The sequence below is a fragment of the Littorina saxatilis genome, linkage group LG4, assembly GCF_037325665.1.
Source record: "Littorina saxatilis isolate snail1 linkage group LG4, US_GU_Lsax_2.0, whole genome shotgun sequence".
In the NCBI taxonomy this organism is placed as follows: Eukaryota; Metazoa; Mollusca; class Gastropoda; order Littorinimorpha; family Littorinidae; genus Littorina; species Littorina saxatilis.
The window spans coordinates 50,035,503-50,107,591 of NC_090248.1; the positions used below are offsets into that span (position 1 = coordinate 50,035,503).

At 40.6% G+C, this 72,089-nt stretch overlaps 4 protein-coding genes across 4 annotated transcripts in view; 1 reads left to right on the top strand and 3 right to left on the bottom strand.

Annotated features, from left to right (window-relative positions):
- Positions 1-2,223: 2,223 nt before the first annotated feature.
- Positions 2,224-24,889, bottom strand: LOC138964998 (inhibitor of nuclear factor kappa-B kinase subunit epsilon-like). Its single transcript, XM_070337119.1, has 18 exons — positions 24,778-24,889; positions 23,543-23,668; positions 22,890-23,019; positions 21,105-21,195; positions 20,770-20,860; positions 18,007-18,164; positions 17,060-17,170; positions 14,946-15,131; positions 14,073-14,296; positions 12,867-13,005; positions 11,413-11,542; positions 10,415-10,518; positions 9,444-9,572; positions 8,788-8,889; positions 8,196-8,280; positions 6,768-6,823; positions 5,926-5,985; positions 2,224-4,052 (listed from the first exon to the last, which is right to left on the bottom strand). The coding sequence occupies exons 1-18, from the start codon at positions 24,871-24,873 to the stop codon at positions 3,992-3,994; spliced, it is 2,079 nt and encodes a 692-aa protein (XP_070193220.1). The 5' UTR covers positions 24,874-24,889; the 3' UTR covers positions 2,224-3,991.
- A 1,190-nt stretch (positions 24,890-26,079) lies between these two features.
- On the bottom strand, positions 26,080-32,977 carry LOC138965008 (uncharacterized). The gene is made up of 4 exons (XM_070337131.1): positions 32,870-32,977; positions 31,908-32,147; positions 31,122-31,226; positions 26,080-29,628 (listed from the first exon to the last, which is right to left on the bottom strand). Exons 2-4 carry the CDS (start codon positions 32,131-32,133, stop codon positions 29,291-29,293), a joined length of 669 nt encoding a protein of 222 aa, XP_070193232.1. The 5' UTR covers positions 32,134-32,147; positions 32,870-32,977; the 3' UTR covers positions 26,080-29,290.
- A 155-nt stretch (positions 32,978-33,132) lies between these two features.
- LOC138964999 (complex I assembly factor ACAD9, mitochondrial-like) lies at positions 33,133-55,630 on the top strand. The gene is made up of 18 exons (XM_070337121.1): positions 33,133-33,451; positions 34,590-34,683; positions 35,522-35,623; positions 36,196-36,302; positions 37,851-37,951; positions 39,196-39,343; positions 40,351-40,453; positions 42,763-42,836; positions 44,795-44,870; positions 45,240-45,310; positions 46,071-46,190; positions 47,050-47,178; positions 48,293-48,372; positions 50,177-50,303; positions 51,048-51,125; positions 51,692-51,820; positions 52,224-52,296; positions 53,731-55,630. Exons 1-18 carry the CDS (start codon positions 33,215-33,217, stop codon positions 53,829-53,831), a joined length of 1,950 nt encoding a protein of 649 aa, XP_070193222.1. The 5' UTR covers positions 33,133-33,214; the 3' UTR covers positions 53,832-55,630.
- Positions 55,631-65,765: 10,135 nt separating this feature from the next.
- The window catches only part of LOC138965000 (C-type lectin domain family 6 member A-like), an 8,809-nt gene continuing 2,485 nt past the window's right edge, over positions 65,766-72,089 (bottom strand). The window contains exon 2 of the mRNA XM_070337122.1: positions 65,766-66,905. Coding sequence (XP_070193223.1) covers positions 66,661-66,905 — 245 coding nt within the window. The 3' untranslated portion in view covers positions 65,766-66,660. The remainder of the gene's footprint in view (positions 66,906-72,089) is intronic.

Genomic DNA, 72,089 nt, shown 5'->3' on the forward strand with positions numbered 1-72,089 from the left:
GGACAGCATGCTCAGACTAGAGTGATTCCACAGAACACATTTTTTTTACAAATCTACAAGTAAAGGATATGACATAATCCATGGAAGCCAGACTGATGTGTGTAAAGCATGTACAACCACAACTTACGCATCACAATCTTGATTTAAACACAGAAAAGATGCGCTTACAATCAACATGTACAACCAGCTGTATGTGACATTGGTAAATGCATTGTATCACAGTATGAACATCAATTTTCACATACATATACAAGGAACCATCTATGTTGTTATACCTTTGGGGGGTAGGTGGGTGGAAGAGGGTGGTGAGTTGGAGGGGGTGGGTTGGGGGGTATAGTATATTTAACAAATAGCTCAACGCCTGTACTTCAAATTCACTGCAAATATAAATCTGAAACAAGATCAGGTGCATTAAATGAGCCCAAAATCAAGAGCAAGAGAGGCTGCGGGACAGTAAGCGGGTGGAAGGGAGTTTTATGAGTGCATAAGTATGTCAACGTGAGAAAGAAAATCTGAAATAAAATACAAGGAAACAATTTCAGTTACTCATTAGCTTTACTTTTCAGTGAGCCAGGGCTACATCATTAGTGCTCCAAATGTACTTGAAGTTCACGGTCAGCAGGTCAAAAGAGGATATATAGATTACAAATATGACTGTTTACACTACCAGTTGTACAAGTAGGTTCTACACAGTACAACAGACCAGCCTGCTTTTGGTGAAGAATTCCCCCCCAAAATAAAACTTTGATTGCAAAAAAATACAGAAGAAGAGTTAAACAGAAATGGAATGAGATACCTGGTGTTGTAAAGAAACGGATCACACTCAGAGACACCATGTATTAAATCTCGGTTAATTTACTAATCGTGTGCAAAACCATAACGTTAAGTAGCATGCACTCTATATGCATAGATAAATATTTACAACCACATTCTGACAAATACCTTTGTGCAAATAAACAAATATTTTAACACTGACTGCATCACAGGTCATTAACAGTTCACAAACCCAAATTAAAGTCAGAAAAAAAGAAACTTCAACAAAAAAAGACACAAATAAAACACAAACCTCAAAATTAACAAAATGACTGAACTAAAAACATGAAGCCCTGAATGCTTCTTGCATTGTGACTCTACAAATCGATGCAAAAACTGGCACTTGCTACAAGTACATTCTCCTGACTCAGCAAAACCAACATTATCAATCAATCAATCAATCAATGAGTCTTATATCGCGCATATTCCGTGGGTACAGTTCTAGGCGCTCTGCAGTGATGCCGTGTGAGATGAAATTTTATACGGCCAGTAGATTGCAGCCATTTCGGCGCATATTTACCTTTCACGGCCTATTATTCCAAGTCACACGGGTATAGGTAGACAATTATTAACTGTGCCTAAGCAATTTTGCCAGGAAAGACCCTTTTGTCAATCGTGGGATCTTTAACGTGCACACCCAATGTAGTGTACACGGGGGGAGGTTCGGACACCGAAGAGAGTCTGCACACAAAGTTGACTCTGTGAAATAAATTTCCGCCGAACCTGGGATCGAACTCACGCTGACAGCGGCCAACTGAATACAAATCCAGCGCGCTACCAACTGAGCTATATCCCCGCCCACATCATATGGCGCCATGAGACATGGTCAGCACAGGAGTGTATCCTACATACGTGAGAGAGACACCCGTGAGATAATAATCGTTCAAATCACACGTGTGTATATCATGTAAATGAGGTCATGTCAAGCAAGTCTGGCAGGGACCTGTTTTTCCACTGCTTATGATTCCAAAGTCACCGAGAAAAACGTCATTATAGAAACAAAAATTGCACTCGCTAATTACCCTCGATGAATCTTTAGAACTAACATGTTACGCCACACTTTCAGAGTGACGTTTCTTTGCTTTGACATAATAGATTGCACGAGGCTTTAGAAGAGATCGAGGTTCCAAAACAAGCGTCTTCAATTTAGCTGCCTCGTCTGCAAGACATTTTCAGTAAAATACACGTAAGTACAGTATGTAGGATAAACAGAATACTACATGGCTTGCTGTGTCGTACCAGATTTACACTCGTTGCTTTTTCAAATAGTGAACAGCTCGCTTTCGCTCGCAGTTCAATATTTTTTTAAAAAACTCGTGTAAATCTGGTACGACACAGCAAGCCATGTAGTATTCTCTATGTATACACTGTTCACATTTTCTCTAAAAACAAACGCCTGACATATCCAGATCGATGAGGTATTCATTTATTTTAAACATAATTATTCATAAACATACTGTACTTTCGGGACGATGAGGCGCAACTTCAACCCCTGCACCCTATTGACCGGTATCGTCTTATGTACAGCAAAAGAAAGCGCCTATTGTGTGGATTTTTCTCAATTTTACTTTTAAAGTTGGGGTTGCGACCTTCATAACGAAGCTTCTTATAGTCCCCAAAATACAGTAATCAAACCATGCATTGCTGAACTTGTCTCTCTTTACTGCATATGAAGTTTGTGAGCAAAACAATTTTTAACTGTAAACGCACACCTCTACTTCATGTCCTCATCTTCAGAACCTACTTGGGCAATTGGGCACTTTCTACAATAGAAAATTGAATCAAGGCATTGTATCACAACATTTCAAATTCAAGACCCCTTTGTACAAGAATGACGTCTGTCAGCTTAACATTTGATGTGGGAGTTATATAGTGCTCCTTTTTCTGTTCCTTCACTTTGGCACAACTTTGTATCACTCCCCCCCTCAGGGCGGGGATGTAGCTCAGTCGGTAGCGCGCTGGATTTGTATCCAGTTGGCCGCTGTCAGCGTGAGTTCGTCCCCACGTTCGGCGAGAGATTTATTTCTCAGAGTCAACTTTGTGTGCAGACTCTCCTCGGTGTCCGAACACCCCCGTGTGTACACGCAAGCACAAGACCAAGTGCGCACGAAAAAGATCGTGTAATCCATGTCCGAGTTCGGTGGGTTATAGAAACACGAAAATACCCAGCATGCTTCCTCCAAAAGCGGCGTATGGCTGCCTAAATGGCAGGGTAAAAACGGTCATACACGTAAAAGCCGTGAGAGTTTCAGCCCATGAACGAACAAACAAACAAACAAACAAACTCCCCCCTCAACTCTTCCCCTCCCTCAGTCTTCACCCATTGATTGAAGATTGTTGTTAAAGGCACACTCCTTCTTGTGTAAACAATGTGTGAGACAAGATCCTTCATCCACTTGGTCACATACCAAAAATCAACACCCTGTGTGCTTGCTGTGGTCACTTGAAAAAATGTTTATGCTTTAAAAAAATTCCTACGGTGCACACTGAGCATCCGGGCTGTTTCATTTTAGTGTGTGACCAAGTGAGGCTGATGGGGTCTATGTCGACCAAAAGAGTGGGATTCCCTGTAGGTGGAGTTTCTGTAGGGGTATTCCCTGTAGAGTTTTTCAATAAAACTTGCAAACCATACTCGAATTTCTAAGAAATATCAAAAAAGATCGAAAAAAACATCAAATTCTACCGATGTCGCCAGGCATCACGTGACTTTCAGTGAGATCAGCGAAACGCTACAGGAACTCCACCCTGTGGTATTTCCTGTATATGGGGAATCCACCTACAGGAAATCCCACTCTTTTGGTCGACATAGACGCCATCAGCCCAAGTGAGGGAATGGTCTTTTACGATGACTGTAATGTCCTGGTCAGATCTGAGACGGCGATCTAAACTGTTTTCACAAGAAGGAGTGTGCCTTTATGAAGTAGCAACTGATTTGATCAAACACAGCCAGCTCACTCACAACCACAAACTGTGACCCTCAAGTTTAGTTTTTCTCTCTCTCTCTCTCTCTCTCTCTCTCTCTCTCTCTCTCTCTCTCTCTCTCTCTCTCTCTCTCTCTCTCTCTCTCTCTCTCTCTCTCTCTCTCTCTCTCTCTCTCTCTCTCTCTCTCTCTCTCTCTCTGTGATACAAATTTGTTTTCCAGGAATGCACACCCAACTTGTCAAACTGCATCAACATCTCACTTGGGGGGTATGTTAAACACTTCAAGAGCTTCCAGGTTGTTGGTAAGATCTTGCATCCTGCACACACACAAAAACACAGCATAGACATTACTGTGGGAACCATTGACTCAGTTAAAGATTTTTTGCAGAAATCTGCATTAGCAAATTACTAAGCAGATTACATTTTTATGAATGACTAGAATGAATACCCGCTTCGCCGGGTAGCCGGCTTCGCCGGGAAGAAGTACTTAGAGCCGTACGCCGGCTTTGCCGGGTCCGAACAATGGACCCGCCAAGCTTAGGTCCCTCCCAGATTCGTGGAATGGGAACAGCACGAAAATGTTATCGAGTAACATCCTTGTCGACGAATGTAACAGTGTTAATCACCTGTGGAGGCGAACTCCACTCAAACAGGACTGAGCAAGTTATGGCTTCTCAAAGGAAGGCCAGTACATAAAATTACACAAAAGCCGCCAGACCACATCACAAACAGAACTGAACAATGCACAGGTGTTGCTCACATAGAGACACACACACAAACACACACACACACACAAAAACACAGAGAAGCCGTATCTATAGAGAGATAGATGACAGTGTATTTTTCGCGTGGCTATAAATGGATTCGACCTTTGCACTTTTACAGTGAGGATAATTTACGGGTCCAATTTACGTTCTGTACACTGCGTTGACCTTCTAAAAATAGTAACAGTAACAGAACGCCGGGAATATCCGAAGACGCTCAGCGCAGTGGACAGCGCAGTGACATTCTAAAAATAGTAGTAACTTACAACTGAACGGGAAAGCCACACGAAGGAAGGGAGATAAACGCCAAACACTGGAGAAGATAAGGAAGAGTTACTTATAATGGTGAAATGAACACAAAAACCCAAATCAGAGCACGTGTTGAAATATCTCATCGATGATATTGTGTCCGGGGTGTAGCTGAATACGGTGTCCAAATTTGAAAAAGATCCACCGAGAACTTTGGCGTTGTGATGTGGTGTAGCGGCTATGGTGTGTCGGTATGGGGGCCCGGGTAGCTGAGGTGGAACCAAAATAGCTGAGGTGGAACCAAAATCGGTTCAGCGCTGCGCGCTGAGAGCACGTGTTGAAATATCTCATCGATGAGGTTGTGTCCGGGGTCTCTCTGAATAAGCCCACCAAATTTGAAGCAGATCCATCGAGAACTTTGGCCGTGCATCGCGCACAGACAGACACACACACAGACACACAGACACTAGTCGTATATATATATAGATGTCCGCCTCGTCCGTCTGATGGTTTCAACATTATATCTTGTGTGTCTTACTCTCTTCCTCTTCACTACGATGTACAGCATTTGAGAATCTTTGTAAGAGACTGTTTGGCGATGTTGGGCTGTGGCTTATTAAGATTGTGCTGATCAATTCCTCTGTGTAAGTGTGTGTGTGTGTGTGTGTGTGACTGTGTGTGTGTGTGATTGTGCGCTTGTGTGTGTGAGTGCTTGTGTGCATTTGTGTGTGTGTGTGTGTGTGTATGTCTGTGTCTGTGTGTATGTGTCTCTATGTGTATGTGTGTCTGCATGTCTTTGTCAGTCTGTGTGTCAATATCTGCCTGTGTGCTACAAAGAGAAAGAGAGACAGAGAGAGACAGAGAGAGAGAGAGACTAAGAGAGACAGAGACAGAGGGAGAGAAAGAGAGACAAAGAGAGACAGAGAGAGACAGAGAGAGAGAGAGAGAGAGAGACTAAGAGAGAGAGACAGAGGGAGAGAGAGAGACAGAGAGAGAACTAAATAGGAGACAGTGCAGAGAGAGAGAGTGACACAGAGAGAGAAAGAGACAAAAGAGGAGTAACATGAGAAGTAAGGACAAAAGGTGGGATACACTCTGTAATGTAAGTACGTTTCTCTACAAAAAATAAATATACAGACATCAATGATGTCAAAAAATATCAAACGTTACAACTCACATGCTCTTGAGATCCATCAGCTGAGATCTGTCCACCTTTGTGTTGTTTGCAGAAAACAAGCTAGAGAGAAAGGAAACCCCAAATATTATTAAATAAGATTGCTAACTATTCATCTTGATTTTTCCTGTATAACATGAATTTGTGAAAATGACACATATAGTGAATGTGTTTTATTTAAGTGTTCTACTTTTATTAACACTTTAAAATAGGAAGTAAGAATCAGGTATGCATATGCAAAAATAGAGGTCAATCAGGACTGTCAGAGCTTAATTTACTTCTTCTTCTGCGTTTATGTGTACACTCATAGGGACAACCAAGCTTTGACGTGTATGGCCGGTTTCTCCCTGCCATTTGTGACCCTCCACCATGAAATGAGTCGCATGTCACCTTTGCAAGATTTTCATATTTTTACATTTTCCTAGAGTCTTTTATGCTCTATCCAGTGGTGAAAACCGTTTTAGAAAAGAGCGAAAACTGTTTGAGTTATAAGCCTGTGACTAAGGTGACCCTCACACTGTTACCAGACACTCCCCGGACTTATATTAAGCCTAGCGCAGAACCACGCGAGGTGACAGGCGACTCATTTCGTGGTGGAGGGTCACATTTAGGCAGTAACACTCTGATTCTGGGTGACTGTCTTATTCAAAAGATTAGTTGCCCTATTTGCTTTTACTCCATCAGAAAGGTGGGGGGGGGGGGGGGGGGTGGTACCCTCTCCACAAACAGTCAACAACGCAAACAAGAATTGTAAAATGCACGTTACATATGGAATGATTCTTATTAACAAGGTAAGAAGTGCGCTTTCAAAGGCTGAATTCTAGTGGAAAGTAGGCTGCACTTACCTCTTGCTGACCTTCACCATTTCGGCTTTGTGACCTTGAGATCGGTTAACACAACTCTGAAACGAAAAGGACAAAAAGGCTTTATTTATTTGATAAATAGCATATGATTTTTATTAAAAATCCAAACAGTGCATGTGAAAATGTGCAGTTCGAAATAAGCCAATATAGCTATTCTGATGAACACGTGGGGGAATTCGGGGGCTGTGATTGGATGGTCTCTTCCTATCATCAAAGCATATTGCTGCCGAAGTCGGCCATTTTACTCAATATCCAAAAGCATATTGAGTAAAATGGCATCCAAAAGCATATTGAGTAAAATGGCCGACGCATGGTTCCGGTTTACACATCTGTACCACGCGGCGATGTTTCTATCGACAACAGCATATATACTGACAACTTGAAATTCTTCTCGGGAATGTTTTTCAGCTTTACAAACTTGAAATTCTTCTCGGGAATGTTTTTCAGCTTTACAAATGTCGATAGCAAATTTCCAGAAGCTGCAATCTGAAGCGACCTATCTCTGATTCTAGCAGACGATCTCTCCAATGTTTAACACAAAATCAGTTAACTCTCCTGTCACATAGAACGTCCATTGTATAGTGCAATGTTGAAATGAAGTTACTGGTCTGAAACATTTAGTCGTTTCTTCTGAGACAATCCTTGTTCTCTTATCATCTGCAGATTTACCGCAGTCTTCACCACGCGAATTCCCAACAGAAGTCAGACTTTCGAACATACAATATACGTAGGCAAGCGTGATACGTCATGACGTCATATGATTCCTAGCATATTGACGTAATGCTAAACATCCGGTTATCTCGAGTTTTCTCCGTGATACATGTCCGTGGGTTTTTCAATGTTCGGTTATTTCCGTGGCTTCATGCGGAAAGGGAACCGTCGTCTGCACTCAACGACATGGACCATTCTGGTACTTGTTGCTGACAAAAACATGATTTTAACACAGAATTTAATGTCAGAATAGCTATATAATCGCTATTGTGTTTTCATCGTAGCAATAGGGTCCCATATTTAGACTCGAACAAGTATAATGCGACTCGTCTTCGACTCGTCGGCATTATACTTGTCTCGTCTAAATATCGGGCCCTATTGCTACGCTGAAAACACAATAGCTGGTACTAATGCTGATGAGGTCTATGTCGACCAAAAGAGTGGGATTCCCTGTAGGTGGAGTTCCTGTAGGTGGATTTCCTGTATACAGGGAATACCGCAGGGTGTAGTGCCTGTAGCGTTTTGCTGAGATCGCTGAAAGTTACGTGATGCTTTGCGACATCGGTAGAATTTGATGTTTTTCTATCTTTTTTGATATTTCTTACAGGAACTCCACCTACAGGGAATCCCACTCTTTTGGTCGACATAGACCCCATCAGCGGTACTAATAGTCTGGGACCTCTGCGTTGAATGTTTTACCTTGAACAGCTGGGAGACAAGGGAGACAACTAGGTGCAGATTCTCTTGACACACCTGCAGTCCTGCAGTCGCCTCAAGATAAGACCTGCACAAAGAAAAAGAGATGACATATATGCTTATCAGAAGAAAAAAACCAGGAAACACATAAAAAATTAAACTACCTAAGTAAACAAACAAACCAAAATAAAAGAGAAAATAACAGACATGCTTTCTCCATCCCTTTGAATGGAAATGTGATCGACAAGAAGAAGAAGAAGAAGTATGGAAATGTTACATGATAAGTGCAATACCGTTTGTCTATAACGACCACCCAAGGGATCAAACAGAAGTGGTTGTTATAAACAGGTAGTCTGAATTATGAAATTAGGAAAGGTGAATTTTGAATGAAAAAAAACCCTAATCTGGGATCCTTTTGGATGGTCGTAATGACGGTCCTTAAATGATCCAAAAGTTGTCTTTGCAAATACTTTTTACCAAAAATTCATCACTAAATTCGCGATTAATTTGAGGTTTAATGAACAGGTGGTTGTTATTAAGAGGTGGTCACTAGGGAAGGTTCCACCATATATGGATTTTTTTTTTAACTTCTTACCTGTACCAGTCAAGGAAACTGTCACGCAGAAAAGTTGTCTTCTGGAAGCACTGCTCCGACCACAGACGGACAGTACGTTTGTAGGCATCTTCCAGATTTCGCCTGGGGAAAAATTCCATCACAACCATTCACTTATTGGAAACAAAAACTGGCATAAGGGTAAGCGGCATCAGAGGAGAAATACAATATGCATCAAAATGAAACCAAAGTTCGCCACATTGGCTAATGTGCATCTTTGAACCTAATTAAAATTAGTGTTACAAGAAACAAAGAAAAAAAGAAGACTAAACAACAACAAAATTCTGCTGATCTGCTTGTTACCAAATAGATTGCTAGAGTCCATAGACTGATAATGAAATACATACATAATTTAATCATGAGGACATTCCAGGATTCTAACAACTGGCACATTCTCTCTCTCTCTCTTTTCTCTTTCTCTCACACACACACACACACACACACACACACACACACACACACACACACACACACACACACACACACACACACACACACACACTCTCTCTATCTCTCTCTCATCCTAGATACCTTTAAAGTAATCATTAGTGGTTCAAATGTCCACTCCCCCCTCTCCACCCTACCCCACCCCTCCACACACACACACACACACCTCACCACCATGTTACTAAACTGACCTGCATGCAAGCAGACAATTTTCATTGTGTTGAGAAGTAAAGCGATTCTTGTCGGTGCTTGTTTTTCTCGCCTTCATCTGTCTTAGCCATGACTGCACCTCCTCTTTCGCCCTCTTAGTCTCCTGGGTGCTGCACAGACAAAAACCTATAGATGTCATCGTGGAATTTTGCCGTAACTCGATTCTTGGCGAATTTGATGTGTTCGTGTTTTAGACAAAGTAAATCATTTTCCATGAGAAATATATTCTCACAGCCTTGAGCCCCAGAACGTACGTGTTCACAGGAAATGTTAATTACATTTTGGCGGGAGATGTGAACTGGCCAACCACATACAGTTTTGTTTGGCTGGCAACACTAAAGGTATGTGAAGGCGGTGCATCTGTGAGAAAGTTGTGTAAAGCTTTTGACTGTTTAGATATCGTAATCTGCGACAAAAGACAAATCGTTGCTTCAGCAATGCTGTGACCCATGCACTGTCCCTTTAAGATTAGTGATTGGCTCTAGGATACAAACATAGTTAGCAAGGGGAGATAAACAGCAGTGGGTGGTGTGAATCCCCACTAGCTTATGGGTAAGAAAGCAGCTGGGCCAGGGGAGTTAATTAGCTTGGCTACCCCAGTGGCTCAAGGGTACCATGCACCTCTTGGCCAGGGACAAAATCTCAGAGTATATATGCCTTCTCTGACCTGGCATAACAGGCCTGAAAGTGGCGAGTATTTCACTTGCCATGGCGAGTAAAAACATGTAACTGGCGAATAGAAATGTTTTTCTACTCGCCAAATGCGAGTAAAGTTGCTGAAACAAATTTTTGGTTTGGCTAGTGAAGTTTGCTCTCTGGCTAGTACATTTTCAGAATCACTAGCCAAAGGCGAGTACACCATTTGTTGGCCTTTCAGCGCTGCATAAGTCTAGTATATAGTAAATGTTGTACTAACATGTTGTAAATGTTGTAGCTAATTTGAAGTCCTTACCATTTCTTGCCATCAAAGTTCCACTGGTTATCTTCAAAGGGAAGTTTAACTGTGGCCGCTGCACCCTGGAGACTTTCGTCTACTAAAGTCATTTTCTGCCTCACCTGACCCCCCAAAAATAAGAGAAAAATAAATACATGAGATTATAGTTAAATAAGCAAGCAAGTAAATAACAACCCTTTTTCTTCTTCTTCTGCGCTCATGGACTGAAACCCCCCCGTACACCCGTGTTTTTTGAACGAGTGGGTTTTTATGTGTATAGGACGGTTTTAACACCATCATTTAGACAGCCATATGCGGCTTTCGGGGGAAAATAACAACCCAATTACTGGACAATCAAAGATTGATTCTTACAGATCAATAAATACATTTGTGTTTACTTCAGGTATCTCAAAATTAGAACATTTTCAACATTTCATAGCAATCGTTTTGGAAGACGATACATTAAAGGATGTTACTTTTAACTCTGAAATGACTGAAACAGAGAAGGACAGTTTTTTTTAACTAAGCTTCCTGCACATATAGCTCTAAATTTGTAGCTGTCCGAGTTCCATCATGATAATTAACTTTTCTCAGGTATAAAAGCTGTCTATATACAAATCCATGGTAATTAATGAATCAGAACCAAAAGCACTACACCTTTACAAAGGATTGGAAAAAAGAACTACATGTACTAAGAGATAAATTGGAACCCTCCTTTTGAGACTCTCCGGTTGAAGATTTCCTCTATTCTAAGACCGTGTTTTCTCAGATTTTCTGTCAACAAGGTCTGTAAATGTACCTCCATTTTAAGACCTTGTTTTCTCAGATTTTCTGTCAACAAGGTCTGTAAATGTACCTCCGTTTTCAGACCTTGTTTTCTCAGATTTTCTGTCAACAAGGTCTGTAAATGTACCTCCATTTTAAGACTCCCTCCCTTTTAAGACCTTGTTTTCTTATATTTTGGGAGGTCTTAAAAAAGGGTTCCACTGTAACATTTAAAATGCAGTGTGACTAACCTGTTCAAAGTTGTCTTTCTCCTGCTGTGTCCAATTGGTCATATCTGCTGTTCCTCGTATCACATCAAACAGTTCTGTCATTGGGTGAAATGACTTCTCCGTTTCCCGCATTTCATGTCGAAGTTGGAATCTGTACAAATAATGAGTATTAGACAGAAATTACCTGTTCTTAAACACTCCGTTGAAAGTGATTCAAATGGCAAGGTAAGGTTTCTAGAAATATCTTGATAAAGTAAACCTCAAATATAACTGGTCATTTAAAAAAAAGACCTGACCAAAGGCACACAAAGCAAGGGGGATAGTAAAAGAACAAAAAAATACAAAAATCAAAAACAAAAGATATCTGTACTCACCGATACAAGACCAGCACAAAACAGTACAAATTTTCGCTTATGTAAGATTCATCAGGAACAAACAAACAAAAGGCAACAAAAAGCAGACGCAACACCGAACGAACAAGGTTTGAAAAGAATATGGAGGGGAAACTCAAAAAAGGGAAGGAACTCTAGGAACGGAAATAAATCACAGGGGAGAGAAGTGGTTGGATAATGTCAGGGGCACACGCACACACACTAACAATATTACACATTCATAAAAGGAAAATAAAAAAATAAAAAAAATTAAACGAAAACATTAAATAAAAACAAACTGACATGGAACAGACACAAAAACAGCTGAAATGTTCAAACCTGAAACTAGATGGTTACTAAAATGCACTAATACCTTGAAAACAACAAACACAACCAACCAAAAATAGTACATAACTGCCGATTGCTTAAAGGCTGACATTGTCCTATTTAATTACTTCCAGGGCTTTTCCCATCGTTGCGGGGATGTATAAATTAAGCTTCCTGCAAAGTTTTAGCTTTGAAGTCCTTACTAATTAAGAGAAATAATTCATTCTTTATGAAGGAAATTGCTCACCTTCCACGTGCAAAACGTAGTGATATTGACACGCCAGATTAGCGCGGTAGCGTATTGTGCTAAGCAGGAAAGCGCGCTTTTCTGTATTCTTGTTAACTTCGCAATTTCCGGGAAACATCCACTTTCACTTTGAGACTGTTTTGTTTACATTCGACACTATCAAAACCACTTTGCAATACTGAAATAATTTTTTCAGTGTTCGAAAGCTACAGCTAATCGTTATTATATCCCCTTAGGTACAGTTTTATAACATTATTGGCACATGTAAACAATAGGAATTAATTAATGAACGCTACGAAAAGGGCAGCCTTTAACAGAACTGATTACAGTGGAACCCCCCTTTTAAGACCCCCCAATTTAAGACTTCGACTCCCTTTTAAGACCCTGTTTTCTCATTCGTTTTGTTCATAAACTCTGTAAATTTACCCCCATTTTAAGACTCCCTCTTTTTTAAGATCCGATTTTCGCAGATTTCTAAAGGTCTTAAAAGGGGGGTTCCACTGTTCTTAGTAAGATTCAAGACGACAAACCTTAGTCTGTGCCGAAGTTTCAGCAAGTGTTGTTGGAACAAAGCAAGGGCTGCTGTACGTCTGTGAATCAACGCCACGATGCCACACATCTCTCGGCCTTTGCTTATGTCTGCCATACCACCTGAAAATTGCAGCTCCTCTGCACAGAGTAATTTCAATGAATAGGACAATCACAATGCACTGAGATGGATCAGTGCTTCAAGAGCAATTCTTGGCAGAAAAACAAAATCACTGTCACAATTATTGAACAAGAGAAAATAATTATGAAGAAATTGTTGCCAGTGCCATGCAATGGTACCTTATCTTGACTAGGTACTTCTCCTTACTAAGGAAAAACAGAGACACATGCAGACACACACACAGACACACAGACACACACACAGTCACAGACACACAGACACACAGACACACAGACAGTCACAGACACACAGACACACAGACACACACACAGTCACAGACAGTCACAGACACACAGACACACAGACACACACACAGTCACAGACACACACACAGACACACAGACAGACACACAGACAGTCACAGACACAGAGACACAGAGACACAGACATAGTCACAGACACACATACAGTCACAGACACATACACACACACAGTCACAGACACACACAGACACACAGTCACACACACAGTCACAGACACACACACAGACACACAGAAACACACACACACACACAGACAGTCACAGACACACAGACACACAGACACACACACAGTCACAGACACACACACAGACACACACACAGTCACGGACACACACACAGTCACAGACACACACACAGTCACAGACACACACACAGTCACAGACACACACACAGACACACACACAGTCACAGACACACACACAGTCACAGACACACACACAGACACACACACAGTCACAGACACACACACAGACACACACACAGTCACAGACACACACACAGTCACAGACACACACACAGTCACAGACACACACACAGACACACATACAGTCACAGACACATACACACACACAGTCACAGACACACACAGACACACAGTCACACACACAGTCACAGACACACACAGAGACACAGACATAGTCACAGACACACATACAGTCACAGACACATACACACACACAGTCACAGACACACACACAGTCACAGACACACAGACACACAGACACACACACAGTCACAGACACACACATTCCTTCCATTCTCACCAGAAACAATCTTGGACATGGAGGGTTCAGGTGCCCCAATGATGGAAGGAGCGGAGGCAGGCAGAGGGATGATGGGAGTGGCCGAGTCTGTTGGCGGCATGTCGAACAGCTGTTCGTCATCATGCAGCCAGTCGCTCAAGTGTGACTCTCCATACAAAGTGTCATGAAGCTTGGTCCCAGGCTGGTTCCACAGCTTGCACAATGCTTCCTTCAGCTGGGCAACACTGCAATGTTATGTCACTGAGTTAAAGTTGATGGGAAATATATAACTCTGATTAACACCCATTATCTGACCATGCAATCACAGAATCTGTTACATTCTAATTTTAAACCAAGCTTGATTGAACTACAATTGTAGTTAATAGACGATGTCAAGAGATAACTCTGTCGGCTTTGTATGGGTTGTGAAAGAGTGAATACTCTTGGTTTTAGTGAGTCAAACATTCCCACATGACATTATAATTATAGGCCAGTCATTAACGAGGAGTGTGTCTGAAATATGGGGACAAAGAGCAAGTGTGGAAAGTTTGCCTCAATAAAAGCAAGAGTATTCACTCTGTCACAACCCATACAAACCAGAGAGAGTTATTTCCAGAGTTTTTCTATTGCAGGGTTAAGCAACTTAAGTTTTGTCATTCTAGTATCGATCCTGATGACTGGGTCAATAATCTTCAGCAGGTTGAGTTTGCAGCATATGCTTCAAAAGACAACACTTGGAACCTGCAGGACAGCCTTACTCTGCAAAAATCATCTCCTGACAAAAAATGTTATCAACGTTTGTAAATTACCAATGATAAGATCTTTTGGTCTGATCTATAGCAATTTGTATGCTATATCTTTTCCTTCAAATTGTGCCACCATTTTTATGCCAACCTGTTCAGCAGAGGCAGGTACGCAGCATCAAAGGGACTGTGGTGTGAAAACAGAGCCAGTACGGCCACCGGTTCACGAGCCAGGATTGTCTGTGTCTCCTGGAAAAATCCCTCAAAAGTCCACACCCGCCGGGGGTCTCGCTCAAACAGCGCCACAAGCAAAGGCTCCATCAGCTTTTGCAAACCCCTGCAGAAAAATTGAAACATTAAAAATAAACTGTAGCAACAGAGAATTACATGTTCAATCAAACAACATATGACAACAACCCTAAACATAAAAACAAAAACATTCGAAGTAAGAACACTCAAAGTACTCCAGACAGGCACGTCCGCCCACATCCGTACTACACACCCACACCCACATACACACACACACACACACACACACACTCACATGCACACTCTCACGCACATGAATTGGTGGTAAGAGATGTAACCAATGCATTGCACTTCTATTACAAATCTAAAACAATCACACCTATGGACAGTTGCTCTTCTAATGAAAAAAAGTTTATTCTCAGAGTTTCGTTCTTGGTGGGGTTTTTCCATTATATAATCAAGTGGTTTGGCAATTCAGAGATGTCAGCATACCGGGGGAAAAAAGGGAACATAATTTGATGTGTTTCTGAGTTCAAAAGAGTTATTTTTAGTTAAAGGCACAGTAAGCCTCCCGTAAACCATCACAGATACTGTCAGGCTTTTACACACAGTAGAAACACCCTTCCATTTGAACGCTCACCAAACGGGAACATCCTAGGTGCCCTACGTAAAGAGTGAGCAATTTTTAAAGAATTAATTTTGCGCCGATTGCTCAGAGACAATCGGACCGTGGTGCGTTTTGGCGCTGGACCTAACTTTTAAAATCTAACTAATAAATTGACAGTTAGCTTGTTACACAAACATTCTTAAATCATAAAAGAATTCTTTTTTCATCAAGACAAGATCAGTACAATTCGAAGTTTTAAAAGTTTGAAAAAAGAAAAGCCCAGAAGCAGGGTCACGCAAGGTCGTGGTTCTCGTAGCAGACGACGGTTTATGTCTATCGCCAGTTCCTCTGAACAGTCAAAAGCCATCGCTCGAGTACTTGTGAACCACAGCCGTTTGTTTCGTGCATAGTCAGAGGTGCATAATAACGTGCTATTGCAGATAAGCTCACATCGAGTCGCATTCAAATTACTAACTGACGACTATATTGTGAAAAATCAGTGTTGTTGCCAGCCTAAGAAGACAATAGGTCATTTGGACCTCCCTAAAAAAAACAACAACAATAGGTCCAAATGCCCTGGCTTTAAAAAAGCAATAGGTCAAAAAAAATTTACAACTTTGTTGCAACTTTTAGCATCTTTTTTTGGGCAACATTTTCAGGCTATTCGCGTTTTTCCCTTTCCTTCTTATTCTGAACCTGTTTAAAGTCCTTTGACATTGCTTTGATGTCGCTTCCTAGTTTTAATTGTTCGTAAACTTTGCGAGGAAAATGAGCCTGACATTCCTGGCCTACCCTTTCCAATACAGTGCCCGATGTGTGAATGTAGGGATCCAGTTGACCACCAAAACGTAAAAACTATCTGTCCATCGACCGGACAAGGCTAGGTCCAATGCGTCAAATCAGAAAGGAATGCGTCAGAGACCGAAGACCGAGGCCTGGCAACAACACTGAAAAAGGGAAACTGGATCACACGGGTTCACGATGGCTCAGGGGTAAGATAAACCACGCAAAAATAAATTCTTTGAAAATTGCTCGCTCTTTGCGGAGGGCACCTAGGATGTTCCCGTTTGGTGAGCGTTCAAATGGAAGGGTGTTTGTACTGTGTGTAAAAGCCTGACAGTATCTGTGATGGTTTACGGGAGGCTTACTGTGCCTTTCAACGAATTCCAGAAATAACTCTGTCGGGCTTTGTGTTGGTTGTGAAAGAGTGAATACTCTTGCATTCTTGAGTCAAACTTTCCCATGTGACATTATAGGCCAGTCACTAAAGATGGGTGTGTCTAAAATATGTGGACAAGGAGCACCTGTTGAAAGCTTGCCTCACTATAAGCAAGGGTGTTCACTCTTTCACAACCCATACAAACCTGACAGAGTTATTTCCGAACATTGTCTATTACTCCAACACTGACCCTGAAAGTTGACTTGTGTCTGGTAGTTCATACAACCACTGTATCTCCCCATTGGGTCTGTCTTGTCGGGCACCGATCACTCCAGCAGGCTTCTTGGTTATCATTTCATACCTGTCAGACAAAAGATAAAGTTCAACTGTATATAAATTATCAACAAATAATTCAGAAACACACACACATACACACACCCACCCAAGCATGCACACACACACACACACACACACACACACACACACACACACACACACACACACACACACACACACAACCTAACAAATAATGTCTAGCCACTTAAACATGACCTCTTTCACAGATAACACAGAACGCGACTTCATCACTCGATCAGTACCAAGTTTTCATTCCTGTCAGCTGAAAATCAACATCTCTTCTACCATCCAGCTTATAAGTTTCAAGTTAACGATGCACAAATACAGTGTAGCTGTTTGTGACACAACTAGGTACATTTTTAGCCAGCCTGAGAGGTGATACAGAACCGTCAACCATACACACAAAGTTTCATCTCTAAAACGGTTTGCGCACGTGCATGCATACAATCATCTGAAGCTCAGTCAACTATAGTACAAAGTTGGCTCTCACAATCACTTATGATATGTGTTGTATATAGGGTCTACCAATGCATCAAGACTGGAGAATTTCTCCTTAGATAATTTGTGAAAACACCAACTCTTAGAAACAACTAATTCTGCTATCAGCCTTCAATATGTAGAGAAAAGGGCAGGCCTTTTTATTATGCCTTATCCACAATTGCTATGAACACACAGTATAAGATCGAATCCTCTGCAGCTTGGACAACAAAAACTCACATGAATCAAAAACAGGAAAGGTTAGTCTTTGAACACTGCAACATCCCATTAATAAGCCTTTTTTTGCAATTTATTGTTGATTTTGGAACCTTCGTATTCTGTTTTACGCTTTCAGAAACTCACATGGTAGTGCGATCACGGCGACGGTGGAATGGGCAGAAAGGGACGTCACCAGTGGCAGCGTTATACAGAGTTGCTCCTAGACTCCACAGATCCACACTGTGAGGAAAACGCAGACTTTTCCCCTCATTTATGAAGGCTGCGTTGAACACCTCAGGATGCTGAAACAAATTAAGTCCTTTAGTGAATGATGTTTTGTAGATCATTTTGCAGCAGACAGAAAATACCCACAAATAATATAAATGCAGTTGTTGTGTCAGTTTCAAAGCAAAAGCCATCTTTTGTTTTGTGACATGTACTCTGATTAAGTTCCCCCACATAATCATTATCATGTACTCCTAGAATAATCAAACAAAGAAAGCACTGTTTTATTCTGTGGTTTTTTCTGTGCATTAATATGTTTTAATGATATAATCATGTACAGTGGAACCCCCCTTTTGGGACCTCCTAAAATCTGGAAAAAAAACAGGTCTTAAAAAGGAGGGAATAATAATAATAATGCAAACTTTTATAGCGCTATTCTAGAAAAATGTCTACTCTTAGCGCTTTACAATACATACATCGACCAAGCATACTATACACGCACAGGCAAAGAAACCGACCAAACATAACCAACAAACTATACATGCACAGGCAAAGAAAACGACCAACCATACAATACACGCACAGGCAAAGATAACGACCAAACATAAACAAACATACTATGACCAATCATAACCAACATACTATACGGGCGCAGGCAAAGAGAACAATCAGCACATGTAATAATTACTGACAACTAATGATGCAGGCATACAATGACAATCCAATACACAGCCTAGGCACAAGAACCACATAAGGCTACTGTATAAAAACGTGTCAACAATACTATTTACACACACACAAACAGTGCTGACACAAAACGCAGAAAATATATATACACGTTATTTTAGGCACTAGGTAGGGGGTGAGGTGGGGCGGTATGGGGTGGGTGGGGAGATGCTGGAGGGAAAATCACTTGCGCTGAAAGAGGTGTGTTTTGAGATTTGTCTTGAATGTAGTGAGAGAATCTGTGTGTCTGAGAGGCAGAGGTAATCTATTCCAGGTCACAGGGGCTTGATAGGCGAAGGACCTCTCGCCACATGTCTTTGTTTGCACTGTGGGGAGTCGGAAGAGTCGAGTGTCGGCGGCGGAGCGAAGCTGACGAGAGGGGGTGTAGAGATTGAGGAGTTCTGAGAAGTATTCTGGGGCAGAACCAGAAACGACGGCAAAAGAAAGAGAGGAGAGTTTGTATTCGATCCTTTTAGTGATAGGCAGCCAGTGTAGAGAGTGAAGAAGGGGTGTGGCGTGTTCATACTTGGAAGATTTGAAGACCAGGCGGGCAGCGTTATTTTGGATCCTTTGAAGTCTATCTAAAAGGTACTTAGGGAGACCGGCCAGAAGAGAATTGCAATAATCTATCTTTGAGAGGACTAAAGAACACACTAACGTTTTGGTTGCATCAGTGGTGAGGTAGTGACGGACTGAACTAATCTTGCGCAGCTCTAGATAGGCGGACTTGCAGATGTTAGAGATGTGTTTTTGGAAAGAGAGAGTTGGATCGAGAGTGACGCCAAGGCTGCGGACAGACGGAGAGAAAGAGATAGGTAGTTCGTTGACAGTGAGAGAGGCAGGAAGAGAAGGGTGATTGAGAAATTTCTTAGAATCTTAGAACATGGGTAAATTAACAGATGTTATGAACAGAAAATCTGAAAAATCAAGTTAACTCATTCGCTACGTGTCTGAATTGGAATTCCGACAGCTGTGCTTAGCGTTGCCGACACGTCTGAAGTTTAGTTCATACAGATATCACGAAATGTTAACGGTGTGAACAGCCCCGCTGACCAAGGGAAACAACCCCCGCAATAAACTTCTGCCTGTCTACAGTGGAACCATTCACTGTAAACAGTTCCTTCCCTTCAATTGTTGGGAATAATTAGATTTTTTTGACGGTGTACGACCCACGTGTTTTGACTTTTCCAAGATGGCGGATCGCTCTGCTACAAGACGTATTAACTTGAAAAGAGTGCTAGAACTTGTTATTCAGGATGGTTCTGATCTTGACCAGAGTGATGATGATAGTGGAGATGATATTTTAGATTCTGATGACGAGTTTGTGCCAATGGATGATGATTTGGGTGATGATTCGGACAATGAAAGTGTCGATCATGACATTGTGTATGATGAACCCATGACGTAGAAATTGTTTTTGTTTTTTTGCTACAAAGAGGTAGTTTGACTGGATGTGAAGACAACAAAAGGTATGTTCTTTCAAATGTTTCATATATTTTCTAAAAGAGCAAGTTTCAAACTTTGCAAAAATGTATGGTAGGTAAGGTTATTTTGTGTTGTTGATTTAAATTTTTTTTTAAATGGGTCAAAATCGTGCGCTGGGAGGGAACACGAGGGACAATTTAGACGCGTCCCGAATGAGTTAAAAGGGGGGTTCCACTAAAACATTAACTTGATTTGAGCTTCATCAAATTTGCTTTAACTGTGTACGTGTATGCCGACACCAGAAAGATGGGCTACACCTGGAGTCAGATAGAAAAGATGGCCCAGGACAGAGGACTCTGGAGAGCTGTTGTTGGCGGCCCATACCCTGACAGGAGTGACGGGCATTGAGGAGGTGTACGTGTATGTATCAGCAGTTAGACAGTTAATCAGATTAATTTGAAGAATAACTATGATACAATGATATTGAGCCTAATGTATAAAGATCATGATGAGGATACTCATGTAGCATACCAAGTATTCTTCTGTTCCTACAAGTGATTTGAAGAACTCATCATCTTCCAAAGGACGAGCTGTTCCAAAATCAGACAGCTTGAACAGAGACCTGGAAAATAAAATAACCATGTTACAAACTTACACACACACACACCACACACACACACACACACACACACACACACACACACACACACACACACACACACAGAGAGACACAGACACACACACAGATTCTGTCAGTCAGAAAAGAGAGCATGTAGAGAAGCACACACACAAGAATTTAAACATGTGTATGTGGGTGAATGAACACTATAAAGTCAAAACTAAAATGTCAAAAGCAAAAAACATACGAGCCATCTTTGTTGATACAGCGCAAAATGTTGCCTGGTTTGATGTCTCTGTGAACAAAGCCACTGTTGCGTAGATGTTCCATACCAGAAACTGCAAAATACACTTTATTATATCAGAAACATGTACCTCAACTCTCAGGAATGTATGCATAGTGTACATTTTAAAAAAAATCATCTCTCTACATGAAAAAGACTTCTGTTAATTTCATGCAAGATGAGAAAACAGAACAAAATTCCGACAAAATCATCTACGAAATTACCATAAACTGCAACCCCGGAACTGAAAAATATTTTAGTAAACATACACACACACACACACACACACACACACACATTAACAACTACCCTGACAGCATTCTGATAATCATCGCTCCACGGCTATCGCCAGTTGTCTCTCTGGCCGGACGCTAAAGTCCTACGCGAATCTATCAAAACAAGAATACAGAGTTATCTCCCATATGTTGTTCCCGAGCAGTGTTCGCGAGAGGAAAATGATTGCAGATTGGCCGACTTCGACAGTGATCTCCGTTCTGTTCTTCACAGTTATGATAAAGACATCGTTCTAAGGTCAAAACAAGTCGAAATTGTGGGACTGCTGCCGGAAGGAGACTGTAATATATGTGACCCTCCACCACGAAATGAGTCGCATGTCACCTCGCGCGGTTCTGCGCTAGGCTTAATATAAGTCCGGGGAGTGTCTGGTAACAGTGTGAGGGTCACCTTAGTCACAGGTTTATAACTCAAACAGTTTTTGCTCTATTCTAAAACAGTTTTCACCACTGGATAGAGCATAAAAAAACTCGTTAAGAAAATGTAAAAATATAAAAATCATGCAAAGGTGACATGCGACTCATTTCGTGGTGGAGGGTCACATATGGTTGCATCACTGTCAACTGGTTACAGAAAAAATCGTCTGCTCCAGCGAGCGCCGAAACCAAACGGTTGATTATCACGTGACACTTTTGCCATATTTATAGTTGTTTGCACAGTAAATACAGCCGCGAAAAATAGCTCGCTTGAAACTGTCTAACATATTAATTCCTTTGTAATTTAAAAATTACACAACACCACGAACAAGAGGCGAAGCCATCAAGGCTCATGTAAGAAATCGACAAACAGTAACACAAACTCAATCACTCCGTCACACACACACACACACACACACACACACACACACACACACACACACACACACACACACACACACACACACACACACACACACACAGAAAGAGCATAGGTGAAACTGTGCAAGAAAGCGAGACACTAGATCTAGATCTGTCTGTCTGCATGTAGCCTACTTACAAGGACACGACTGCCAACTAGTCTCGGCGCGCTCAAAATAATAATGACCGAGACTTTCAGTACTTCCTTCGCGTGACGTCTAACCCTCTTACGTCATAATGTGACGTCAATGTAATGTGACGTCTTCAAATGTTAGAGTTTCTACCACAGACATACACACGCACAGACGCACGCACGCACGCACAGACAGACAAAGTTACGATCGCATAGGCTACACTTACGTGAGCCAAAAATCATTATCGACGATCGCGAATCTGCTTACATCCATAACACATTACGAAAAGATCAAAATATGTAAAAAATCAATTTCCTCGCCAGACAAGGAAAACCAAGGCATCCTGTCAGGGATAGAATGAGACCCGAAAGGGAATAACTCATTTTTGACCTGAGTTCAGGATGCCCTGACAGAAGTATTTAGGATGGACATAAAAAATTAGCCTTGCTTAAAAAAAACAAAAAACAACCACGAACGGTACAAACCCATATGCTTTAGAAGTAGCAGAAAATCTGTGTCAGGTAAACCAAACATGTTGTCAGGTTCCTGCAGGTATGATGCCAGACTTCCCCCCTCACAGAACTCCATCACAACCACCACCTGTCGACTCATCAGCTGTGGGGTAACAAAACAAAATAGATTTAACACAATTTTGAGAATAAAAGTTATTTGATATCGGATTTATCCCATAAAGGATTGGAAGAAATCATTAATGGAAATTGATTCTCTTCTGAACTTCTTGCAAAATTCGCTCTCCCCTCCCCCCCTCCCTCCCATGCTAACTATGCCCCCCATTCCCCCTCCCCCTGCCTACAATAGCCTCTCTCCCCCTCCCCCCCCCCCCCCCCCTGTACATACCCTCTTACAACTATGGATTCCCTTCCCCCTCTCTAAATCAGGACTGAAACCTATATTTGAGCATTTCTTATAAGCAATGAACATGAAGGCCATTTGTTGTTTTTTTACTCAAATCAAGTTCCTAACCCAGGTGTCACATATTACACTTCAGACAATTATACCTGCACACACACAGAAAGACAGATATACACACAGAGCATACATTGTATTAACTGTATTTCTCTCTCCCTCTCATACACATTCATACACATGTACACTGGTGACATACATGTATACAGACCTCATGTTCAACTCCAACAAAACGAATGATGTTCTCATGTTTCAATTTTTGTAAAGCTGCAATTTCCCGATTGATGTCTTTGACAGCATGTGGTTCAAATATCTTGAGTGCATGGAATTCTCCATCCTGAAGAGAGAAAAAAATCAATCATTAGAATTCAATTTCAAACTCGAGGAAACATGCATGTATGAAATTAAAATGATAATTGGGGGGATTCTGAGAGGAATTAAGTAAAATATGTTTGGAGGCTTTAAACCCCCTCCCCTCCCCCCCTGAGATCAATTAGGTGTCATTCTTGGGGCCAAAACTTCTTCAGACATCATCATTCAATCTTTTTTATTTTTCAATTTAACACACACACAGTACACACACACACACACACGCACATCAGTGTTTAACAACAGGGTTGAACCTGCACTTCTGTTTACTCAGTTCTCTCATGTGATATTTTGCAGCACGTTAATCTGTGTCATTTATAAAAGTGTGCTGCTTGTGAACAGGAAGCATTTAAAATACTTAGTTACAATTTATAAATAATAAATTAAGTAGATGTGCAACGCCCTGCAGGGGTGGAGCAGTTAAGCCAGAGGGGGGTGGGGGGTGGGGGGGGGGTTACAACCTGGGGTCCAGGGGGTAGACCCCTTGTGGGGTACAGGGGCAAGGCCTCGTTGGGGGGGTCTGGGGGGGGGGGGGCTGAAGAGTTTTAGCTATTTTATGAACAATTTATGGCTTATCCTTGATCAACTGGTGTCAGCAGCCACTCATTATTTCTTTTAAAGTTAGTATTAAATCTGCTTTTTTTTGGACAGCCGGAGGGGGGGGGGGTTCCGGAACCCCATTAACACACACACACCCCCCCCCCCCCCCCCGCCCTCTACAGGGATTTCCTCACTAACGTGGAGAAGAAGTATAGTTAAAAGAATAAAATAAGAAAATAACACTTAACAGATTTAGTTTTTAAATGAGTATGGTTATAAACGCACATAACTATTTGTGAAATACGGCTTAGACTGAACTACTGCTTGGGCAAAAGCTTTGGATTTCATCAACTACCAAGTGGGCCTGAGTCATTTGATCATGCGCTGCGGTTCTGAGGAATCACCAACATTGTTTGTAACTTTGTTTACATATTTTCCGACGAATTTTCCCCAGCATATATACCATTCAATTAACTTTTATTAAGCAATGGACGATCATCGTATCAAATGAGTACATTCTTCGGTTCGTTCACTTGCCTTTGACAAACCTTTGAAGACATTACAGGTCGCTCCCTGGCCAAGACGATCGTCTACACTGTAAGTGTGTTTGCCTGTACCGCGAACATTCGCCATCTTGCAAGTGCCAGGCAAGTACGCTTCAGTGCTATTTTTAGAGAGAGGAATCCCCTATTGTATCGAGATCGCACTTCCGCTTGCAAATCGAAAGTAGAGTTTTGTGATTAGGCCAAAAAAGAAAAATAGTCTGTTTACGGTAACACAGGCAAAAAACATAGGGTCGGTAGGTCGGGATTTTTTTTTCTAAAAAAACATATTTTGCCAAAAAACCTGACTTTTTATTTTTTTAAATTTTTTTTCTCCCCCAATTAAATGCCAACAAAAAGTCTAGGGTCGCGCGAAAAAATAGGGTCGGTCGGGATACCGTAAACAGACTATTTTTTTTATTTTGGCCTTATGGGTTGTTCTCGAAGAGATATAGAATATTCTATATCTCTGTGGTTGTTCTCCAGAGCTGTGTAACAGTGAAAAACATGTCAAACGAATGATGTTTCTTAAATCATTTGAGAAATTGTAACCATAAAAAAAAGATTTCATTAATAAATACTGGTTCCAAATGCATAGATCTATGTGGCCTCCAGAGAAAGAAATAGAAGTACTTGCACATTTTGATTGTCTGCGTTAATTCAGTACATTACACGCATTCCAAAATACATGGATTTAAATACTAACCTTTTTTTAAGACAAAAAACTATAACATGTTTTTGTTGCTTGTCTGTATCATTATCGTATTGGAGTATTAATGACAAGAGAAAGGTAAATACAGTCTAATTGCCCTTTGATATACATGATAAATCATTTAAAGGACCGAGAATGCATGTCACCAAATGGTACCTAGTTCTGGAGAATAACCCATAAACTATATACCTAGATTATTTGAAAACTGTGTGTGTGTGTGTGTGTGTGTGTGTGCATATGCGGGGGTGTTTTCAGCTTGAGAATCTGTTGCTATCATTTTTCCTGTTCTTGATCAAGAATATAAACACACAGTGTGTGTGAGTGTGATTTTTGCAGTGTAATATACCATAAACAACATGGAATTTTAATCAATTTTATTTTGATATTTGTAAAAAGACAGAGAGACTGAAACAAACAAAGGCAGACAGACTGACAAACAAACAATAAACAACAAACATACACACACACATAAACACAGTCACACATACACACACACACAATTACAAACAGTCACACACACACACACACACACGACATACACACACACTCCACCTCAAAAATCATGAGCAAACAAAAAGTCACCGATGAATTATGTAGGCGCATTTTTACTACAACTGCAAAGTGAGCAAATGTGTAAATATTTATCAATTCACTTGAAATAATGTACATGGTAATCATACATGATTAATTCCATTAACTAAGGTGAACAAATCCTATCATAGACTCAGTGACCCAAAGCTGGTCAACCTCTAACCCTTACAAAACATACAGTAACATCATTCCCCTAAATTTACTCCATCCTTTGATCTACAATGAATTTATTATCTGGGAAACCAAAAAGAAAAGCAAACAAGTCGCGTAAGGCAAAATTACTACATTTAGTCAAGCTGTGGAACTCACAGAATGAAACTGAACGCACTGCATTTTTTCACAATGACCGTAGTCCGCCGCTTGTGCATAACGGAGTGAAACTGACGAGCCTGTTCAGCGCGGTAGTGGTTTCGCTGTGCTGCATAGCACGCTTTTCTGTACCTCTCTTCGTTTTAACTTTCTGAGCGTGTTTTTAATCCAAACATATCATATCTATATGTTTTTGGAATCAGGAAACGACAAGGAATAAAATGAAATTGTTTTTAAATCGATTTTGGAAATTTAATTTTGATCATAATTTTTATATTTTTAATTTTCAGAGCTTGTTTTTAATCCAAATATAACATATTTATATGTTTTTGGAATCAGGAAATGACGTAGAATAAGATGAACGTAAATTTGGATCGGTTTATATAAAAAAAAATGTATTACAATTTTCAGATATTTAATGACCAAAGTCATTAATTAATTTTTAAGCCACCAAGCTGAAATGCAACACCGAAGTCCGGCCTTCGTCGAAGATTGCTTTACAAAAATGTCAATCAATTTGATAGAAAAATGAGGGTGTGACAGTGCCGCCTCAACTTTTACAAAGAGCCGGATATGACGTCATCAAAAGTATTTATCGAAAAAAAGAAAAAAACGTCCGGGGATATCATTCCCAGGAACTCTCATGTCAAATTTCATAAAGATCGGTCCAGTAGTTTGGTCTGAATCGCTCTACATACACACACACACGCACAGACACACACACATACACCATATGACCCTCGTCTCGATTCCCCCTCTATGTTAAAACATTTAGTCAAAACTTGACTAAATGTAAAAAGAAAAACACAAAAAGTATTGAGAGCCAGTATTGTAACTATCTGATTTTCTAACTTATGAAACGTTCCAAGAAAGAGATTCTTTGCGAAAGGTACGTTAGAACGCGGCTTCTTTGCTGAAGCAGTGACAGGTACTTGATTTTCGTCAGCAGGCTGAATTTCCGTCTGTAGACTTTGGCTTCTGTAATTAAGTATATAGGTGTTTACCTGTTTTTTTATTGACTTAATTATGACTACATGTATGTCTAAATAGTTCATACTAAAGTGTGTGTCTTAAACCGTTAACAGTCAGGTATATGTGTCCAAGACAATTTTCCACATCAGTACCTTAATCTCCCCAACTCCCTTTCCCACTAACCTCCACTACAATGTTCAGATTTTTACCTATTTTACTTTTAAAGAACAATTCTCAAAGCCATAATAATGCAATCACCAATAATAGCAAGACATGATCTTCAATCAACATTTAAAAGCAACATATTAATACAAAAAGCCACAAATATTATTTCCAAAACATGTCCCTAATAGGCCACAGATAATGTTAAACACTGATTTCATTCAATAAAAATCAAAACATCCTTCACTTGTCTTGCTTTCTTTCCCTCTGGACTTAACTCATCATGTAATCGTTTTTAAATTTACACCGACTGTACACAAAATCTGTAAAACATGAACACTTTGCACAGAGGATGCAAAAAATAAGTCAGTTGAAAGCAAGGTATTTCTTGTGTCTTTTGTGCATCTTCCCATATAAAAACGGAAGGCCACTTTATGTGCAGAATGTGAGCTGCCATATAGAAGCTTAATTACAGTCTGAATAATCACTTTTTGTGTGTGCATGTTTGAATACTCATGTTTTCAAGGCATTGACAAAGAGCACATGCAGGCACATGACAATGGTTTTGGAACTGGGATGGAGCAGGAGGTCTAGCCTCCGCCTCCTTAACTTTACTACAGTCAAACCTGTCCATACGACCACCTCTTTTAGTCAGTCCCTTAGGTGGTCATTACAGACAGGTTTGGCTGTTTCTGTCTGGAAAGACTCAATTTGCACACAAAACGGACTGTGAGATAAATTCCTAGCCTTACCCAGGAACTGAACCCACAACCTAGAAAGACAACTCAGCTGTGGTTTTCTCCAGTTTGGCAGCATGTACACCATCAATCTCTCTCGACCATTTCTTTCTTTCTTTATTTGGTGTTTAAAGTCGTTTTCAACCACGAAGGTTATATCGCGACGGGGAAAGGGGGGAGATGGGATAGAGCCACTTGTCAATTGTTTCTTGTTCACAAAAGCACTAATCAAAAATTTGTTCCAGGGGCTTGCAACGTAGTACAATATATGACGTTACTGGGAGAATGCAAGTTTCCAGTACAAAGGACTTAACATTTCTTACATACTGCTTGACTAAAATCTTTACAAAAATTGACTATATTCTATACAAGAAACACTTAACAAGGGTAAAAGGAGAGACAGAATCCGTTAGTCGCCTCTTACGACATGCTGGGGAGCATCGGGCAAATTCTTTCTCGTCCCAACCAATATGGGACTCCCTCTAACCCGCGGGGGATATATGAATACTTAATTATCACAGCCAAATGTGACAGATAACATTCCACTCTATATGTCCAAAAGACTAATGGATCATGTGTTTATCCACAAACTTATTAACTCGAGGCTTAAAATACAAAACTGTAACTAGTTATGATCCAAAACAATTCTGAGCAGACACAGTTTCTGGGCAGGTGGAATATGTGTTGTGGTTCCTACTTGCCCCCACCTCTTTGACTGAACTGTGCTTGAAAACCACTGATAGAGTTTTCAATACTCTCATTCTATTCAATGCATGACTGCCGTTAGTTAGTCCAAAAGGCTTTCCCGATGACATATGGCCATGCAAAGTTTATAATGTACATGTATTTGCATTTGTTCAGAACAGTCTATTATGCACAGTGATGAGGGCCTCATGGATGTTTTCCTCACAGTAGTCTCATGGCTCTTATTGCAACACAGTGCTCAGCAGTTTGATATGACTTCTTGACAGTCGGAAGTGTTCTTTTTATTCTTCATTTGAGTTCTTTCTTTAAAAAAAACCCAACTATTTTTCTCCTGTCAAGACTTTTTTAACCAATGCCCAGTCAATGGACTTACAGCGACCGTCATTATGCACTGCCTCCATTGCTTTGAGCAGTTTAATCAAATGAGCATTGCCGGCATGTCGTTGGCGCCACTTGATAATGAGATTTGTGATGACTACCGCTGAAGAGTAGGTATTTGCCATCTGCTCCTGCTGAATTCTGGCCTGGGGGATTTCCATCTCACTGAAGACGCTCTGCCAACCATGGCCAAAGGCTGCCGATAGTTTGCTGGCTTCAGCATCTGTTGGTGGTCGCTGCTTCGTACCCTCTGGTAGTCTGTCTATCCATTCAAACGGCCCTGTGATAAAGACGCAGTCAATGATTTGCAAGGTCATGCATTTTCATCTTGGACGAATGATCAAAATAATCAAAACCTGATTGACTCACATAACTAATCTCATGCAGTTTGTGTATGCAGGGGCTGATTGCAAGTGAATTCACTGATCGGTACAATACATAACTCAGGTAAGTGATGTTCCTGCAGCTGGTTTAAGACTGTCCTTTGACAACACAAATCAACAGAGTTGAATCTGCATGGTTATCATGAAAGTCAATGAACCAGAGGATGAATTGACCAGTATTATTTTATTCATCTGTTGCCAAGTATTTTACTGCATTGGAAGATTAAGTTTGGGTATTTTCTTGCTGGCTATTGTTTTTCCTTCTGCTATCCATCCTTGGGTCATTTTTTCAACTGAACAGGTCAGTTTTGTTAGGTGCAAGCAACCCTCCTAACAAAAAAAACATGCAAGCAAACGGGTCATCTGACTGGCTCTTTGCTCAATATCAAAACATGAACATGTATATATGTCGCTTCATTCCTTAACTCATTGTCTCCCAGGTACGGATATATCCGTACCCACTCATATGGCTCTATCTGACCAGGTACGGATATATCCGCTCAGACTGTAGTGTTAGCTTCAGTCGCTTCCTGTAACGTCCATCTAACACCTGCGTTCCAGCGTGTTGATGCACAGTTACTACACAGTTACTACCATTCTGAGTGACCTGCTGCAGCACAGCTGGTCTCGGCTAAAACAAACTTGGTCAACATGGGTGGGGTAGAAAGTGTTAACCTTTACCGGATAACGCTTTGGACTACACAGTTCGGATGATGTGGGTCGTGTACGACCCATGCTTTCCAAAGAAGGATTCAACGTAAAAAGTATGGGTCGTACACAACCCACGCCATTCGAATAGGAATAAACATTTTGCCACCTCTTTGCAGAGTGTGGGTTGTACACGACCCATGCCATCCGAATAAGGATACACAGCTTAAAATTCCTTACATAATTCCATATGGGTCATCCGTGACCCACATCATCCGGACTGTGTAGTTCACATTACGTCATTGTTCATTTGTTTGTTAACAAAGATAATCTTTCAAAAGTTGGAAAATAGGAAGGTCATATGGTGTTTGGAGATTACATAAAGTCTCAATTAAAAACTCCAAATAGTTTTAGAGATAAAGACGTTTTTGTGAAGCTCTGGGTCGTCCATGACCCAGTAAGCACGGTGAAGGTTAACAACACACATGGACAATTAACATCAAATAACCACTCAGAAATCAATCAAAATACCCACTACACTCATCTCTATGTAAAGAATGAGTCAATTGAAGTATAATTGTAAACTTTTGACAATTAAAATTTAAACCAGTGTGACTGTGAGTGTGAGGTTTATCACCAAACTGAATGAATCTCAAAATGATCACTCTTTTTTCAGTATGTGATTTCACCCCCACAGGACTTGATAAAGATCTGGAGTATACCGTATTTTTCTACTGCTTACCTTCTCTGTCAACGTCTGAAACTTTTGTGTTATCTAAGGTATTAGCAATGTGTCCACTTCCACAATTTCTCAGAGCATCCAAAAAGGCCTGATAAGCATTTTTCCCTGTAAAAGTGTGAAAATGTGTACAGTGATTAAGTAACAAACTCAGCTGTTTTATTGTAACATCCTCCAATTAAGTCAAGCACAAAAAAAGGAATTAAATCTTTTTCTTCTTCTTCTGTGTTCATGGGCTGAAACTTCAACATACACTCTTGTTTTTTGCACGAGTGGGATTTTACGTGTGTGATTTTTGGCCCCAACATTAAGGCAGCCTTATGGCGCTTTCAGTGAGGAATTCATTGAAACTTGTCTGCATGATCAAGTACTTAAAAGATACATGCATACATGTGCACTTTATAACACTGATGCCGGTTTTGATTACAAGTTTACAACCTTGTACATTTTTTATACTGGCCCATTATTTTGTTTTCACAAATCAGCATCCTAAGTTACAATTAAACAGAACTGTTTCTGTATCAAGTATTTAAAGTAACTGTTCTCTGAATTCACACACACACACACAAATGAAAAGACTTAACTCGGGTTCAAAATGTGACCTTTTCTAGGAGCTAAAAAAAACACTGAAAAATATAAGGAGGCTTAAACTTGTTAAAGCCAAGGTAACTTTAAACATTTCAAAGAAAGATTTGATAACAAAATCACATCTCAAATGAAAAGGAGAAGTCTTGCACATGGCCATTCAAGTGGCAGTAACATTTTCTGTTCAACTAAAACTGTTCATACCTGATTTTTGAAGAATTGTTAAGAAACGTTCTGCACGACCCCTTGCTGTTTTTTCACCTCCATTCTTAACAACGTCCATGTCGTGTTGATCAAATATGCCTTCACTGAATAATTCATCCAGGGTGCCGTCCAATGTAGGATCAAAATTGTCCAGAAGAAAGGAATATTGTGTTTGGATTTTGACCTCATCGATGTGATGTAGTCGTCCACGAATTTTCCCTGACATCTTGACATCAAAACCTGAAAGAAACATATATGTCATATATCAAGTTTTATGAGGAATCCTAGGCCCACATAGCAACAGCTTCATTTTCAGCAGAATTTTCAGAGTGACAAAGGCTTTACTGAGAAATTATATGGGACAACTAGATTTCTCTCTATGTTTAAATTCACTGTGTTCAACGATCGCATCTGTTTTAATTTAAACTAGTTAAAGCATGCATGCCTTCTAAATAGGAGCAATAACCATGCATGTGATTTTACTTAGAGAACACATCAACACTATAAGTGTCCCTTCATGTATGACCAAAAAAACACCACACCCTCTTAATTACATGAAACTGCCCACAAAAACTCTTCCTCCCCCTCCATCTTATTTGTTTTTGTGTTTATTTCATTTGGTGGGTGTGAAACTTATTTTACTATTTTAAATCTTATGAGATATGGGTAAAATCTAAGAGAAATAAGTACATAATTATGATATCTACTCTTATACAGTGTCTTGCATGGGAAAAGAATACTGGCATTATTATACTACAAAATGACAGGAGACTCGTAACTATCGGGGGTAAATGTGTGTGTGTGTGTGTGTGTGGGTGTGTGTGTGTGCACCGCGTGTGTGTGTGTGTGTGAGAGTGGCGTGTGTGTGGGTGTGTGTGTGTGTGTGTGTGTGCGCGCGCGCTCGCGTGATGAGGCAGTATTTTTTCTGTCAGTGTGTCAGAATAACAACTCCATGAGCTTACCACGGAAACGTCGATGCCGACTGCACAGCGGAAGTTCCGTGTAGGGGAGTTCCTATTAAACCTATTTTGTATTCACTATACAAAGAGTATTCCAGTCACAGTTACCGCTACATGACAGCAAATTTAATTTACAAAATGTATATCTTATTAAATCACAGAAAAATTAGTTACATGTTAAAGAAACATAAACATAAGAATATTAGCTATGAAAAGGTGCCATCTATGCTCCCTTGTATGACAATTTTTGGTTTCTATTCGCAAAGATCACGGACTTTGCTCCCCGCCACCTCCTTACACAACACGCTGACTCGGTGTCAACAAGTCGGGAGCGTTTCGTTGTTAGCCATGTATTCCAGGCATCAGCTCACTCGTCAGCTTCTACAGCTAGCAAGGAATTCTGGCTGTTCACAGAATGGCACAGTCACCAGATTACGGTCAACTGCTTCTCCATCGGCGAGCCAAAGTCTGCCGACGAAAAGTCAGACCGCTGACGACAACCAAGTGCCTGTCACTGCTTCCGCAAAGAAGCCGCGTACCAACGTACCTTTCGCAAAGAATCTCTTTCTTGGAACATTTGATAAGGTAGCAAATCAGATAGTTACAGTACTGGCTCTCGGGGTTCTTTTTTTATGTTGGTTTCCAAGATTATTCATTGTAGAAATTCCTTTCTAAGGATGAAGAACATACATTTTCTTAGGACAAGGAGTACTAGGATACAGACCATGATGAACAGTACACCCGTAATTTCTCCAATACTTTGCTTTGACTGAATTCCCAAACCGATCTGATCATCTCGGTATAAATTAAGGATTATGTCAACCTTGTCATGCTGGTGACACTTGACAGTAGGGTCTACATTTTTAATTAAAAACTTTGTTTTTTTCAAAGTAAGTACTTGCAGTTGCATCTATAGGTTTGTATCACTATCAGACTTCTTTAGTTTTACACTGACAGGCATATTTAATTATGTTAAAACTAAAAAGGGGTTTCAGTAGTCTATCTTACACTTATTAGTTAGGCCTATAGCAGTAAATTTGAAGTAAAATAATGGTATTTTGAAAAGCATGGGTGTGACTGCTAGTGATGAGTGTAATTTTTGTAAACAAAAGAGAGACACAATATTTCATTATCTCTGGGAATGCGAGTGCGTGCAGACTTTTTGGAATGCATTTATCAATTGCCAAAGGGAGAAATGTGCAAATTGTACCCGACTTGCTTTGAACCCTACTCTTGTACTGTTTGGCAATGACAATAAGACAAAAGTCGATGAAGGTTTTTCACACATATTATTAATTGCCAAGTTTTTTGTTTATAAGTGTAGACTTGCTAAAGTCCAACCAACTCTCAACATGTACCTCAGAGAACTTGCATATGTACACAAAATAGACAAACAAGTACATCAGATTACAATGAGTTATGACAAATACATTCATAAGTGGGCTGCGTACACAGAGCTGATACAAGAATAACTGCACACACTTTCCTGCTTTTATATTAAAAAAAACACACTTTATTTTCTGCCATTGTATACATAAGGTGTTTTTGTCAATGTCATAATATTCTGAATTGCCTTTCCCATACTGTGAACCTGAATGCATGCATGTAACCTTTTCTGAATAAAAAAAATTGTGAAGAAAAAAAAAATTTGAAGTAAAATTACCGTATTGATTCTGCACTAACAGCTCTAACAGGTGTATTTGTGGTGTAATTATTTGTGCAGGAGATGTTGGTGTACCCAGAGATCAGTGACAAGGAAGAGCATGATGAACTGAATGCCATGGTGGAACCCCTGGAGCGCTTCTTTACAGAATCTGGTAATGCATAATAATTAAGATGTAATCATGTATGCAGAAATCTGTAGTGTAAATTTGTGGAAACAAAATGTTGTGACTTGCAGCTGCAGCATTAGACCAAAATAAAAAAATAAAAAAACATTCAATGTGTCTAAAAACCCCTACCAACCCTTTTTTTTCCTCCTGACCCTACAACTTTATTTTACCCTCCTTTAAAAATATTAATTAAAAAATGAAAAAAACAACTGATTTTGCAGACTTTACAAGGATTGTTTATCTTGGTTTAAGCGTGTTTTTATTAATTTCTTGTATACACGCTATAAACATGAACAACATTAAGAACGTTAACAAGCAGACTGCTTATGGACACGTTCTAAAACTGATAATCAATACACATTCTGATAACAAGAACAAGTGATAACTTCAACCCTTTTCTTTCAAAATATTTCATAATATTTTATACTGTTTATTGTTTATCTTCTCTGCCATCCAGGGGGTAGAGCTTGCATGGTTTCTTGCCCATATTCAACTGTATGGAAAAATGGAGACGACCTACTGACACTTTGACCGTGTCATCTTTTTTTCCCTTTTTCCGATTTTATCTAACAGCCCTCTTTTAGGGCTCTTTGATTTTGGAGAAATGGGTGGAAATGGGATGATTAATAAACAACAGGTGAATTAAACTGAGAAAAGGATTTGTGAGGTCTTTTGGGGCAAGTTTGGCCTCAAATGATAAAGAAAACCATTTGATTCCGACGTTTCAATGTATACATGTATATTTGTAAGTAAATACCTCTTTCGCATTAAAAAGGCAAGGGTTTAACACCAGATTGTTAATTTGTTGGGCGCTTTGTTTCAGTGGATTCTAGAGCCATTGACGTGGAGGCCAAAATCCCGGAGGAAACTCTACAGGGACTGAAAGAGCTGGGACTTTTTGGGCAACAGATTCCACAAGAGTATGGTATGTTTCAAAGACATGGGACTTTCACAACAACAGTTTCTTAATAGCATCAGAGAGATTTCAGATAAATCTGTTGATTTGTGTGTGCTATTGCTAAGTTGTTTCAGTAGGAGTGTGTCTGTATGATTGTAGATTAATGGAGTCAGAAGTGAGTGAAGAACTAATGTCTTACTCTTAGATAGTAAAGGTCTTGTGATCGAATGTCTAATGTTAAGAGTCCAATGGATTTTAAATTGCTGTTGATGTTGTACATGTGTTAGAACTGAAGGATAAGATGAGTGAAGTTCAACTTCAAGGAACATACACACACACACACACACACACACACACCATGCACACACACACACAAACACCATGCACACACGCACACACACCATGCACACACACACACACACACACACTCACACTCACACTTGAGAGTAAGCTGATTAGACTCACACTTGTATTTGTGATTGAAAAGGGAGCTAAAAATATTTTTACAAACTGCTATCGTACCATTTTTGTAATTTTAGAGCTGATCGATGATCCGTTAAATCTGTTCAAAATGTTTGAATTGTGTTTGTTGTTTACAGGTGGTCTAGGACTGAATGCCACTAAGTATGCCAGAATTTCTGAAGTCACCGCCCTTGATGGTTCCATTGCCGTAACACTGGCTGCTCATCAGGCCATTGGTCTTAAGGTTCGCATTGAACATTTTTACTTTTTGCACTTGGAAAGACCCTATCGCCAGTATCAGTACAGTGGATACCCCCTTTTAAGACCCCCGCATTAATTTAAGACTCCCTCCTTTTCAAGACATTGCTTTCTCAGACTTTCTGTTGATAACCTCTGTAAAATTACCTCCATTGAAAGATCCGATTTCCCCCCGCGGGTTAGGGGGAAGAATTTACCCGATGCTCCCCAGCATGTCGTAAGAGGCGACTAACGGATTCTGTTTCTCCTTTTACCCTTGTTAAGTGTTTCTTGTATAGAATATAGTCAATGTTTGTAAAGATTTTAGTCAAGCAGTATGTAAGAAATGTTAAGTCCTTTGTACTGGAAACTTGCATTCTCCCAGTAAGGTCATCTATTGTACTACGTTGCAAGCCCCTGGAGCAATTTTTGAGTCACTTGAGAAAAAGTGACTCTATGTAATCGGTCAGTGTTAGTCTGTCCGGCCGGCCGTCCGGCCGGCCGTCCGTAGACACCACCTTAACGTTGGACTTTTCTCGGAAACTATCAAAGCGATCGGGCTCATATTTTGTTTAGTCGTGACCTCCAATGACCTCTACACTTAAACGATGGTTTCGTTGACCTTTGACCTTTTTCAAGGTCACAGGTCAGCGTCAAAGGAAAAATTAGACATTTTATATCTTTGACAAAGTTCATCGGATGTGATTGAAACTTTGTAGGATTATTCTTTACATCAAAGTATTTACATCTGTAGCCTTTTACGAACGTTATCAGAAAAACAAGGGAGATAACTAGCCTTTTCTGTTCGGCAACACACAACTTAACGTTGGGCTTTTCTCGGAAACTATAAAAGTGACCGGGCTCAAATTTTATGTGAACGTGACTCATTGTGTTGTGAATAGCAATTTCTTCCTGTCCATCTGATGCCTCATATAATATTCAGAACTGCGAAAGTGACTCGATCGAGCTTTTGCTCTTCTTGTTTGATTGGTGCTTTTGTGAACAAGAAACAATTAACAAGTGGCTCTATCCCATCTCCCCCCTTTTCCTGTCGCGATATAACCTTGAACGGTTGAAAACGATGTTAAACACCAAATAAAGAAAGAAAGAAAGACCCGATTTTCTCAGACTTTTCGAGGTCTTAAAAGGGGGTTCCACTGTATTCTCGATTCTCAGGCTCTCGCAAACTTCAAAGCACAGCAAAGCATTTGGTTGCGCTATCTCGCAAGAGCTGCCAAGCTCGATGTACAAAGTCCTTGTGACTTTCGAAGCATAAGGAATAGCATGTCTTGAGAATATCTTGCAAGTGTTGCTCATATTCCGAAAAGGTTTTCTATTGTAATATGCTTTATGTGCTTTTCCTCATTATTGCGGCCTAATAACCCTTACAGTTACAAGAGACGGGGGAGGGAGGCGGTGTCTGTTTGTGTGTGATCTTAAAGATATTCGATGAAAATGTGTGGGAAAAGGTTTGAAGCCTTTCAAGGTTGCTGTGAAGTGTCTAACTAAAGTTGTGAAGTGTGTGTTCATTTACAAGAGTATTTTTGTTCCCCAGGGTATTCTGCTTGCTGGCAATAAAGAACAAAAGGAAAAGTACCTTCCCAAGTTGGCTACAGGAGAGTATGTGGCGGCCTTCTGCCTCACAGAACCTAGCAGGTTTGTCCCCAGCGAAATTTCTTTAGGCAGAAAATATTTTTTTAGTTTACAGTGACAAGCCAAAAAGTTAGGCTTGGTAGGTCGTTGAATGAGGATCATTGAGTTTTTCTGCTTTTGGCCTTACTGTATTTGACGGACTACAAGCCGCGACTTTTTTTTTAAAAAACCCCGCATTGCGGCTTATAAAAAGATGCGGCTAAAACGTTACCTAAACTTGAATAGCATTCACCTAATGGAAGTCGCCGCGGATTTTCATTTCGCTCGATTAGCGATTACCGGTACTTTATTAGCTCTCTACTCAAGACTCGGCGCTTTTCTCTTTCTTTCGCAAATCTTCGTTTGTCAACAAGTCGTCGTGACAAGATAGCGTACAGAGAAACACCGGATGTATCAGGATCTCGCGCGCTTGAGATTTTGGTTTTTTTGTGTCTCACGATAGTTGGAGGAGCGAGAGCCGCCATGTTGTGTTTTCGTCTGCTCGAAATGTGCGCAAAAGTCGTAAATCATCCCAAAAAAAGCTTATTCCGGGCGGGACTACATGTGTGTGTTGGTTACAAATTGTGTGTGTGATATTTTTCTTCAAACTTTTTCACTTTTCTTCTTTGTTTCACTTGTTTATTCTCGGAGCCGATTTCGCCAAATACCGTACTTTCGTTTGCCTGGTTGTTTTGATTGATTGACACGATCTGATTATATTTTTTTCGACGGCGGCTAATATAGTGACGCGGCCTATACGTGGCTCGTCCCAATTTTTTGGTTAAAAGTCGGGGGTGCGGCTTATAAAACGGTGCGTCTTGTAATCTGTCAAATACGGTATTTATACTTGGGGTAGGGGTTTCCTGTGTAGACATCCAGTTTCCTTTGACAGGAAAAACATTGTAGATACTACTGCTAGTTTTTCCCTCATGCATGTGTGGAAACATGATTGCAAATATTGGACCTTTGCTTATACATAAAGGTACAGTTGTTTCGAATAATGGTGTGCCCAAGAAGATGGTTAAAGCTTGAAAGGATTTTTAGATATCAGCTGAATTGAGCTATGCTCTGAGCTGCATCATCTAAGAAGCTCAAAAACAATAGGTGCAAAGGATGACAAATGCTTCTGCATACAAATGGCATAGAAGGAGAGGGTGGTAATTTGAGTCTGTTAATGAGTTAATGTCAATGCTGTAACTATTTTGTATTCTTGCTTTTATCATCAAAACGCAGACATGGTTGTCTAAATATGAGCATTGTTCTTGCAGTGGTAGTGATGCTGCCTCCATACAAACTAGGGCGACACTTTCAGAGGATGGTAAAACGTTTTTGCTCAATGGAGGCAAGATCTGGATTTCTAACGGAGGCATAGCTGATATCTTCACTGTCTTTGCCAAAACACAGGTTGAAGTTAATGTAAGTATTTTTATTCAACAAGTGCATCATTAAACCTAAGTTATGAGGAGTGTTAAAAGCTTGTAAGATGATAGGCTTGTGTATGTGTATAATTATGCGTGGGTGTTTGATCATGTATGCCAGTTAAGTGTTAGTGTATTTTCAGTTCCTGTTGCTGTTTTCTATCTCTGCAAGAATTTATTGGAAATGTCTCCTTTAATGTCTTCCTTCTCTGATACCTGTCCTCTTGCTTCTTAAAATAAACACTGAATATTGGGTACTGACTACCCTTATTACCCTTATAGTGGCTTCACAGGATTAGTTCTTTTCTATCAAATTCGTAATCAGAAAACAAGAATGGTAAGGTACTGGAATGTTTTACATTTTTCTTCTTCTGGAATTTGAAATGTTAGCTTTTTTTTTTGGATTGTGTTTTACTTTTCAACATTTGTCTTTTAATTTATTGCCTTGACTCTTTGCAACTGTTTAAGCTTGTCTGTGTTTCAGTGTGAATGAGTGTAAGCTTTTTAAATTGTTTTACTGTAAAGCAAGTTCCTAGCTATACTCTGGGCAGTAAAAATTTTTTTTATCAAAACTGACATGTATGCTTTCTTGAGTCTTGTCTTTATGAATCCTCTGTACTTAGTAGTGAATGTATGCCTGGTGCAAGGCCAAAAATAATATGTTTGTTTCCAATGACAATGCCTAACAAAAAATAAGGGTTGGTAGACTATTGATTCCTTTTTAAACATTTTTTTTTATTTTTAAATGTTTTAATTGACGTTAAACTTTTCATTTACACAGGCACCTGTGGATTTTTATTTGCTGAAAATTGCGCAGGCATGATGTTGGAGAAGAATAAATCTCTTTGCAAATTCAAGCTATATGTCATTTTACGTTAATATTTTTGTTATGAACGGCTCTGAACAAGTTCTAGGGTTGGGAGGAAAAAATAGTTGATCGGGAAATCGGAAGCAGTGGTTTTTTTTCTCTCTCTCTTAGCCTTATTCAAAGCTTTGGTGTTTCAGGGAGAGAAGAAAGACAAAGTGACAGCCTTCATCGTGGAGAGGGCATTTGGTGGTGTCACCAACGGCAAGCCAGAAGACAAGCTTGGCATTCGTGGTTCAAACAGTCAGTTTCTTTGTCCAATTTTGCTTGTTTCATGTGCTTAAACTAGTGTTTTGTGTGTGTGTGTTTTTGTTTGTTTATTGCTGACATTGTTGTTTCATTATTGCATCTACACTGGAACACCTCTATTAAGACCTTCAAAAATCTGAAAAGGGTATTAACCCCTTCACTGCCACAGTATAACAGCATTATCCGTACGGTCTATGGGAAAGAAATGTGTTTAGAACCCCTACAAGTACTTGGACAGTGGTTACCTCCCATTTAGTTTTCAGAAATGTCCTGAAATGTTGTTGACACAAATCCCACGTATGAGATACGGTTATGGGCGTAGGACAAACCGAAAATGACCACGTATTACATACGGGGTGGGCAGTGAAGGGGTTAAAAGGGAGTTTCCACTGTATCAGGTTTCAGAGATATCCAATGTACGTGGCTTTTATTCTTTCTTGAATTTGTTGTTGTTGCACATGTAAATCCAAGAAGTATATATAATTACTAGAGGAATACCCGGCTTCGCCGGGGTGAATCGCGAGACAGAGACAGACAGCGTGGCGGTTCATCACAATCACCTCTGCAGGCGAAGTCCTGTCAAACGGGATTGAGAATTTTAGAGCTTATTTCTTAGCCCTATATTATCTGCTGTGGCTTCTCACATGCCAGAACATACAGACAGACAAAAGCCGCTAGACCCCATCACAAACAGAACTCTATAATACATAGGTTTTTGCCTACACACACACACAAACACACACACACACAGAGAAGCCGTATATATATATGCATATCTGTATCTATAAATATATAGAGATAGGTGAGAGTGTATTTTTCGCGTGGCTATAAATTGATTCGACCTTTTCACTTTGACAGTAAGAACAACTTACGGGTGCAAGGGAAGCGTTGTGGACAGCGCAGTGGACAGCGCAGTGACATTCTAAAAATAAATAGTAACTTACAACTGAACGGGAAAGCCACACGAAGGAAGGGAGATAAACGCCAAACACTGGAGAAGATAAGGAAGAGTTACTTATAATGGTGAAATGAACACAAAAACGAACATGAGTTTAGCGCTGCGCGCTGAGAGCACGTGTTGAAATATCTCATCGATGATATTGTGTCCGGGGTGTAGCTGAATACGGTGTCCAAATTTGAAAAAGAACCACCGAGAACTTTGGCGTTGTGATGTGGTGTAGCGGCTATGGTGTGTCGGTATGGGGGCCCGGGTAAGCTGAGGTGGAACCAAAATAGCTGAGGTGGAACCAAAATCGGTTCCGCGCAGCGCGCTGAGAGCACGTGTTGAAATATCTCATCGACCAGGTTGTGTCCAGGGTGTACCTGAATATGATCACCAAATTTGAAACAGATCCATCGAGAACCTTGGCCGCGCATCGCGCACAGACACACAGACACACAGACACACAGACACACACACACACAGACACTAGTCGTATATATATATATATGTGACCCTCCACCACGGAATGAGTCGCATGTCACCTTTGCATGATTTTCATATTTTTACATTTTTGTAAAGAGTGTTTTATGCTCTATCCAGTGGTGAAACCCGTTTTTAGAAAAGAGCGAACACTTTTTGAGTTATAAGCCTGTGACTAAGGTGACCCTCACACTGTTACCAGACACTCCCCGGACTTATATTAAGCCTAGCGTAGAACTGCGCGAGGTGACATGCGACTCATTTCGTGGTGGAGGGTCACATATGACATAATTGTTGAAGTATACAAAGTTTTTCATTTTATGTTGATGATTTTATTCCTTCAGAAAGTGATTTGTCAGTGGTACAATCAAGAAAATCTTAAAATATGTTCAGCTGTAGAGGTCTCTTTGTACAGGCTTACTAACGCAGTTCAGTAATTTGGTGTATGTCAGTATTCTTCTTCTTCTTCTGCGTTTGTGGGCTGAAACTCCCACGTACACTCGTGTTTTTTGCACGAGTGGAATTTTACGTGTATGACCGTTTTTTACCCCGCCATTTAGGCAGCCATACGCCGTTTTCGGAGGAAGCATGCTGGGTATTTTCGTGTTTCTATAACCCACCGAACTCTGACATGGATTACAGGATCTTTTTCGTGCGCACTTGGTCTTGTGCTTGCGTGTTCACACAGGGGTGTTCGGACACCGAGGAGAGTCTGCACACAAAGTTGACTCTGAGAAATAAATCTCTCGCCGAACGTGGGGACGAACTCATGCTGACAGCGGCCAACTGGATAAAAATCCAGCGCGCTACCGACTGAGCTACATCCCCGCCCGTATGTCAGTATGATAGATGATATTTTTTGCTTTGTTTGTTTTTGCAGCTGTTGAGGTTCACTTCGAAAACACACCAGTTCCAATGGAGAATGTTCTTGGGGAAGTCGGAAGTGGCTTCAAGGTAACACTTCAGTTGTATTTGTCTGCATGATAATCTGTTTATTCACTGGGTAGTCATTAATACAGAGGTCACACCTCTTTTGTGTTCCATATACAGTGGTACTCCCCATGTAAGACCTCCAAAAATCTGACAAATTTAGGTCTTAAAAGGGGGGGGGTCTTACATGGGGGGTGAGGTCAGGTCAGAAAAAGACAGTGAGAGAGAAAAAATCAGTGACAGAGAGAAAGAGAGAAATACCTTCAGGGTCCGTCGAAGTTGTGGCATAATTACAGTTGTGGTTTGGTGAATTAATTTGATAATCTAATTCAATAAAAAGCAAGAGGTATGTATTTTTTTTAATTTTTTTTTTACTTTAATTGTATCCTCTACATGTATTTAAAAAAAATATTTGGGAGTCAAAAGAGTTTATGTTCATATGGGTGTCAGTATTTGGAAGAGGACTATACACCTGTCACATTTTACACTGGTTTGAAGAAAGATTTCATCGATTGACCACGTTTTCTTGGTCGCTGACGATCGATTGAATCTGAGTTTTTCCTACCTCAAACGACCGCGCGATCGAAATTGCCGTTTCGCCCTTACGGCTCCGTTTCACCACTTCCATCCTCTGTTCCAGAGTCAAAATTTTCCTCTTCTTTCCGCGCGATTGAGCGTTTGAAGTTGAAGGAGAGTTCGAAGCCATGGTCGAAGAAGAAGATCGTTGATGCTCGCGCGCGCGTGTGTTTGTTGATTTTTCGAAAGGAAGTGGACAAAGAAAAGGGCATGTTGGGATCGTAAAATTGTGAACGCCGGACATGCGCAATCGAGACCTAAACGCGTCGTCTGTTATATTTCCGGCCGAGTGATTTTTGCGATCTTTTTTCAGAGATTCAAGCAAAACGTTACGATTTTTTGTTAGGTTTTGATTTGAAAATGTCGTTACAAGGTCGCAAATTGTAACAACTAGTCGGTCGCAAATCGGGTTCTGGGGGGAGTCGGCCATGGGGGGTGATTTATATAGCAAAACTAATCCGTCAGCAAGAATGAGGTCTGAGAAGGGAGAGGGTCTCTGATGGGGGGGTCGTTCGTCGGGAGTACCACTGTATACTTTGACTCATCATGCGGGTATTCTTTCTGTTCCCAATCCTTTTTGTGCGGTTTTATATCAAATGAAATTTTATTTGTCTTCAGATCACAGTAAGTATTTATGCAGGCTAAGGACAAACACACAAGAAGGATTCAGGCAACATAGAATAAGGCATTATTATTATTATTATTATGAACATTTGTGCGCCTAATCTAAATATAGCCCTAGGCGCTTACAAAATATAAAATACATAGTGAACATTATACGAAACACAAATCGACAAGGACCAAGACACTCGGACTCATACACTCACAGACAGGCGCACAGCGAGAACGCGACGCACTCACTCATACCAACTACAGGCACATGCATTCTAGACGGAAAAACAGTCGTAAATAAATAAATAAATTATTGGATACATAAAGTTAGTTGAGAGAAGAAGAATAGAGCTGGAAAGGGAAGAAGAAGGAGAAAGAAAGAGACAGATCAAGGACCAGCAGGAGAGGGGGATGGGTGGTCATTAACGGACTAGTGAGGGAAGAGGTGTGTTTTGAATGAGGTTTTGAATGATTGCATAGATGTGGAGTGCCTGAGTGAATGCGGGAGTTGGTTCCAGATGGATGGGGCCTGGTAAGAGGCATAACAAAAGTTTGGCGTTACTAATTACTGGTCCTGTGTTTGTGCCCCTTAGCTCTAAAGAGGGGGACTTTAGTAGCAGAACAGTGTTTTCCCCTTCCTTGCATTAAGTCTACCGTGTTGCACACTGATATGTATATCAGACTTAACTTTTAGTTTCAGCAGTTAAAAAGGATTTTATTTCTCACAAGCATCTGAACTTTTTATTTTTTATTTTTTAAATTGCACACTTTTATTGGATTGGTTTCTTTTTCAGCTGGCCATGAACATTTTGAACAGTGGTCGTTTCAGCATGGGAAGTTCAGGAGCTGGTATCCTGAAGAAACTTATAGGTATGTGCTGACATATTAAAATTGCTGCTCAAATTTGATGAATTCTCTTAAAGAAAAAAAAATGACTGCATTATCATTCACAGTAATTTCACCATTTTTAGACCATTTTTCAAGCTTATATTTTTTTTATACACACAAAAAAAAAAGCCAAGTCATTGGACTCGCTTCCATATGAATAAAACGAATTCTCTGCAGGTTGAAAAGTCTTTTCAATGCTGGTTAAAGCCATTTTTAGTCTTATTTTTTATATATTATTTAGGTTTTTGAAAGTTTGCTTATTTTCTCATGATAATGCATGCACGTTTTTGGTACTCTTCTTTTTTGTTTGTTCAGATTCTTGTACTAAACATTCTTTAATTCTGTTTGTAGGCTGGACAGCTGAACACGCAACCACACGTACTCAGTTTGGTCGTCATCTGTCTGAGTTTGGTTTGATTCAGGTAAGATAAATGTTTTTGTGAAGACATTTAAATGTTTCAGACATCTTGACAGGCTGCATTCTCATAAGAGAAGAACGCAGTGTACAAGGATAGGACTTTTGGCATAACAATTTAGAGGATGGAAAGAGACATACATGCTTTATTGTTTAACTCACTGTCTCCCAGGTACGGATATATCCGTACCCACTCATATGGCTCTATCTGACCAGATTCGGATATATCCGCTCAGACTGTTAGCTTCAGTCGCTTCCTGTAACGTCCATCTAACGCCTGCATTCCAGCGTGTTGATACACAGTTAATACACAGTTACTACAATTCTGAGTGACCAGCTGTACTGCAGCTGGTCTTGGCTAAAAAAAACTTTGGTCAACATAGGTGGGGTAGAAAGTGTTAAATGGTTATGAAAGTGGTGTTTGGGGATTTTCTTCAACATTTGTTTTATTAACCTGGGTGTCAGCTCATGTATGTATGTGTTTGTTTGTTTGTTTTGCATGTGTTCATGTGTTTATGTTTATTTTTGTTCATGTTATTGTTAGGGAGAGTTATCTAGTGTTTGTATTATGTGGAAACGACAGCTGAAATGTGATTCCTAGAACAAGTGGTATAAGCAAAGTTGAGGACAAGTATTGCCAGCATTTGAAAAGTGATTAGATTTATCTGAGAAACTGGCCAAGGTTTTGTGTAACGCTCATGAAATGAAGCAGTGAGCCTAAAGATTATTTTAGACCACATGAAGTTTGCAAACACTGTTGTCAACAGGAGAAGTTTGCCAAGATGGCGGTGACCGCATATGCCATGGAGAGCATGGCCTACCTGACGGCGGGCATCATTGACATGTATGAGGAGCCTGACTGTGCTGTGGAAGCTGCCATGGTCAAGGTGTGTGACCCATTTGTCTGGTATTTGTTGAAATCTTAAACAGATGAGGCAGAGCGCTATTTTAAGATATGAGAAACAAAGGGAAATAAGCGATCTAAATGCATACAACATGAGCAGTAGAGTAATTGAGAGTTATACGGAACCAATCTCCTGGCACCTGAGAGAATAACAATCATTTAAAGGAACAAGCGACTTTTGTCCTCTTTTTGTACTACCAGTGTTATGCCAGAATTCTGCTCATCATTGTTGATGAAAGTCAATGTTCATCTGTGTTAAATTTCAGCTGCAAAGACTGCTTTGATGCTTCTGTGACAAGTCACCTGACCATAAATGTGGCTGTTCTTGCTACAGATCTTGAAATTTGTGGAACTCACTGAATTTGTCTGCATAGCTTACAGTACAGTCTTTACACTTCGCATAAGTCTTCTTCTTCTTCTTCGTACGACGGTTGTGTCAGGCTCGGAATCCGGAGGATGCCACGAACATGGACGTTCTTTCCAGGTCCTCCACTTCGCATAAGTAACTTGGTCTTCTGCTGCACAGCCTGAGATTAAAACCAACAATGGACAGGAGCTTCACTTTCCGGTTCTTTAGCTCAGCTTGTGTTAATGTCACATATTGTAGAAATATATACTGAGTCTGTGCAGGGCCTACATTCTTGAGATTAAATGTCCTTGTATCTTCTTCTTCTTCTTCTTCTTCGATCATGAGCTGAAACTCCCATGTACACTAGTGTTTTTTGCAGTAGTAGGCTTTTACGTGCATGACCGTTTTAATCCAACCATTTAGACCCCTGTAGGCTGATTTCGGGGGAATTTGGTCGCTCTAACTTTACAGAAAATGGTGTCTTTTCTTTCAGATTTTCAGTTCTGAGGGGTGCTGGACGTGTGTCAGCGAATGTCTACAGGTCCTTGGAGGGCTGGGCTACATGAAGGAATACCCTTACGAACGCTACCTCCGTGATGCTAGAATCATGCTCATCTTTGAGGTAAACTCTGACCTCCAACAGTTAAATGGCCAATACTATTGTCGAACTCGTCCCTTTAACGTCATGTTTCAGTGTTTCCCGTATTTCTACGGTCCTATAAGAGACAAAAAAGCACAGGGTTTGGGTTCCCCAGAGCCCTTGTTGTTGTGTTAAAGAACAAATATAGCATGTGGAGAAAAGAACTGAAGAAGAACAACATTATCAGTACGTGAAACTTAACAGCTTTTGTATTCATAATAATGTTGACTATCATTGTTATCAGTGTTGATCTCAAGCCTCTATGTCTTTGGTCATTTTGCCGGTATGTTTTAGATCTGATGAGTTGGTCTGTCTGATAGTTTCAACATGTAGGAAGTGTTTTGACCAAACCAAATTTTGGTAGCAAAGACAGCTACAATGGAACCCCCCTTTTAAGACCCCCCAATTTAAGACTCCCTCCTTTTTAAGACCTTGTTTTCTAAGACTTTCTGTTCATAACCTCTGTAAAATTACCCCCATTTTAAGACTCCCTCCTTTTGACCTCCAACAGTTAAATGGCCAAGACTTTCTGTTCATAACCTCTGTAAAATTACCCCCATTTTAAGACTCCCTCCTTTTTAAAACCTTGTTTTCTAAGACTTTCTGTTCATAACCTCTGTAAAATTACTCCCATTTTAAGACTCCATCCTTTTTAAGACCTTGTTTTCTAAGACTTTCTGTTCATAACCTCTGTAAAATTACCCCCATTTTAAGACTCCCTCCTTTTTAAGACCTTGTTTTCTAAGACTTTCTGTTCATAACCTCTGTAAAATTACCCCCATTTTAAGACTCCCTCCTTTTTAAGACCTTGTTTTCTAAGACTTTCTGTTCATAACCTCTGTAAAATTACCCCCATTTTAAGACTCCCTCCTTTTTCAGACCTACTTTTTTCTCAGATTGTTGGAGGACTTTTAAAAGGCTGTTCCATTGTGTTGCATAATTTTTCAATCTAGGTCCAATTGACTTTTTTTCCTATGAGTCTGGGAACAACATTGTGTGATGCATTGTTTTTAAACAGGTAGATCTCCTTACGTTAGTTGTCTGCCTGTGGGTTCAACCATGTTTAATTGCTAATTGGTTTCTTGTTTCATCACAGGGCACCAACGAAATTCTGCGTATGTTTGTGGCCCTGCAGGGTTTGCAGCATGCTGGCAAGCAGCTCAAAGATCTGGTCAAGTGAGTGCAGGGCAGTCTGTGGTGTGTGTGTGTGTGTGCAGCTGTTGGGAAGTCTTTTCACAGAGTGGTAAGACCATCTGTACAGAACATCAACAACAACAAAAAACAAAAAACAAAAAATCCCTGCGCTTAGAACTGTACCCACAGAATACGCGCGATATAAGCCTCATATTGATTGATTGATTGGTTGATTTGTGCACAAAGATGGTCATGTTTCACCCACATACAACACAATTTGCCCCCTTTGAAGATCCTCCGATTTAAGATTTCCTCCTTTTTTACATTTAGTCAAGTTTTGACTAAATGTTTTAACATAGAGGGGGGAATCGAGACGAGGGTCGTGGTGTATGTGTGTCTTTCTGTGTGTGTGTGTGTGTGTGTAGAGCGATTCAGAGTAAACTACTGGACCGATCTTTATGAAATTTTACATGAGAGTTCCTGGGTATGATATCCCCAGACGTTTTTTTCATTTTTTCGATAAATGTCTTTGATGACATCATATTCGGCTTTTTGTAAAAGTTGAGGCCTCATTTTTCAATGAAATTGATTGAAATTTTTGTAAAGCAATTCGACGAAGGCCGGACTTCGGTATTGCATTTCAGCTTGGTGGCTTAAAAATTAATTAATGACTTTGGTCATTAAAAATCTGAAAATTGTAATAATGTTTTTTTATATAAAACGATCCAAATTTACGTTCATCTTATTCTACATCATTTCCTGATTCCAAAAACATATAAATATGTTATATTTGGATTAAAAACAAGCTCTGAAAATTAAAAATATAAAAATTATGATCAAAATTAAATTTCCGAAATCGATTTAAAAACAATTTTATCTTATTCCTTGTCGGTTCCTGATTCCAAAAACATATAGATATGATATGTTTGGATTAAAAACACGCTCACAAAGTTAAAACAAAGAGAGGCACAGAAAAGCGTGCTATGCAGCACAGCGAAACCACGACCGCGCTAAACAGGCTCGTCAGTTTCACTCCGTTTTGCACAAGCGGCGGACTACGGTCATTGTGAAAAAATGCAGTGCGTTCAGTTTCATTCTGTGAGTTCCACAGCTTGACTAAATGCAGTAATTTCGCCTTACGCGACTTGTTAGACCTTGATTTTTCAGATTTTCTGTTCATAACCTGTGTAAATTGACCTCCATTTTAATACTCTCTCCTTTCTCATTTTCTCAGATTATTAGAGGTCTTAAAACTCTGCCCTTTTTAAGACCTGATTTTCTCAGAATTTTGGAGGTCGTAAAAGGGGGTTTCCATTGTATAGCTCTGCAGTGAAATCCATCCTGTAAGACCCCTGAGTTTAAGACTGCCCTGTACCCGCCCTTTTAAGACTGCTTTTTGAGACTTTCTGTTTATAACGTCTCTAAATTTACATCCATTTTAAGACCCCTCCCGGCTTTTCAGATTGGATTTTCTTAGATTTTAGGCAGTCTTAAACGAGGGGTTGCACTGTACGCTTGACCACTGCCATTGCTGTTAAGCTGGAAACATCAGTATTTTGGGGCAGACGGAAAAACTTGCTGTAGTTGACTTGTGAAAATGTCAGTCTATGTGAAGAGGAAATGCCTATTTATTTACCCAAAAGCTCTTTCATGAGATGGTCAGAATAACAAACAACTTATTAGGTGAGACTGGGGACAACTTAATCACAGTGTGAGTGTGCGTTATATTCTTCAACTGTCTTTGATGTGTTGCACGGTGACATCATCAAAACATAAATAGTTTTAACTTGTTGATTCCAAGGTGCTGTGAAGTATTTGACGAGACAAATTGATCTGGATGTTTCAGAAAGCTACGCAACCCTCTGAACAACCCAGGACTGGTGTTTTCCACAGCCTGGTCGCGAGTCAAATCTCGCGCCACTGGGCCCAGCTTAAACCTCAATCTTCATGAAGATCTCCATCCTTCACTCAAAGTGAGTTTGGCTTTGCTTTGCTTTTGGCACTGGTTATGCCAAAGTGCACGGCAGCTAGCTATTTTTGTTGTTCTTCTTCTTTGGTCATGGGCTGAAAGTCCCACTTTCACTTCATGTTTTTGCACGAGTGGGTTTTTACATGTATGACCGTTTTTTACCCCGCCATTCAGGCAGCCATACGCCGCTTTCGGGGGAAGCATGCTGTGTACTTTTGTGTTTCTATAACCCACTGAACTCCGTCATGGATTACAGGATCTTTTCCGTGCGCACTTGTTCTTGTGCTTGTGTGTACACGCAAAGGGGGATAAGGCACTAGCAGGTCTGGACGTAATTTGACCTGGGAGATCGGAAAAATTGCCACCCTTAACCCACCAGGCGCGGATGCGATTAGCACCCGCGACCTTCCACATAGGAGGTCGATATCTTATCCACTAGACCACTGGGCCCCTCTGATGTCATATTTGCGTTCACTTCCCTACTCGGTCAGCTAGCAGCGGGGCACAAGGATAAACTCTTGCCAATGTCATTTATGTTGTGCTTGGTTGTGTCTGTCGCTTTCATTTCTTTCTGTTAGATATTTGTACTCATATTGAGTTGAGGTTGAGACTTTAATTGATGAAAAGAAAAACAGGCATTGTATTGCAGCTTATTGTCAGGTATTTTTCAAAGAGATGTGAGCAATATCCCTTTATATTGCTTGCATTGAAATGTTTATGATTGATCAAACTCACTGTGTATTTGCAGAATGAGGCAGCAAATTTGGAACAGGGGGTTGCCAACTTTCAAGTGACTGTTGAAGGAATTCTCACTCGTTACGGAAATGTAAGTACAGCAATCTGCAGATTATATTGTAATATATACGCGATGGCGCTGAAACATGTAAACTGGATCGAATATTATCATGTTCTGTAGTCTTCGACAAAGAATGTTCTCTTTATGACTTTTTTCTGTTGGTCATTTTCGTCAGGCAAGTAGAAAATGTTCGGGATTTTGCCACAAAGAGTTGTCTCTTTAGGCCAACGACAAAAAAATAGTCTGTTTACGGTAACATAGGCAAAAAAAATAGGGGTTGTAGGTCGGGATTTTTTTTTTCTCTCAAAAAAACCCATATTTTTAAGTTATTTTGCCAAAAAACAAAGATTTTTTTAATTTTTTTTTTATTTTATTTTATTTTTTTAATTTTTTAATTTATTTTTTCCCAAATGCCAAAAAAAAGTCTAGGGTCGCGCGAAAAAATAGGGTCGGTCGGGATACCGTAAACAGACTTTTTTTGTTTTGTTGGCCTTATGACTTTTTTTCCCTGTTAGTTCCTTTACTCAAGCAAGTAGAACATTGCTGGAATTTTGTTACCAAAAAAAATGTCACTTTATGACTTTTTTCCGTTCCAGAATGTGATAGAACAGCAGCTGGACCTGGAGAGACTGGCCAACATTGTGATAGACTTGTACGGTATGACCGCTGTGCTCAGTCGTGCTTCACGGTCCTATTGCATTGGGCTGCGCAATGTAGACCATGAGGTGTGTTACTTTTGTCAAGTTTCTGTGTGTGCATGCATGTCTGAGTGTGTGTGTGTGTGTGTGTGTGTGTGCATATGCATGTGTGTGTGTGTGTGTGTGTGCATATGCATGTGTGTGTGTGTGTGTGTGTATGGGCGCGCGCGCTGTATTCTTAGAAGTGTTTGTGATTTGACATAAGGGTTGTTTTGATCAGAAACATGTGCGGCAAAGGGTCACTCTTACCGGGAGCTGAAAGTTATTATGGAATCAGCAAATAGGAGTCAGTTCTTATAATTCTTATAATTTCTTCGCTATTTATGCATTTACTATTGCATTTACTATTGTTAGTCAATTTTTATTTCTCACAATATTTTGAGTCTGTTTTTGTTTCTTGATGAACACACTTTGTTTCTTCTCACCACAGGTGATGCTGGCAAGGACCTTCTGTCAGGAAGCGTATCAGCGAGTGGAAAACAACTTGAAAAACATTGCATTAGGTATAGTATTCTTTTCTTCTGATAGCATTATTGCAGTTCTCTTGTGATTCTGCCAACCGATTTTATTAGAATTTGGTAAATTGTTAAAGTTTTTCTTATTTTGTTTCTTATATAAGTTTCATATCCTTTTCTTTTTCAATCGCCTCAAAAGCGTTCAGAATTGTTAAAAGATGTGCAGAGAGATACCCAGACCTGTTTACCAGTACGATTTGGGCGTATTTTGTACGCCAAATTATTATTGGTACGCAAATACGCGACACACGCACAAAATACGCCTAAGAAAAAGTCTAGAATACGTTTTCCGGTGTTGGTGTGCTGATTACGGGATGGTACAACTGATACCGGTTTCGGTCGAAGGGAGATAACCATGACAGTGAGTCTTCAGCTGTGGAAACCTTGTTCAGTTGTTGGCACGTGCGATCGTCTGGACAATCGTGGCAAAATGAAGCGAACAAATGTGCCAGTTTCGGATGACTGTACCAAATCTAAACAGCAGAAGCAGCAGATTTTCTTGGAGAAATATAAGAAAGAGCCAAGAATTGTGGAGTCTACTGTGGGAAAAAGTCATGCACACTGCAAGTATTGTAAATCAGATTTCTCTGTTGCCCATGCTGGGAAATATGACATCGAACGACACTGCAGTTCCAAAACTCACCCGGACAAGGTTGCTGCAAAGAAATCCGCTGAAAGCTGCCAAGGAATTATGAAGTTCATTCCCGCAAAGCAAATCCTGCCAGAAGAAAAGGCTGTAGTCCGTGCTGAAGCAATGTTTTCTGAGATGATTGTAAAAATGAACTTGCCACTGTCAACCGCAGATGTTATTTCACGAACTTCATCTTTTCATTATCAATCTGTTTGGAAGACACTGGTTATAATGCTATAAACTGACAGGTAAATAAAATTGTTTTATCCCTGTTGTATTGGAAGGAGTTAAATTCTGAAGGTGTTCACAAGACATGCTATTCTTACAAAAACACGTTTGCACCCACGCGTACATTTTCCATAGCCCACATGGCTTTGCTTGCAAAGTACACCAACTTTTTGAAAAATACACTCAACTTTTTGGGAAAGTACTTTTGCCTCGGGTTTTGGGTAAACAGGTCTGGAAACCAGATAAAAATAAAAGACAGCAACGTCATCATTTTTATTAATATCAGCATGTGTCTTTAAATTATAATAATAAAGAAGAATTTAGTTTGAATAAAACTCTACCATGATTTTTATGGTTTGGATTTACATCCGCTTTTATGTGGAGGTATGACAACTTTGAAACAGATAGTAGAAAACATATTTCTGAGCAGAAATAATGGACATTTTGATACACACTATTTGGTATTAGAGAAATTCTGACATGGTCAGACAGTTTCTCTATCAAATATGTTTGCTCTCCTCTCTCACTTTTTCTCTCTCGCCCCTTTTTTTGTTCAACACTAGGGCCCACGAAAAACATGGATGACAACTACCGCCAGATAGCTGACACCATCTTCAAGAACGGAGGCTTCGCAGCGGAACACGCCTTGGCTCGCAACTGGTGATACCCATGACATCAGAGACTGCAAAAGTGATGACTGTATTTGTTTTCATCGTGTCGAGAGGCAGTGACGATGTATGAAAGAACTGACTTAGAGTGCCTGGTTTTATGTGCTCAAAGAGATGCTTAAAACACGGGGGGGGGGGGGGGGGGTGAATCTGCCATGAACAAATCATTGGTGTGAGAAATGTGTCTGTTCCGTGAAAATCATGCCTGTTACTAAGATTGCGTTAAAAGGTGTTGGATTTTCACAAAAATGTGTCGGTGTCACAATACATTATGAAGAAAAACTATTTGATGAAGAATATTTTGACGTATACAGGAAGTGTGTGATTGCACATGGTTACATAAGATTTCATCCATTTTAACAGGTTGAAACAGGACACTACAATCACATGCTTTAGTGAGGCTGAGGAGGCCCACCAGAACTCAGAAATGGTTTACACTGTGAGAAGGGGGCGGGGGGTCGAAACGATCGCGATATGACATGTACATCAGTTGTTAAGAAAGAATTATTTTTGATAGAAATGACAAGAATGATTGAAAAATGTGTCATTAATCAGTATTTATGTGCAGCATGATGAAAACACAATGAAAAATATATTCAACATCTCTGATGCAACAGATAAGCACATTCCTGGTGAATGAAAGCAGTACATTTATGCCTGTGTGAAATGTGTATCGTTTTGCATGTACCTTAGAAAAAAGTCGGCATTACATTTTGTACAAATTAATTTTGACATTGACAACATGACTATTGTTTCGCTTGCATCAGTTAGAAAATTGTTTGTCGATGGAATGTGTGCATACAATGCCTGTTAATAGTTTAGCTAATGGAAAGTTTGTGCATAGTAGTTGGGATTATCTTTCTCTGAGATTTTGTGTAATAAATCATGCATTTATAATCTGTAGTAGAATGTGTAATGATGTGCTTTTTCTCTGTGAAAAATGTGTAAGGCAAAGAATGCATGTCATCTTTATTTTGAGAGTTTAATATTCTGAAAGTAGCCTGTCAGAAATTGTCTGTACTTGTCCCTGTTTTGTGTGTATTGTCTCAGGAATGACAGCTGCGACATTTCTGTACATGGGAATAATTTGCAGTAACAACCACTCTCTCATACCACACACACATGCACATGTGCACACACACACACACACGCACGCACAAATATCTGCTCCCTTCTCAGAATCTCTTGTACACTACTTTCTTCCCTTGGTATTGCTAAGGCGTACTCTCAAATTAGAGAGAATACTCTTGAGTCATTTTTTCCCCTTTTTGTTGTGACCGCCCAGTGCTTTTTTTATGGACTTGTTTCTTCAGGTTTAAAAAACAAAAAATTCATTATGTGTGTGTGCGTATGTGTGTGTGTGTGTTTAGTTTTGCAAAGTATTATTTATTATTTATGTGACAGTTGTACCTTGAATTGGCCTTTTATTTATGGCGTTATGTCCTAGATATGTTTGTGACTTATTTTTCCAATTGTTTGCAAAAGCTGTAAAACTCCCTGCAAAACTGAGCATTCTGTGAAACATTTTTTGTACAGGTATCATGACTTAATAACCACAGTGATTTTTTTGAGAGATGTGGGTGTGGGTGGTTGCATGCGTGTATGCTTTTGTGTGTGTGTGTGTGTGTGTATGTGTGTGTGTGTGTGAAGTAGAAAAGATTGCTAGATAGGTTGGAGTTGAACTGATTTTGGAATTCTTCATCTATTTAAAAATAATGCGCACACATGAACATGTATTTGTTCAGACTTGACAGCTGATGATGGCATACAATAGTAAAAGGCTAACAAGAATGTTTTACCTTGTTCCGTTTACTCACTCTCTCTCTCTGCCATGGTGTGTGAAGGAAAAAGGGTGTCATTGGAGGGACAGTGCAATGTATGTTTTCCAGTAGTGCATTAGTGTGTGTGACCATCCTGCCTACCGGGTATATGCAGCAAAAGTCTTATCATTCTTCAATGTGTGTGTGTTTTTGTTTTTGTTTTTGTGTGTGTATGTTTTTCAATGTGTCTAAGCCCCAGAAAATTGCATGGCCGATTTATTTCAGTTACATGCATAGCAAAGACTGTGTGTGTGTGTTATGTGTGTGTGTGTTTCTCACTGTGTCTAGGCCCCAGCAAATTGCATGGCAGATTTATTTCAGTTACCTACATGTATAGCAAACACTGTGTGTGAGTGACCCCCCTCGGGTTAGGGGGAAGAATTTACCCGATGCTCCCCAGCATGTCGTAAGAGGCGACTAACGGATTCTGTTTCTCTTTTTACCCTTGTTAAGTGTTTCTTGTATAGAATAATTTTATAGTCAATTTTTGTAAAGATTTTAGTCAAGCAGTATGTAAGAAATGTTAAGTCCTTTGTACTGGAAACTTGCATTCTCCCAGTAAGGTAATACATTGTACTACGTTGCAAGCCCCTGGAGCAAATTTTTGATTAGTGCTTTTGTGAACAAGAAACAATTGACAAGTTGCTCTATTCCATCTCCCCCCTTTCCCCGTCGCGATATAACCATCGTGGTTGAAAACGACGTTAAACACCAAATAAAGAAAGAAAAGAAAAGTGTGTATGTGTGTGTGTGTATTTGTGTGTGAGTTCCGAAATGTTTCCCTTGAAAAAAGAAATAAACGCAAACACAGAATTTGCTCTTTATTTACACAACAATTCAGAAGAAAATGTGAGTTTAGATATATTATTACAACGCCCAGGCTCGTAATTGTACATTTTTCTGTATTTGTTTTTAGAATGTCTATAAAAGCCACGGTTAACTAAAGAGATAACAAATACCAAGCACATGATAAAGAAAAACAAGTCGCGTAAGGCGAAATAACATTTAGTGAAGCTGTCGAACTCACAGAATGAAACTGAACGCACTGCTTTTTTCACCAAGACCGCATACTCGTAGTTTCGTCAGTCCAACGCTCGTGGCAAAGCCAGTGAAATCAACAAGCCAGAATAGTGCGGTAGTGGTCGCGCTGAGCACACGCTTTTCTGTATCTATTCTTTTTAGCTTACTGAGTTTGTTTTTAATCCAAACATATATCTATCAGGCATGGGAATTGTCCGCCGAACGGCGGATTTCCGCCGAATTTTTATTTTGTTCCGCCGAAAAAGCAAAAGTGTCCGCCGAAAAAATAAAGGGGGGAGGCAAACAAATAAAGCACCGGTTACTTTTGCCTTTGCGCAAAAGCCCGCGAAAACTGTCCGTACTTTGTTCACGCACTGCTACCGCCCGCCTCAGTTACTTGAACTTTGAGTGAAACAGCTCGCTGTTGATTCGCGGCACGCTATAGGATTCGCAGTGTACCTTTGTCTCTAAAAGTCACAAGGCTACAACGATCTGTGTGTGAGGCGAGATCAAAGGCAGGTCCATTGTGATAGCTGGATGGCCTTGTTTATAGACACTGACCTTCTTTCTAGGGGTCATTGACTCAGTTTTAGCTATGAGAGGTGGTTCCCCTTTCATATGAGAGAGGAAACACTTCCTGCACCCGGGTCAGTGACCGAGTTTAACCTATGGGGAGTTTAACCTATGGGGCGGTCTCTTTGATGTCTTGAGAGGAAACTTGGCCAGGGTAGTACATGCACCAGAACTGGTGGACACCATGAAATCGGAGATTGATCGGAGATTGATCAGAATGTACATGTACACGACTTTTTAAATTTTACTTCTAAAATTGTGACAGTAAAGTGAACATTTGAACTATGCCTCTCTCTATGGATTATATTATGAAGCTGTTGAAAACATGCAGAGATTGTACTCTCCAAGGAAAGATCGATGGGACGATCATTTGAAGGTGAGTGGGAAAACTTGTCTTAAGACCATTTAGGGTTGAAAACTCCACAGCGAATTGCTGATATAACGAACTAAAATTTATCTCCCTTGAGATTCGTTGTACCCGGACTTCACTGTATAATACATATATATGTATATAATTTTTTTTTCTTCAAAAAAGCAAAAATTGGTACTAAAAACTCTGATTCTAAAAACAGAATTTAATGGCAAACTTGGAGCTCAGATGACACCAGATTGCACCATCTGGGTTCTTTGGAGAATTTTTTTTCCGGGGGGGCATGCCCCCGGACCCCCCAAGTAAGGCTAGACGCTTCGCGCTGTCGACTTGACGCTTCGCGTCTTCAGTTATACATTTTCCGCCTTTTTTACAATTTTCAATTCCCATGCCTGATCTATATGTTTTTGGAATCGGGGACCAATAAGATAAAATTGTTTTTAAATCTATTAAAGTGGTTAGGCAACGTAGTCAATCGGAACGGCCGGCGAACAAATATCTCTTGCGGGCGATCTCAAAATCTGTCCCTTCTCTACTGCCCACTCATCCCCCACTCTCCCCCACTTTGAGAAGGACTCAGGACTACCACCAGTCAAGGCCAGACCACAGAGATATAGAATATTCTATATCTCTGTGGGCCAGACACATTGCGGCTAGACAGCTACCCCCCCTCCGCCTCACTTGACCGTGTCATCACCCCTCCAGTGCCACGAGCCGCTGGCGATTGCATCAGCAGTCAAACTAGTTACCACCCCCATCTTTGCGCTTTATGTGGTAAGTAAAGTTCCATAGTAAATTACTTTGTAAATTGTGTGTTAGGGGGCACATAAAGGGGGTAACTTTCAGTGTAGGCACATAAAGTTATGTCTGAAAAAAGGGAAGGTTGGACAAAATTGCAAAAGTCTTGTTTTCTTTATGAAAAGGTCGAAAATAGGCACATAAACATTATAGTTAAAAAGGAGGTTGCTGCGGGTTGCGCAAGTGGGTCATTTGGACGGTTATGACGTCACAATATTACCGGAAAAGTTAAAATTCTTGTAAAAAAACCAAATATGGTCATGTAACATGTCATTTTGTAGGGTTTTGTGAGACATTTCACATGGAACAAACTGATTTGCAATAATAATAGATGCGTTCACAGTATTTGCTCACGCAAGTCCTGAATGCCGTGAACAGATAATACAGTTAAGCTGTGTAGCTCTAATGACCAACTCGGCAGACGAACTTTAAGCATATTCTTAGTAGAACATCATCTTGCGGACTTTATCATTATAAAGAAAAGAACATGAAAAACAAAAACATCTAACATTATCATACAATATGCATAATGTAACACAGCAAAAAGACAGCAAGCTGCTTGCGCGAATAACAAAAAGTACCATATATATACAAGACAATAAGCGTGTAGGCTTACTCACCGTACCCCTCAATGTCCGGTACTGTCGAAGGCTGGCGAATAATGATAATGAACAAGGAGGGCGTCGTAGGTGGAGTGGGGGTTAGGGAATGACCCAATGGAAATCAATAGTCTATAGAGTTTTGGGGAAATCTTAAATGACCTAATCTCAGTGTCTCAGGGACATTTACATCAGTTAAGTCTGTACGAACAATGGCCAGCAGCTGCCAGGTATGGGAGCATCTGTTGAAGAGAATCCAGATGAAGCTGCCAGTTACCAGTGCGTTCTGCTTTCAGGAACCGGCGTAGTATGCGAATGAGTTCCCCACAATCGTGCAGTCCGACTTTGGTCGTGAAACTTTTGTTTTGTGTTGTCCAACATCTCTTGGATTTTGTCCAGATCAGGGTTTTGCAGGAGATTTTTTGTTTGAGTGGAAAGATCTTGTCGTGTGATTTGATCGTACAGAGAAAGCGCTGACTGAAGGATGGGATTTGCTGAAGTCACTGTACTATTCATTTCAGTGTTCCTGTTTGGTTCACAAGGCGCAGAGATTCCATCTTCTTCCATAGCTGTTTCAGTTCTTGCCGGAGGAACTTTAACGTCATTTTCCTCTGCCACAGGTCCCATTGCACGAGCTTCTGAATCTATGCTTGACGGGAGAGGTGAGTTGAACGTTGCTGAAGTGATCAAAGCATTTAGGACACTTTCCACGAGTAAATGGCCACGGACAGCCCTGGCGATAGCTTTCCCAGAAAGCATGTGGCTAACAGCGTTAGGAGCGAAGACGACTTCAAGGAGTTTTTGCAGACCTGATCCTCCCATGAGGTGGCCGATACAACCCAGGAAGCTCATCTCCGTGTGGAAACCCCCGAGGCGCAGAACAATGGAACGAAGAGGACTTTCGTGTGGTTCACAATCTACAATCGTTTGTGCCTTCCACCAAAGGGGTTGGTCAAAAGTGAGCACGGGTGTCACATCATAACGTGCTGCCAAGGATGACACGAACTGCAGAGTGGAAAAGATGCAGCTCAGGTTTGTGGGATCCATGTCGATCATCGGAAGGAAAGTCACAGTGCTCTTGCCGGGATAGAGGCCATTTGAGACAGACTGCATCATTCCAGACCATCCAGGTCTGGGGGAGCGCAGAGGCCATGACAGCTTCCACAGCAGGTCCAGTTTCCAAGTGGCATCCTCCACCGACATGTCTCGCAGTTCGCTGTATTTAAATGACAAATCAGATGACACAGCTTTGTAGTATTGCACTGGAATATGACCTGCCTTTATGGTACTTACAGCAGTCACATCCGGGTTTCGCGGAACTGGTTTGAAAGATCTGGCTCCCGGAGTTGCTGCTGCAATAATTCCCATTCCATGAAAAGTTCCACTACCATCCAAGGTTCTGATGTTATGATCCACATTATCTGCTATAAATGCTATAAATGCAGCTATTTGGTGTCATGCCAGCTAGATCTGTGCCTTGATTCACGGCAGCACACTGCTCAAAGATCTTGACCTCAGAATATGAAAGGCAGTACCCTAGCTTGTTCAAGTGATCAACTAAATACCTTGAACCAAACAGATGGTGAAGCTGGACAGCAAGCCCTATCTGAAGAGGTGCCATCACAATCCTTGGACATGTTGCTTGCACAAAAGCTTGTCCCAGCGATGCAATTTTCAGCTGTGGTTCCTTCTTCCTGTGCATAAGTGTCTGGAGAAAAAGCTTGACAGACTCGGGCAGATACTCAAGATTGTGTTCAAGGTTTCCGATTTCATCTCTTGTGGGATACTTGTCTTTGTTTGATTTCATCTCCCGGATGTCAGACATGATCAGTTTTGCAGCAGCTTCTACAATTCGCAGCTTCTCAGTCGTTGCATCCTCATCTTTTGGAGTTCTTGAAAAGGAGTATAAAATGTCCGCTGCAGTAACATGGAAAGTTATGATGTTGGACTTGTTGTTGGTGCTGGTAATGATGATGGTTTTACCGAAATGCTGATCCAGCTTCCTTTTCATGTGTTTTTCAGAAAAGGGTTCATCACAATATTGTCCCATCTTTTTGCAAAGGTCGCCTACAGTCACCTGTTCAGTTTCATTGTCCTCAAGATAGGAAATCACTCGGAGAAAGGCTTCTGTTCGAGTTGGATCTTCTGGTCGTCCTTTCGTCGTTTCTTTCGCCAGGGTATCGGGATGAGAGTTAAATGAAATTGGCACATTTTTCTTTGTTCTGAAATTTACATTACATTGATTATGATATACTGCATCAGCTGCATGCAGATCTGGTGCAAATTCAAGGCGACCTCGAACGATCTCTGCCCACTTGTCCCCTACACCTCGTTCTTGGCATGCTTGAAGAAGTTTAAGCTGAAAACTAAACGAACGTACAAAATACACATCTGGACATACTTTCTTTTCGTCATCTTCAAGAGCAGGCTGGCCACAAAACAAGCAGTCATGCGCAAAGTCAAATTTTTTCTGCTTCGAACGTAGGGTAGCCACATTCGCTGATTCCTCTGTTGTGCGTTTTCTATTATCACGGTTTATCGAGTTGGCGTTGCAGAACTCTTGCCTACACTCCTTATGTAGTCTCTGGCCTACTTGGAACGTCAGTGAAACATTACGTAACTGACTGGCTTTTTTTAAGGCCTTTTACCCCCTTTTCAGTCTGGTGCACAGCTTGTTGTCCGTTCTGAATTGGGTTATTACAGATGACGCACGTTGGCTCAGGTTCATCTGAAAAATGCGGATATTTACTATTAAAGCGGGATCATCTACTCGTACTCCCCTTCTAAACAAAAGCATCTAGATCTGTGCTGAGAACAACAACGATGACAACGATAAACAAGTCGCGTAAGGCGAAACTACTACATTTAGTCAAACTGTGGAACTCACAGAATGAAACTGAACGCACTGCATTTTTTCACAATGACCGTAGTCCGCCGCTCGTGCAAAACGCAGTGAAACTGACGAGACTGTTTAGCGCGGAAGTGGTTTCGCTGTGCTGCATAGCACGCTTTACTGTACCTCTGTTCGTTTTAACTTTCTGAGCGTGTTTTTAATCCAAACATATCATATATATATGTTTTTGGAATCAGGAACCGACAAGGAATAAGATGAAATTGTTTTTAAATCGATTTCGGAAATTTGATTTTGATCATAATTTTTATATTTTTAATTTTCAGAGCTTGTTTTTAATCCGAATATAACCTATTTATATGTTTTTGGAATGAGAAAATAATGAAGAATAAGATGAACGTAAATTTGGATCGTTTTCTATTAAAAACAATTTTTTTTAAATCTGATTTTTAATGACCAAAGTCATTAATTAATTTTTAAGCCACCAAGCTGAAATGCAATACCGAAGTCCGGCCTTTGTCTAAGATTGCCTGGCCAAAATGTCAATCAATTTGATTGAAAAATGAGGGTGTGACAGTGCCGCCTCAACTTTTACACAATGCCGTATATGACGTCATCAAAGTCATTTATCGAAAAATTGAAAACAATGTCCGGGGATATCATACCCAGAAACTCTCATGTCAAATTTCATAAAGATCGGTCCAGTAGTTTACTCTGAATCGCTCTACACACACACACGCACACACACACAGACACATATACACCACGACCCTCGTCTCGATTCCCCCTCTTATGTTAAAACATTTAGTGGGACAGGTACACATATACTGAACACACAGACACACACACAGACACACACCAACTAACACTCCCGCGCGCGCACGCGTCACACCCACACAGAGTTCGACATGAGTCACGAATGGAATGATTCTCTGAATAGGTTGCCGATCTGACTCCGTTAGCCAACCATACATTTTGACTCGTTTTTCACAGAAATTGAGTGAAATTACTCATAAAATGACACATAGCTTGCCTGCAACGTACTTTTATAACACGCTAGACAGAACACAACTCATAGCAATGCAATTTTATATCATAAAGAGACTGTAACACAGGATTTTCACTCACCGAGATCTGCAGCGTCCGCACGTCCACTGGGTGCCGCCATTGTGTGTTATCAGCTACGCGCAGAAAATGTGTGGCTGGCAGCAAAGCGTAACGTACGGCAGGCGGAATATGCCAAAAGTCAGCAAACTTTCAAAAACAGTAAACTTTAAATCGATTTTTTTCTACCTTGCGTACCTTCCTTTTTTCTCCTTTTTGCATATTGTGTTTGTGCCGTTCATCCGTACATAATGCAATTGAATTTGTGACTTTTGCTTTTTTGTCCAACTAGAAACAGTACTTTCTGTGCCTAGTGAGGTTTAGTGTGTGATTGTGTGACAGGGTGTGAATGTTTCTTTGTGGCGGCTTTTATTTTAAATTATTTATTAAAACAAGATTAATTATCATTATATTAAAACATAGCATTTTAGTCATCAAGTTTTGTGTGTGTTTGTGAAAGTTAGTAGTGCAAATCCACATGTATGCATTATAAGTATGAATGTACGTCTTTTGTTAGCACGCGACGAGCCGCTGGGGCGGCTGTAAGAAATCCCGGCAGGTTGGGGGCCGGTTGGGATTTTAGGGGGCCGGTTCAATTTTTGACTTATCAGCCCCCCTGGCCGGTAGCCAAAAAAGTTAAGGTACACCCCTGATATAACATATGTATATGTTTTTGGAATCAGAAAATGACGAAGAGTAAGGTTAAATTGTTTTTGGATCGTTTAATCGTTGGATCGTTTTGCACGGACTTTTAAATAGAGACATCAGAACAGTGGGATTGGAAGAGAGTCGGATCAAAGAAACCAACATTAACCGCGCGCGCACGTGTGTGAGTGTGAACACAGCTATTTCGTGGAAGCGGTTCTTGCAAACAGTACACACTGATGGGCGAGGCAGTTGAACAGATATCTTTCCTTGACCGGGAAGTAACTTTACTTTTTTCTTTGGAGGCATTGCTTTTTACGTGGGTCTGTGTTTCGATCAATATCGCTTGTGTTGACAGTTTCCACAAAGGTAAACGCGCAAGCAAAGATCGATCTCGTACAGATAGTTCGCAGGATTGGTTGAATACTAATTAATTGCATTTTAAAAGCCAATCACATCGCTTTTCACAAACTCCCAAGTTGCTCGGCTTGGCGCGCGTTTTTGCTTAGGTCTTTCCGAACCACTGTACTCCCGTCAAAAGTGTGCATGGGGTGGCGCAGTGGTACGTAAATATCAGTGCGCCCTTTGACGCACTGAAAGGAATTCCACTGAATGGGACATTTTGAGATGTTATGCGCCAATGGCGCAAGGCGCACTAGTAAATGAAACCATGTACAGTATGTATTGTGAAAGGAGACAGCTGTATACGAGAGTCATAGTCAATGGACACACCTTTACTACAAAAATCAAAGTCACCATTTTGGTTTCATGGGAGATTATGCCATTTCAGTCAAGACCTATAAGAGAATGCAATGTCTTCAGTCTTGCCTTTGTAAATAAATAAATACAGAATATCACATTTCTACACGTTCCAGCCTCTTTGTGTCGTGCCTCAACCTCCTAATAATCAACCTCAATATTTCTTTCTCATTAAAAATTGTTCTTCTTTTAATTGTATTTATTTATTTCTTCTTGTTTTTACCCATTTTTGACTCACTTGCGAAGCAAAAGTGAGTCTATGTACTCACCCGAGTCGTCCGTCCGTCCGTCCGGACGTCCGTCCGTCCGGACGTCCGTCCGGAAAACTTTAACGTTGGATATTTCTTGGACACTATTCAGTCTATCAGTACCAAATTTGGCAAGATGGTGTATGATGACAAGGCCCCAAAAAACATACATAGCATCTTGACCTTGCTTCAAGGTCAAGGTCGCAGGGGCCATAAATGTTGCCTAAAAAACAGCTATTTTTCATATTTTTCCCATTTTCTCTGAAGTTTTTGAGATTCAATACCTCACCTATATATGATATATAGGGCAAAGTAAGCCCCATCGTTTGATACCAGTTTGGTTTACCTTGCTTCAAGGTCAAGGTCACAGGAGCTCTTCAAAGTTGGATTGTATACATATTTTGAAGTGACCTTGACCCTGAACTATGGAAGATAACTGTTTCAAACTTAAAAATTATGTGGGGCACATGTTATGCTTTCATCATGAGACACATTTGGTCACATATGATCAAGGTCACTTTGACCCTTATGAAATGTGACCAAAATAAGGTAGTGAACCACTAAAAGTGACCATATCTCATGGTAGAAAGACCCAATAAGCACCATTGTACTTCCTATGTTTTAAATTAACAGCTTTGTGTTGCATGACCTTGGATGACCTTGACCTTGGGTCCCACATGTATTTTGGTAGGAAAAATGTGTAAAGCATGTGAGTCGTATGGGCTTTGCCCTTCTTGTTTACATTTAGTCAAGTTTTGACTAAATGTTTTAACGTAGAGGGGGGAATCGAGACGAGGGTCGTGGTGTATGTGCGTGTGTGGGTGTGTGTGTGTCTGTATGTGTGTGTAGAGCGATTCAGACTAAACTACTGGACCGATCTTTATGAAATTTGACATGAGAGTTCCTGGGTATGAAATCCCCATACGTTTTTTTCATTTTTTTGATAAATGTCTTTGATGACGTCATATCCGGCTTTTCAAGAAAGTTGAGGCGGCACTGTCACGCCCTCATTTTTCAACCAAATTGGTTGAAATTTTTGTCAAGTAATCTTCGACAAAGCCCGGACTTCGGTATTGCATTTCAGCTGGGTGGCTTAAAAATTACTTAATGACTTTGGTCATTAAAAAACTGAAAATTGTAAAAAAAAAATGTTTTTTATAAAACGATCCAAATTTACATTCATCTTATGCTCCATCATTTGCTGATTCCAAAAACATATAAATATGTTATATTTGGATTAAAAACAAGCTCTGAAAATTAAATATATAAAAATTAATATGAAAATTAAATTTTCGAAATCAATTTAAAAACACTTTCATCTTATTCCTTGTCGGTTCCTGATTCCAAAAACATATAGATATGATATGTTTGGATTCAAAACACGCTCAGAAAGTTAAAACGAAGAGAGGTACAGAAAAGCGTGCTATCCTTCTCAGCGCAAGTACTACCCCGCTCTTCTTGTCAATTTCACTGCCTTTGCCGTGAGCGGTGGACTGACGATGCTACGAGTATACGGTCTTGCTGCGTTGCATTGCGTTCAGTTTCATTGTGTGAGTTCGACAGCTACTTGACTAAATGTTGTATTCTCGCCTTACGCGACTTGTTTTTAAATGTTACAACCATGTCCCCACTGATCACAGACGCAGAAAGGAATATTTTTCTTATTAGCTGTCTTTTAACATTGAAATGCATGCTATAAGCAAACTATAAGGAAAAACACCAATACTTTCCAACCCGATTAACTCCAGCATACTACCCCACCCCCCTCCGCCTTCGCAAGTGTTGTTGGCTAACCCATTGCCTAGACTTTGCTTGACTTTACTGCAGCCAGGTTCAAGGCAAGGCAAGGCAACATTTATTTTCAATACCAATAAGGTTACATAAAATAGTTCAATTACATCAACAACAAACAAAGACAAAAATGATAACGAGACACAACTCTTCACAATCAATTATCAACCATAATGAACTCAAAATAAACTCACACCTATTTTTCTGTTTCAAATACGTGTATCAGGGAGGGCAGTATTACAATACTTCAGGGCTTCAAAAGCTCACAGACAAAGGGATGTTTAGTGCCGCAAGGGACGTCACTCAGCCCAGACCTGCGATCCGTGTCGATGACGACACAGTGTTCGCTGGTCGCGCTCCCGTCGGGTTCGCCGGAACCCCAGTAGGGCCCCAGGGCTGCCATGTCCACGGGTTGATCGTCCAGCCATTGCAGGGTGCCGGTGTCTGTTTGGGGCTTCCGTCTCATCCCGATGTAGATGTAGCCAATTATTGCTATGGAAGAATACAAATGAATAAATAAAGAAAAAAACGAAAAGTTTATGGTGTTTGCAATGAAAAAACACCCTTTGGACCAGCGACCCAAATTCAAATGACTGCCAACTCACCCCATGAAAACCGGACAGACTGTGCCAACCAACAAAAGGAAGACTGAAGAGAGGAAGCTTCATCCACCAGACGAGGGTGTTGGAAAGGAGACACCAAGATATCCTGGACCAGCAACCCAAAGATATCCCTCAATACCTTGAAAGCCCAAGCTAGAGTGATGAAGGAAGACCCCAGATACGCTGCAGTATTCCTGGCGTTGGCAAGAAAGACTCCCAGAGCTGTGCTGAACTGAAGTCTCACCATTGAACACATCCACAACTCCTACCCCCAACGCCAATGGATTCATGTATACACTGACGGATCTGCCGACCAGGCTGTCAGAAGTGGTGGTGCCGGAATCTACATAAAGTACCCAGGAGGTCGAGAAGAAGAACACATCTCCCTCGCTACCGGCCTCTACTCCACCAACTTCAAGGCTGAAGCAGTAGCGCTCCAGACAGGTGCAGCCCACATTGAGCACAGTCTACTCTCCTCCAACAACGTTGTGTTCTTCAGCGACGCAAAGTCAGTCCTGCAGGCCTTAGACACTGCCAGAGACAAAGAACTGAATGACCTGTCATCCGCCTTGACCTCCCTGTGCAGAGCCCACACAGTCGTGCTGCAATGGGTCCCCTCTCACTGCAACATACTAGGCAACGAAGCCGCAGATACTCTGGCAAAGGAGGGCACTACGAAGGACCAGAATGACAGATCAACCACCTTCAAAGAAGCCAAGACCATCATCAAGGCCAAGCAACACAAAAAGTGGTTGAAGCAGCACCCACACTACAACAAAAACGACGCATTTCACCTGCTCACAAGGTCTGAGCAGGTCCTCATATTCAGGCTGCGGACAGGCCACAACCGAATGAACCACCACCTTTTCACCCAGTTCAGAATTGGTCAGTCAGACCAGTGCCCTTGTCAAACAGGCAGCATGACAACGGAACACCTGCTGCAGACTTGCCCACCACAGGATGGCCTCAGGAACCAGATCTGGGCGGAGGCGACCACGGTGCAAGGGAAGCTCTATGGCAGTCTGGACGACCTACAGCGCACGGCAACATTTGCACGGAGAACCGGCGTTTCCATCTGAGTGATCGACAAGAAGAAGAAGAAGGACCAGCAACAACAACAACAACAACAAGTCGCGTAAGGCGAAAATACAATATTTAGTCAAGTAGCTGTCGAACTCACAGAATGAAACTGAACGCAATGCCATTTTTCAGCAAGACCGTATACTCGTAGCATCGTCAGTCCACCGCTCATGGCAACGCTCATGGCAAAGGCAGTGAAATTGACAAGAAGAGCGGGGTAGCAGTTGCGCTAAGAAGGATAGCACGCTTTTCTGTACCTCTCTTTGTTTTAACTTTCTGAGCGTGTTTTTAATCCAAACATATCATATCTATATGTTTTTGGAATCAGGAACCGACAAGGAATAAGATGAAAGTGTTTGTAAATTGATTTGGACAATTTAATTTTGATAATAATTTTTATATATTTAATTTTCAGAGCTTGTTTTTAATCCGAATATAACATATTTATATGTTTTTGGAATCAGCAAATGATGGAGAATAAGATAAACGTAAATTTGGATCGTTTTATAAATTTTTATTTTTTTTTACAATTTTCAGATTTTTAATGACCAAAGTCATTAATTAATTTTTAAGCCACCAAGCTGAAATGCAATACCGAAGTCCGGGCTTCGTCGAAGATTACTTGACCAAAATTTCAACCAATTTGGTTGAAAAATGAGGGCGTGACAGTGCCGCCTCAACTTTCACGAAAAGCCGGATATGACGTCATCAAAGACATGTATCAAAAAAATGAAAAAAACGTTCGGGGATTTCATATCCAGGAACTCTCATGTCAAATTTCATAAAGATCGGTCCAGTAGTTTAGTCTGAATCGCTCTACACACACACACATACACACACACGCACACACGCACATACACCACGACCCTCGTTTCGATTCCCCCTCGATGTTAAAATATTTAGTCAAAACTTGACTAAATATAACAACAACAAGTCGCGTAAGGCGAAAATACAATATTTAGTCAAGTAGCTGTCGAACTCACAGAATGAAACTGAACGCAATGCCATTTTACTCGTAGCATCGTCAGGCCACCGCTCATGGCAAAGGCAGTGAAATTGACAAGAAGAGCGGGGTACATGTAGTAGTTGCGCTAAGAAGGATAGCACGCTTTTCTGTACCTCTCTTTGTTTTAACTTTCTGAGCGTGTTTTGAATCCAAACATATCATATGTACACGCCGTATAAACGGTTGCACCGACTGAAAGCCGCGGGATCGGTTGCATCGACTAAAAGCCGCGGGATCAGGACACGCGAGGTGAGTTTCTCCACAAAATTACAAATCTCTTCTCTTAATTAGTAGATTATCACATAACTTTTGTTTACACTTTGAACTTAGGTGTTGTAGCATCACATCATCGATTTTTTTCATTGATTGCATTTACGTGGGAATGTTGAACTGTGATTATTTACACTTGTTAGTTGTTAAAGCGCATTTTTGTAAATTTTGACTTTCAACCTTCACCACTAAAAATCAAGCTTTCGGACAAAGCTACAGACAATTAAAATGTAATCAATGATTATTTATTGACCATTGGGTTAAATTTTATTAGCTAATGTTACATAGTTACTTCATATTTTACGGATATGCAAGGACACTAAACAGTTTGACGGTTGCACACCACGGAAAATCCTTGTACAGACCGGTTGTGCGCCACGGTAGTCATCGGTTGTGCGCCGTGGAAGTAATTGAAAGTTGAAAAGGTTTACTTTAAGGCTGAAAAATCGCTTCTGAACATTGTACAACAAACATCATGCCATGTAATGGCGTACAGTGGCCAGCAAAAGTATCGCACCAAATGGGAAGAACGGAAATGACTAAAATTGCTTTGAACGAATCGGGAAATTACCTCACATTTTAACGGTCCTAATTAGATATGTAAGAACTCTTCATTTGCTAACAGATTTGGTATCACAAGAAAGAGGGGACTTTCGTCTTTACTATGTTAAAAATTCATGATTGTAGTATACTTGATTGTATTAAAAAGACCGTTTGAAAAGTGTCTAAATTGTCAGACCTTTCCTCTCTTGCTATGTGGTGCAATACTTTTGCCGGCCACTGTACAGGTGGTTTGACCCGGATAGTGTACAGTCCCAATAGGTTCATGGAGACACGCACTTTTTTTACACCCCCGGTATAGGGGTGTGTATAGGTTTCACTCGATGTGTTTGTTTGTTTGTTTGTTTGTTTGTTTGTGTGTTTGTTTGTTTGTTTGTTTGTGTTCGCATATATATCTCAAGAATGAACGGACCGATCGTCACCAAACTTGGTGAACAGGTTCTATACATTCCTGAGACGGTCCTTACAAAAATTGGGACCAGTCAAACACACGGTTAGGGAGTTATTGGTGGATTAAGATTAAGAGTGACATATTAATGGTCAAAGGGAAATAACCATTCTCACTGCCACCAACCTCGACGTACCCTTTACGCGAATAAACATTCTGACTTCTGGCTTCTGGCTTCTGACTTCAGACTTCAGACTTCTCACTTCTCACTTCTCACTAGACTTCAGACTTCAGACTTCTGACTTCTGACTTCTGACTTTTGACTTCAGACTTCAGACTTCAGACTTCTGACTTCTGACTTCAGACTTCTCACTTCTCACTTCAGACTTCTCACTTCTCACTTCAGACTTCAGACTTCTCACTTCTGACTGTCTCTCTGTGTCTCTCTGTGTCTCTCTGTCTCTGTCTCTGTCTCTCTCTCTGTCTGTCTCTCTCTGTCTCTCTCTCTCTCTGTCTCTCTCTATCTCTGTCTCTCTCTGTCTCTCTCTCTGTCTCTCTATCTCTGTCTCTCTCTGTCTCTCTCTCTCTGTCTGTCTCTCTCTCTCTCTCTGTCTCTCTCTCTCTCTGTCTCTCTGTCTCTGTGTGTGTGTGTGTGTATGTGCGCAGTCTTTGCTTTCGTTTACAATTATTCTCTGTATATGTTCCAAGGACAGGTTGGAAGATTAGGCTAAGCCTAAAACCTTTATCCTTATGTAATAAAGTTCCGAGTTCTGAGTTCTCTGTCTCTCTCTCTCTCTCTCTCTCTCTCTCTCTCTCTCTCTCTCTCTCTCTCTCTCTCTCTCTCTCTCTCTCTCCCTCTCTCCGCATGTAATAAAGTTCTGAGTTCTCTGACGGGGGTGTTTTTCCTACCTCGGAGGAATTTCTTGTTTAGGATGGTACTCGCACTCTGATATTTCTAATTTTCTATGGCAGATGGAGTCCGGCCTCTGAAATCACCTGTCCACTGCATAAACCATGGATGCGAATCAGCCCTGCTTCATGTGCTGGTATTGTTCTAAAAAATGTGAAGAATTCATCACCGCTATCGATCATGCTTTGTCATTACACCCCACTGAAAATGTGAAGCTTCGCATTCTTCGGCTTGACGATAAAGCCGGGGTATTCAGATATTCTTCAAAAGACTTCGAAGTAATTCCAAAGACAGTAGCAGAGGGATACCACATTGTTGGCCATAAGAATGAAACTATCACAATAGAATGCAAAGCCGACGAATGCAAAACTGACGAATGCAAAGCGGACGAGAACAAAACGGACGAACCAGCATCAAATTCGGACAGTGATGAATCAACTGGGGTTTCTCGTCATGGGTATGCACGTGCTGACTCAGCAGTCGGGCACAAGCAAACCTCTTGCCGCATTTGCTGCAGACAAGAAGTCTTGGTTTTGTCTTACAATTGTGGCGTGTGAGGTTCCGTTTGCTTTGGAAATACTTGTTGCATTTTTTGCATCTGTGTGGCTTTATGCCTTGATGACCAATATAGTGGCTGTGAAATTCTGTAATGTTCATGAAAGCTTTATCACATACCCCGCACGTGTATCTTGATCCCGTTTGAAAGCCGTGTTCTTGTCTCCTGTGTTCTGTTACACCAGAAGCATATTTGTAACTTTTGCCACACTCTTGACACAGATGACGCTTGCCTAAACGCCCAGACGGCTTTGATGGTATTGATGTCCCAGGGCCGGACCCAGGGGGGGGGTTCCAGGGGTTC

Bases quoted from the DNA above. Each gene is read 5' to 3' on its own strand.
- LOC138964998 (XM_070337119.1), bottom strand. From the start codon at position 24,873: ATGGCGAATGTTCGCGGTACAGGCAAACACACTTACAGTGTAGACGAT. The intron at 11,543-12,866 runs GTTTGTCGTCTT...TTATTTGTACAG, and splicing joins AAACTTCGGCACAGACTAAG to ATTCCAACTTCGACATGAAA. The intron at 6,824-8,195 runs GTAAAACATTCA...TTTTCGTTTCAG, and splicing joins TTGTCTCCCAGCTGTTCAAG to AGTTGTGTTAACCGATCTCA.
- LOC138964999 (XM_070337121.1), top strand. From the start codon at position 33,215: ATGTATTCCAGGCATCAGCTCACTCGTCAGCTTCTACAGCTAGCAAGG. The intron at 34,684-35,521 runs GTAATGCATAAT...GCTTTGTTTCAG, and splicing joins GCGCTTCTTTACAGAATCTG to TGGATTCTAGAGCCATTGAC. The intron at 51,821-52,223 runs GTGTGTTACTTT...TTCTCACCACAG, and splicing joins TGCGCAATGTAGACCATGAG to GTGATGCTGGCAAGGACCTT.
- LOC138965008 (XM_070337131.1), bottom strand. From the start codon at position 32,133: ATGTCAGGGAAAATTCGTGGACGACTACATCACATCGATGAGGTCAAA. The intron at 31,227-31,907 runs GTATGAACAGTT...ACACTTTTACAG, and splicing joins AACAATTCTTCAAAAATCAG to GGAAAAATGCTTATCAGGCC. The intron at 29,629-31,121 runs GTAAGCAGTAGA...TCTTTATCACAG, and splicing joins TTCAGACGTTGACAGAGAAG to GGCCGTTTGAATGGATAGAC.